This window comes from Mustela erminea, chromosome 6 (assembly GCF_009829155.1).
Source record: "Mustela erminea isolate mMusErm1 chromosome 6, mMusErm1.Pri, whole genome shotgun sequence".
Taxonomy (NCBI): domain Eukaryota; kingdom Metazoa; phylum Chordata; class Mammalia; order Carnivora; family Mustelidae; genus Mustela; species Mustela erminea.
In genome coordinates, this window is record NC_045619.1 from 16,389,086 (window position 1) to 16,450,033 (window position 60,948).

A 60,948-nucleotide genomic window follows, 5' to 3' on the forward strand; every position below is an offset into this window, starting at 1 on the left:
AATTATGGGAGAGACTAATTTAGCCTGGAGAGGTCATGGATAACAATCATATTTACCTCGTAGATTCTTGTGAGGATTAAATGAGATTGGGGGCCTGAGTACTGCCTGGCACATGGCCAGAGCTCTGTAAATGGTCATTACTTCTGTTATTCAGGGCAGTCAGCTGTCAGCCTTGGGGGGTTGACAAGTGTGCAAATGCCATGTTTCCTGCTCAACATGCCATTCCTGCCCTGCATTTCTTGGGTTCATTCTACCTCAGAGCTAACTGGCAGTGGGACGCCAACTCTTGTTGGAGAGAGAGCAAATGAAAGGGACAGCAGAGAGGTCTCCTGGCGTCTACATGCAGCTAATAAAGGAAAGTTCCAGAAATAGACCACTATTGTTAGTGAGAGGAAGCCAGTTCATTTCTCTTTATCATTTAAAAAAAGAAAGAAAAGAAAACTAGTACAGAATGAATGAGTGTGTCCGCCCTGAGCCAAAGAACTCTAGGTGAGAAGGGCTCTTTGAGTAACTTGGGTGAGAAGTACTATAAATAGGATGACCTCCGTAATCTCTGTTTACCTTTTCAAAGTTATTCTGGCCATTTTCCCTTGGGGACCCATCCCTGTCTTGGGCACCAGTGTATCCATGTACTCCCCTGAAGGTGCCTCTTCCTTGGCCTCACAGCCCAGCAGAGGGCCAACAAAGTCTGGTTAGTCAAGAAAGCAAAAAGAAATAATGGATACAACTTCTCTATGATATTTTTCTTCTTTTTTCCATTCAATCTAGAGAAGGATATTTGAATCTCAAAATGTCAAGACCAAAAGAGCGTGAGAGACCATCCAACATAATCAGTTTCAGCACAGAACACTTTTGTCAAAGGAAATTTTATCCAAAACCCGAAGGTAGATAATGGGAAGCTAAAGTAGTATTTTTGTGTGTGTAAATATATCATTTTAATTTCAAGTTATCTGTCAATGATTTGAATGGAAGTTCTCCGATGAATCCAACAAGTTATACTATGAAATTGTGCATAATATAGGATAGTTCAATCCTAGATTAGCTTCAGCATCGAGTTTTTTTTCCTTTGTATTTTTGCTGTGGTTAGCACTGCAGAGTTGCAAAATCCTGATTTCACAATCAGGCAATAACTATTTCTCAGTAATTTTTATGTTGTAAATGAGAAAAACTCAATTCAGTGTAGATCAAGAGGGAAAAAAGTGGAGGGGAGCATTTTTTTCAGCTCACATAAGGAAGTCAAGGGCTTACCTAGCTTCAGTATGGCAGTCTCTGCACCTCTCAGCCCTGCTCTGCCCAGGATCTGCTTTTTTTCTCAGAGAACCTCCCTACACTGGAGGGAAATATGGCCCTAGTAGCTCTAGGTTTACATTATAGCTCACTGTCCTAGAGGAAAACAGAATCTTTTTTCCCTGAAAGTTCCAGAGAAAATTTGAGGACAGATTCTGATCTGGCAGGCTTGGGTCACACACCCTTCTCAGAAGGGATCACCACAGGGAAGGAAAATGGGAACTCTTATTGGCCAGGTTAGGGCCATGCTGCCATGTTGGTGGTGAATGGGGATATGAGATCAGCCCCTCCCATCCATGAGGAATGGGTTTCCCACAGGGAAGAGGGTTTCTGTTAGCAGAACAGGAAGTGTGCTGGGCAGACAAAACCCACAGCTCCCAGAGTTCACTTAACGTGCATAAATAGTCACCCATGTAAGAGTTTTGATAGCTCACCTTCCAGTCTCAGTACAATGGAACAGCCTCAGAGCTTGACGGATAGAAGGAATTTTTGGTCTGACAATGAATCACTAACAATTATTCACATTCCTTAATTATTAAGAGTTACCTTAGGAAGGATTTGATGAACACTATCTTCAGCTAACTTAAATTTTCTTGTTTTGAAAAACCAGAACATTTTTCAAATATATCTTGAAACATTCAATGACAACATTTTTAATAATCAGAAATCCCAATTCTTGTTCCAGAGGCTATGCACAGAATACTTCAAAACTATCTATTTTGTATTGAATATTTAGTCCAAAATGTAACCTTTCAGTTGCTTTAATGAAGTGTTAGCTGTTCCAGGCCTGGCAATTTTTTGAGCCCTTAATTGCTATACTGAAGCCATTCTGCTTACTAAAGTCAGAACTGCAACAAAAACTTAAATATGGAAATGATCTGTGACATTATATTGTCACAACTCAGCATGTTTTATGTTCTGCTGTTCCTACCCAGCTGGTCTATTAAGCTAGGACTGAGCCTCACCCAATCTGTACTCGGGAATGGCCTGCACATGGGTTATAAGAGCTTACTCTCTTGCACAGTTAGAGACAAGCAGATGAGTGCTGGCCTATATTGTTTCTAAATATTAGTGTAACAGCCCTGTCCCACAAATCAATAAGACTTCCACAAGAATTTTAAATATATGCAGAGCTCTGGTCCACGGTCTGCATTAAACCATACAGCATACATTAAAAAGCAAAATGGTGGTGTTTTTCATTTGCTACTTTGTCATATATAATACATTCTAGTGTGTGTTTTCCACAGTCCTTTTTAATCAACTTTATTGAGGAATAATTAATATGCAATAAAATGCACTCATTTCAAGAGTATATGTCAATGAGTTTTCTTAAAAAATTAACATTAATTTGGAACACTGAAAAGAAATTTAAAAAAATAAATAATTTTTTAAATGATATTCTAGATTGTAATCTTCAGCATTAATCTTTCCCATCTTAAAAATATCCTCCTGGGGATTAACAGGACCAACTGATTTTTTAAAGATTATAAAGCTCTAATAATTAAAACAATTTGGTACTGGAGTATTACATTAGTTTGCTAGGGCTGTCATAACAAAGTACCACAAACTCGGAGAAACTTATTGTCTCCCAGTCCTAGAGGCTATTAGTCTAAAGTCAAGGAGTCGGCAGGGCTGTGCTCCCTTTGAACACTGTGGGGGAAAGGATCCCTCCTTGCCTTTTCCTGGCTTCTGGAGTTTGCAGGAAACCTCTGGCATCCTGGGTTTATATATTCATCACCCTAGTCCTAACCCTCTTGTGCACATCTACTGCTGTGCCCAAATTCCCCCCCCCTTTTTTTTTTTATGAAAACCAGTTATATTGGATTAGGGCCCTCCTCAGAGCCTCATTATAGGTTATTCAACCCATAACACCCATGAATAGCAGATGGAATAGAAATTCGGTCAGTAGAAATTGACCAAAACACATACCAAAAGTTAGAAGGTGATAAATGTGGCATTTCAAACCAGTTGAGGAAAGATAGATAACTCTATACTTGGTGTTTGAACAACCAGGTAACTCTCCTTTTTTATCAATAGCTAAGCTGCATCCATACTTCACACTGCTAGGTGTATACTCGATGTACACTAGGTGTGTACTCCTTTCCAGTTCCTGGAACTAGTCTGCAGGGAGGTCCCGCTATCCTTGGGTTCCATGGACTACATTAGCAGCCTTCCAAAGAAATTCACCTTTTTGCAAGCACTGGCTTGAGTTGGTTTTTGTAGCTTGCAATCATTTCAGAGGCTGATGGCTTCCTAACTGGGCATTCCTTTACACAGTAAGAAGTGTATACATTCTTCATAAAAAATAATAATAATAATTCCTCTCTGTCATCCTGCCTCTTTCCCAATTCCATCTGGTTTCTCGCCTCTACCAGGAAGTAGACTGCATCTTCCATCATTCTGGGCCATGGAGAAGAAGTGATCAGTCAAAACAGAAGCTGTCCTCTGAGGGCCACTAGGAAGTCTGCGAAGCCAGCTAAGATCGCTGTTATTCTAAAACCCAGACATCAAAGTATTTGGATGGGATCCAGAGTCTCCTGCCTCCCTGCAACCTCCTTCCAGAAAAGAATGAAATTGTGGGGAGGAGGAAACCCACCTTAATTGGACCTCTAATTCCCCAAACTGCCATTGGACACCTTACTACAGAAAGGAGTCTCCTTGGAAGCTGACTTATTGAAATATTTTTTTTCTGAAACTTGGTGAGATGCAGAGCAGTGCTAAAGTGGACCAAGCATCCTTGGGCCAGAGGCTCCTTCTCTTCCAGGTTCCTTCCTACCGCTGCTTTTCAAAGAGTTACAGTAACTCCTATCTGCTGGGCCCTTATCATGGGCTTCACACCTGTACAAAAAGACTCCTGTGATGACATTATTGAATTCTCACAAGAGCCCCATAAGGCAGGTTCTGTTCTTATTTCCTTTTACAAATGGAGAAACTAAATAAATTACCCAAGGCCACACACACTTAGGGCTCCAATCTGAACCCAGGGCTTGTCTGACTTCAGAGCCCCTGCTCTTCACCACCACGCTGGGAATCCCAAACCAAAACGTCAACAGGGGCAGCGGGCAGAGACAAGAGCGACGCAGACCCGGAGGAAGGCGTGGGGCGAGGCGAACAGAAGGTGAGGCCGAGAGCCTGCATCCCATCCGGCGAAGGCACCCCGTTGCCACAGCCAGTCACGGCCCTGTGTGGCCACAGTGTTCATTTCCCAAAGAGAAACTTGAAATCTGAACTTTATACGAAATCTCCCAACTTTTAAACGTTAAGCACTATTCAAATGCTTTTAGAAAACACTGCAGCCTGAAAACCTGGCCTCTGCAGTCCACCAGGAGGCAGGAACTCTTATTCCTCACTCCTCCTGTTTCCGGTGGGAGGAACTTGAGCGAGGCCTCGCCCAACCTCCTGTCTGTCTCCTCTGATGGGTGAGTTTCTCAGGAAGATCTGGGCATGCGCAGAACTGTCTCTCTCTCTCTCTCTCTCTCTCTCTCTCTCTCTCCTGGGGATCCAGCGTGGCCTCGGGAAGTGCACGGTCCCTGCTTCTCAGGATGGGTGCGGGAAGCCCATCTCTTCGGGGATGATGCACCCACAAACCCACTTCATGGGAACAGAAAACCAGGTTCTCCAGATGATTGGAGGATGCGCTTCCTGCGAGCCTTGTAACCAAGTCCCACCAAATGGGTAGTTAAAACTACCAGATCTAGCCTCTCACGGTTCCCAAAGCTGGAAGTCCAAAACCGAGGGGTCTGCAGGACCCTACTTCGGTGGAAGAATCCTCCCTTACCTCTTCCAGCATCTGGTGCCTCCCGACCATCCTTGGCGATCCCTGGCTGGCTGCCTCTGTCTCCCTGGGTCTCTGGGTCTCTGTGTCTCTGTCTCTGTCTCTGTGTTCTCTTTCCCTTTTCCATGTTCAGCATGGAGTTGCTGGAGAGTCTTCATCTCCCTCTGCCCCTCACCCCGCCCCCCCACATTCTCTCTCTCTCAAATAAATAAATAAATCTTTAAAAAAAAAAAAAAGTGACCTTCCCCATTAAGGCATCAGCAAGAAGAAAATGGACGTAACTGCATCCCCAGAGTCTGAGGAAAGAGCAAAGCAGAAGTGTGGGGGTGAACCCCGGGGGAGCATTTGTAGGAGGCGGAGTGCCCTGACTGCAGAGCTCCGAGACAGTGGCTGCGGGTCTGCGCAGGCGCCGTCGTGCTGATGAATGCCGCGGCGACATGAACACGGGCGACCAGGAAAGGGCAGAAGGGAGGACGCAATATTCCTCCTGGTTTTCGTGGGGCCGAGGAAGTCTTCCCAGAAGAGGTGACAAGGGACCCCGAAGCCCACCTCAGGGTAACTCAGATGAAGGAGCGGTGGCCAAGTGAGTCAAGCATCTCAGCTTCCAAGCTCGTTTGGAAGCTCAGGGGTGAGAAAACGCATGACGGGCAGCCGAAGCAGGGCCTTGGGTGTCCAGTCCCAGCATCAACACCGGTGTCTGTGCCGAGCAGCAGGGTGGTGGGGTCTGCCCTGGCACAGCCGCTGGGGGATGGTCTGGGCAAAAAAGCCTCAGAGCCTGACACTCTGCTTCCCTCCCCCACCCCCATCCCCCCTGATCCCTGCCCTCCTAACCAACATCCTCCAGCAAATGCATCTTCTGCTACAATTAGTTAAAGCGAATTCTGCCAGTTCAACACCAAGCCTGCCTGTTGGCCTATCAGGATGGTCCCAGGCAGCAGACGTTCAAGGACATGGCTATCAAGAACGGATTTTCCAGGAGCACCTGGGTGGCTCAGTGGGTTAAGCCTATGCCTTCGGCTCAGGTCATGATCTCAGGGTCCTGGGATCAAGCCCCGCATCAGGCTCTCTGCTCAGCGGGGAGCCTGCTTCCTCCTCTCTCTGCCTGCCTCTCTGCCTACTTGTGACACCTCTCTCTCTCTCTGTCAAATAAATAAATAATCTAAAAGAATGGATTTTCTGACTTGGTTGGGTCAAAAGTCAAGAGAAAAGTAGCTAAAACTGGAAGCTGGGACTCTGGCAGCACATGGCATTTCATGGGTAAATCCACCAATTAAATTATTACCTGTCATTTCTCAAAACATAATATCCTTGACAAGTAAAGTTTTGGGGGAGGGAAGGGGACTGTGGCCATTGTCCTGGACAGTGTGATGGACTGTGAGTTCAAGGACTGTGGGTGACAGAATGGATCCTGGTCTCCGCTTCTTCATTCCTCTCTAAAAGGATGAAGCATCATCACAGCAGTTGTAAAGAAAAGAAAAAGGGGGACACATCCACCCTTACCTGGTAACTTCGCGGTGACTCTCCGCGGGGTAAGCAGCTCCCCCACCCCGTTGATTGTCTGGCCTGAAGGAAAGTTCTGAAGACAGACAATGTGGGCAACCCCAAAGAGTTTAAGTGGGGAAGGAGAAGCAGCTCCAGCCGGAGGGGTCATTCTCAAGCCTGCTGTACTTTGGAACCCCTGAGACCAATTTAACTCCACTTAAGCTCCTGATAGTCCTTCCATGTGTTAGGAATATCCATTCGTTGGATGGGTACGTGTGGTCTCACTCCAGGCTCCTCACTAACCTCGTTGCTCAGAAAGAAGAGGAACCTCTGACTGGAAAACCCGGGGAGCAGGCAGTGGTATGAGGGTACATATTTAACAACTGGCTCTGGGGGGCAGAAGCCCTGATTCTCACCACGGCTGGTTCCAAGCCACCAGCATGAAGTCAAGCAGAGTTGTACACAAGCCAGTGTCCGCTGACTCAGGCTCCCCTTGAGAGCAGGAACACGCATCCCTGTGGCCCTTTCTTGTTGGGATGTGACTGCCCGTGGGAAATCTACCCTGTTTCCCTTCTACCCCGGAGGTTTTGCAGGGACAGACCAGCATGAGTGGAGTGGAGGCCCCTTAGTGGCCCAGCACTGCCTGTGGCTGGGTGAGCGAGCGTCTCTAATTCTGGGTGGGTTCAGAATGAAGAAAACTACCAACCCACAAATAAAAGCCACAATTTCTAAAATCAGCTTTATCAGTAATAGAGATGACATATTATTCTTCCTAACCCTTTGCCTAGAAGGTTTACCTTGCTGCATTATGACAACCTCTATAGCTTTGATAAATCTGTTTGTGGCTTTTCTTTTTTAAGATTTTATTTATAAATAAATGAATAGAGAGAGTGTGTGCCCACAAATGCTGGTGGGGGCACGGGGGTGGGCAGGAATGGGAGAGGGCTCAATCCCACAACCCTGTGTTCATCACCTGAGCCCAAATCGAGAGTCAGATGCTTAACCAACTGAGCCACCCAGGTGCTCCTGTTTGTGGCTATAAGGATTAAATCAGTGTACCACTGATCTTCACATTGAAGTTGGCACCAAGCCCATCTTTCCGTGGAACACCTGTGTCCCGGTCATTCCCTGGAGCATTCTCTAATACTTCCTCAGCTTTCCACAGCCTGTGCTATAGTGCCCTATTTTTTCAAATCAATTTCCAAAATGTCTCACCCCCAATAATCTGCCTCCATAAATATTGAACTTGATTATGTAAGCTTAATTCATTTGAAGTTCAATATTTAACTTTGCATGATTAGCCCTTTGATCAAGATTCAAATTTTGTATCAGACATGAAGAATTCAACATGTTCACACAATTGAATTGCTTAAAACAATACCTATTTTTTTATCCTTCTAAAATGCAATGTAAAAAATGTGTCTATGAGAAAATCCATCCATTGGCAGTGTTCACAACTTAATCTGTGTTTCTGGTTCTTGATTTCTGTTGGAGTCAGCAGCATGTCATAAGGTAGAACCGAGCGAGAGGTCGGCACTTAGAACAACGTAAGACACACAGAGGCTCAGTATATGTTTTTTGAGTAGACAATGGAAAAGTGGGCAGCCCAAGGAGCGACATGAAGAGTTTGGGGTGCCATCTTTTTTCTCTCGTCCCCACTGCCCAGACTCAGACCTGGAAAAATGTGTGGGGATTCCGCTTACCTCCAGAAGACTGCAAACTAATAAATATTAAATCTGCCTCTTACTTTCTCTCTCCCAGTATTGTCCCTGTGCAGGCCAACCTCATATCAGAAATGGAGCAATGAGAAGGAATTATGTCTTGAGTTCATTAAAATGTCTAGAAAAATGTCCTGCCTTTTGATACAGTGTATGTTTCCTTATGCGGGTAACTGTCCTATGTTACAAATGAGAGCAACCCACATGCAAATAAGGGTCTGTGTGCAGCAGTGTCTTTGTCACAGACACAGTCTTGTGATACTAATGATGACGTTACCAAGTGCCCTGTGTCCAACTCTCTTGTGATCTATGATCACTTTATATATATTAACTTCTTCAATTCTATAACTTCTCTGAGAAGTAGGAACTGTTTCTTTCTGGGCCCTTGGTTTCCTTGTTTGTAAAGTGGAAATATTATCTGTTCCTATATAATGTGGTTGTTGTGGAAATCCAATGAGTAATGCAAGGCATGTTGTAAGCATCCCATATATACTACTTTTTAAGGACAACATTGGTACTGTCTCCATTTCACAGATTAGGAAACTGAGACAGAGAAGTAAGCAGCCCACGACACACAGCAACTAAGTGGCAAATCCAGGATATAAATTCCTGCCGAATCCTGGAATCCATGAATATATAAAGGAAAGATCCCAGATTACTTCCACCTGCAATTAAAGGGGATTGGGGGGGGGCGGGCGGGGAACCTCATACAGCTGCTATTATAAGCCATGTCCACCGGGGGGCAGTAGATGCATGCATTACACGAGCATGACGCCTACCCATGGGATTTTTTTTTTTTTTTTAAGACCTTAAACACTGAAAGTTTTATCACAGAGTTTATGCCAACTGTTAAGGAAGAAATTGATTGAAATGATTTCCCTATTACCTTAAAGCGAAAAATACTTCTGTGAGGATTAACATAATGAGTTTGTTAACTGTCAAGCAAAGGAAAGGACTCCTTCCATCAACGTTCGGTAAACGGTTGTTACTTGCTCTGATGAGACCGGCGCGGCTCTGCTTCTGGGGGTCAGGGTGTCACAGGCATGCCCGTCCCTGAACCCGGAGAGACAAGGACCGGCCACGCCGCTGCACCACTCTCCCTTGTCCTGCGTGAAAAGATGATAATAGTCTGAACACACGATGGTAGTGGTGTGGTGGCAACCGAGAAGGAAGTCCACGGGTTCTGTATATATTTGGAGCAATTAGGTGAAACTGAATGTGGGAAAACACTGTAGCAAGGACTGTCCTGCAGCCCCCATGCCAGGCAGTGCAGGGGGGGCGGGGGAGGGACGACCGGTTCTGCCTGGAGAGGACATAGGAACTCAGCATTAAGATTTTAAAAAGCTTGGGCGCCTGGATGGCTCAGTGGGTTAAGCCGCTGCCTTCGGCTCAGGTCATGATCTCGGGGTCCCGGAATCGAGTCCCGCATCGGGCTCTCTGCTCAGCGGGGAGCCTGCTTCCTCCTCTTTCTCTCTCTCTCTCTCTCTGCCTCTCTGCCTACTTGTGATCTCTGTCTGTCAAATAAATAAATAAAATCGTAAAAAAAAAAAAAAAAAGATTTTAAAAAGCTTGTCAATCAGTTGGAGGGAAATGGGGAAGTGGTTCCAAGAAGAAATACTCTGGACGCAGGCTGCAGAGCATAGAAGGTCCTTGTGCCTTTAGAGGATGCTCGGTGATCCCTGTGGGAGGAGCTGGAGGGGAAGGAGGAGAGAGATCTCCATTCCCTGCCCCCAAGTCAGAATATGACACACCCTCGAGAGGCGAGAGAGTAATGTTCTGCCTTGAAAAATAAAGTGTATGTATTTCTGAGTATAAAAGCCTCACAAACATTTCTGGGAAATGTATAAGGAACATACATTTTGTCACTCACAGAAAAGCAGCCTTTCTTCATTGTCTCACTTATACACACATTATTATATAGATGCAGGCGTCCCCTGCTTTTTGAAAGTTTACTTTATGTCACTTCACTTTTACCAAAGATCTCCATTAGTGTCTGGTTTTGCCAACCAAAAAGAAATCCAAAGAGGATGTGCCCCTTTATGAAAAAAGGCAAGAAGGGAAAATAGCGTTTAGCATTTGTTTGGCAATCCAGCTGAGACCCTAGGGACAGAGGGGACCCCCCCCCGCCCACCCGCAGCTGAGGAGCAGCAGGAGCGGCCCCCCAGGCCTCCCCCAACCCCCGCCGGGAACTGCACGCAGCATCTCAGCCTCAGGCCCCAGAGCTGTGAACTGTGTCTGGGACCAACTACACTTTGTCTAGATTTGTTTTGTGCATCCATTAGCAAGCTGTGTCCTGAAGTATCAGAAAAGTCTAAGAGAGCTTCCTTTTTAGGTCTGGGAACACTCGAAAATGTTTCCATACAAATCAATGGTAATTACTTCTTTATCTTATGCCTTTTCACCTTACCAAAGCTTTCATAGGAACGCTCTACTTTTGGATAGGCAGGGGGAAAAACTGTGTGTGTGTGTGTGTGTGTGTGTGTGTGTACATATATATGGGACAAATCTGTATACAATTTTTTACCTTTACTTTCTGAAATATGCTGAGCACATTTTCCCATTAAATTATATCTTCTTCAAATGCATGATTTGATGACTATGTAATGTTCCTGATTCATAGAGCCAATTCATAATTTTTAAGCAATAGCCTCTTGTTGGACATTATATTGCTTCTAATTTCTCTTCACTATCAAAAATTTTTTAAAGGACTACTCTTTTTAATGGTTTTATTTATTTATTTGACTGACAGAGATCACAAGTAGGCAGAGAGGCAGGCAGAGAGAGAGGGAGAAGCAGGCTCCCCACTGAGCAGAGAGCCCGACGCAATGCGGGGCTCAATCCCAGGACCCTGAGATCATGACCTGAGCCAAAGGCAGAGGCTTACCCCACTGAGCCACCCAGGTGCCCCTTTACTATCAAAATTTTGATGGACATTTTTTCATGTAAATCTCTGCACCCCTTATTATTTCCTTAAAATTAAAACCCTGAAGTTTGGCATCCAGGATATGGGCATTTTTAAAAGCTCTTGATCCAAACAGCCGAACTGCCCTCAGAACAGCTTTAGTAATTGAAGATCCCGAGCAAAGACGGGGGTGTGCATCTCACCACACTCACGCCACAGCTGAGTGTTACCACATTTGGCATCTCTGTCACTCAGACAAATATTTACGAGGCATCTATGATGTGCCAGGCACTATGCTGAGTGCTGGGATAAAGCCGTGAGCCAAAAGGACAAAGGTCTCTGCCTCCTGGAGCATCCAGTCCCATAAGCATGGCACAGATAAATAAGGAAAATACACAGTAAACTGCACAATGTATTAGTTATAAATGCTAAGGAGAAAAATTAAAAATAGAAAAAACGTAACCCCAGGGAGTGGGACTAGAGGCGTGAGTAAGAAGGAGTTGAGTTTTAGGAGGAGGTGGGTTTTGAGCAAGGAAAGCCTTCATGGGGAGGCATCTGCATTAAGCCCTGAAGGAAGGGGGAAGGTATACGACTATCTAGAGGATAAGACTGCAGGCATGGGTGGGCCGTCAAGTGTGGAAATGGGAGACAAGAAAATAGCTGACAAGTTCAAGGTAATGCAGAATTGGTGTGGCTGGAGCAAAGAGAGAGGGCAGAAAGGTAGCTGGAATAAGGAGTCGTGTAAGGGGCCGATTGTGCATCACTATATGGACTTTGGCTCTTTTGCTGGAACCGGCAGGGAGCACTGGAGAGTTTGACTTGGCATTTAGCAAGAACTTCCTGGGTGCTGTGCTCACCATAGGCTGGACTGGGCTGAGGGAAGAAGCATGAGCTGTGACAGGACTCAGGAGGTTGTTGCAATAACCCAGAAGGGAGAAACAGTATGATCTGGGATAGCCGTACTGGCGATGGAGAAAAGAAATAGAACAGCAGACATGTCATGAAGGTGGTGCCTCTGCCTAGCAGATCTGCTGATGCAGCAGGAGGAAGATAGATGAAAAAGAGAAGTGTCTGGGAAGACACCCAGCTTTCTGAAGAACGAACTTGCCCTTTACCAAGTTGGAGAAGTCCACGGCAGGGGCAAAACTGGAAAGAAAGATAAAGAATACAGATTTGGACTTATTAAGTTGAAGATCTGTTGTAAGACATTCAAGTGATATAGAAGGAAATTGCGTAGAGGACTCGAGTTTCAAGAGAGGTCAAGGCTGAGGACAAACACTTAGGAATCAACAGCCCTTCGAATAGATGGAGAAGAGGCACAATCCAAAGACCAAGCTGGTGGGCACACCTAGTGGAGAGTTTGGGGTCATAACAGGGAATTGGCACAAGATATTGAGAATGAGCCGCCAGAAGGGCAGGAAGGCAGTCGGGGGAACATGGTGACCTGGAAGCCAAGTGCAGAGTGTTTCGAGAAGGCTGGGAACATCGAGAACAAGATGCAGACCAAGAACTGACCGTGAGAGTTAGCAACAAGGTCATTGCTGACCGTGGGAATGAGTTTTAGTTGGAAAAAAAGAGGAGGGGAAACCTGGGTGAAGTAGGTTCAAGGATGGGAAGAGAAATTGGTGACGGTGCGGAGAGACCCGCACCGCAGGGAGTTCTGTTGCAAAGGGAAGGGAAGAAGGGGGTATTAGGTCAAAAGACAGGGATTTTTAAGGTAGGAGAAATAGAACCACATTTTTATGATATGGAAATAATCTGGTAAAAGGTGGAGAATTGATTTGGGAATCGTTGGGGAATTCGAGACACTTGTGGGAGCAAAGACTTTAATTGGTTATAAGAGGACAGGAGCGGGGTATTTGGAGTTGCCAGGGAAAAAATAGATGGGGCACATAAGTTGGGGGGGGCTTGACTGTTTCTTTGTTTTTATTTTTGTTTGGTGAAATAGAAAGCAATCATGTCAGCTAAGAGCGAGGATGGGGGAGGATGTGTGTGGAGGTTTGAGAAATGAGAAAATATGAAGTAGCCATCCACGAGGATGGACGTATGAATGGACTATGGATGTTGAAGGTGAAGGGTGGGCAGCCCTGTGGACCCGTCTGAAGTCTCTGCTAGCTGATGGTCCCTTTGTATGTACCTATATCCAACTGCACCTGGGCGGGCAGGGGCATGGCTCCAGCCTGGGTCATAGTCAAGTGACTGCAGCAAGGACAGGAACAAGGGAGCTGATGACGTATGCAACAGAGTGGGGATATGGATCACCCTCGGTGTTTCAGCTGGGCTAAGAGGGACGTGAAGGCACAAGAGAGGCTAGCAATGAAAGCAGCCATGAATGGTCCCCCTGGGGTTGAAAGACTGCTGGAGTCAGGAGGTGGAAAGAGAGGCTAGCGAGCGAAGGGTGAATGTCAGAAAGTGTCACTGTAAAACAAAAAAACAAAAAACAAAAAACAAAAACAAATGTTGTAGTTATAAATAATAAGAGTTGGAGCGTGCGGTAGGAGTGAGTGTCAGAGGCTGCGTAGAGAGCAAGTTAATTGCGGAAGGTAAGGTCAAGGAGCTGGGAGACCACGCAGGGATGTTGAAAGCGAGGAGGAAGGCTGGAGAGTCACGAGACCAAGACCCGCCGTCTTCATGGAGCAGCAGGTGCTTGCGCTACAGCGGATGACCACAAGGGGGGGTAGGGGAGTACTGTTTCGGAGGTAAAAATTGTGACTTTTATTAGCAATATTTGATTTTAAAGAGGCTGAACTCCACCCCTACCCCGCAGTGATTCACTGGCCATTTGTATTCTTTTTGTGAATTGCCATTGGTTTCTTTGTTCATAATTTTCTTGAGTACTTTTCAAAACTCGTTAACCCTCTGTCACAAATGTTGCTTTGTGTCTTCTTCAGTTGTTTGCTGTTAAATGTTCCCAGGCTTGTTTTTTCAAACATACACGTGCTTTCATGTTTTACGCAGATCCAACAACACTTTATGGACTCAGCGTTATGTGCCATTTACATAAATCTCTTCCAGTCTATGTCAGATAAATAGTCACCAATATTTTCCTTTTGTATGGTTTTATAATTCACATAATACTCACGTGCACTCAAATATATTGAAAGATTATTTGGTGACTCTTGCCGTTTCTCCAGCCAGGTAGTAAATGGTTTTCAGCAGCATTTTAAAAATATAATCTTCCTTTACATACTAATTTATTAAAACATTATATGCAAAATTTATATTGATCTGGATGTGTTTTTTTTCCTTCTATTCTATCAATCTATCTACTCCTGGACCAGCCCTATTGTGGCTGTTGTGGCTTAATTAGTACTCTGAGATCCAGGAGGTCAGGTTCATGGTCCACTCATCACTTCCCAGTTTACATGTTTTTTTTTTTTTTAATAACTGTAACTGCACTAAAGCTACAGGCAATTATGGAAAGACAATAATTTGTCCACAAAAGACACAATCTCCTTTGATCACTCCCTCTCAATATACCACCCTTGTGCACAGAATTAGGAAATCCCAGACTACGGATTTCATTCTTTAGCTCCAAACAGAACGTACATCAGTTGAAAATATACCTAAGTCAACAATGATAATGGATCTAAAGAGGGTTGTTTTTTTTAACAGACCATTTGCCTAAAACAAAATCAGAACCTCCAGACTCTCTTCTCTATTCCTAATGGCTTTGTTTCTATGGGAATCTGTGCCTGTGAGTGTATGGTTGTCCTAAACACTTGCCACTGTGGGGCGCTTCTAACATGGGACCCTGTTCAGTGGTCTCTGTGTGTGATTCCCAGGACACCAAACTCCCACATTTTCTCTCACCTCCCACCCCACCCCCTCTCCACCTTTTCACTCTTCTTGGCTGGTCCTTCCTCATCTTCTGAGCCCCAAACAATGAGTGGCCAGGATTCAGCCTTTCAATCTCTTCTCCATCTACTTACTCTGCTGGCGATCCCATCACCCTATGGCTATAAATTCCATGAGTACACTGTATATATACAACCTCCCTCCTGCCATCTTACCTTCCTTTTCTATGTCCCCACTTTGAAGTGGAAGAAGCATCTCAGAGTTAATGTGCCCATGTGCCCTGTCACCCGATTATCCCTCAAACCTGCTCCTCCCAAAATCTTCCCCATCTTAGCAAATGGCAGCTCCATTTTCCCAGTTGCTCAGCCAATATCCTTGGAGAACTCCTTAATTCTTGTTTTGTTTTACTCTTGTATCCCACATCTGATGCATCAGCAAATTCTATCTGCTCTACGTTCAAAATATATCTAGAATCTGACTACTTCCAAAGCTCTCGCCCTCTTCCCAAATATCATCATCCCTCTCCAGGGTTATTCCAACCACCTTGCAACTGACGTCCCTGCCTCCATCCTCACCACACACAACACAGAAGCCTCTAATTCTGTTAAAACTTAGCCCACATGACTCTTTTGCTCCAAACCACCCAAGGGCTTCCCACCTCCCAGAATGACAGCCAACGATCTACATGCAGAAAAACAAAAATAGACAAATGGGATTGCATCAAACTAAAAAGCTTCTGTACAGCAAACAATCAACATTGTGAAGAGAGAACCTACAGAATGGGAAAAATATTTCCAAGCCATACATCTGATAAAGGGTTCATATCTAAAATATATAAAGAACTCAAACAACTCAATAGGAAATAACCCAATTTAAAAGATGGCAAAAACCCCAAATACACATTTCTCAAAAGAACACATATGAATGGCAACAGATATATGAACAGATATATGAAAAGACACTCAACATCATCAAAGAAATGTAAATCAAAAGCATAATGAAATATCACCTCACACCTGTTAGAATGGCTTTAATCAGAAAGACAAAAGATAACAAGTGTTGGTGAGAATGTGGAGAAAAGGGAACCTTTGGGCACAGTTGATGGTAATATAAATTAGCACAGCCATTGTGGGAAAAATATGGCGATTCCTCAAAAAATTAAATATAGAACTACCATATGATGTAGCCATCCCACTTCCAGGTATATATACAAAGGAAATGGAATCAGTATATCAAAAAGATATCTGCATTCCTAAGTTCAAGGAAGTGTTATTCACAGTAGCCAAGACATAGAGACAATCCAAGTGTCCATCAACAGATGAGGGCATAAAGAAGAAAGAAGACATATAATAATGATATATAGTTTATATAATACATAACATTCCATTATACTTTTTGTGCTAATATTATGTTTTTATAGGATTATATATATGGAATATTATTCACCCACGAAAAAGGAAATGTTGTCACTAATACCAAATGAGTTGCCAAAGGCTTTGAAATCATCTCAAAGGTACTACTGCTCTAGAGAAGACACCACAGTTGTTCCTTGTCTGGGAGAGAGCTACAAATTATTTTGCTTTCACTTACCAACATGAGGCCATTTCTTCAGTGTGGTTCTAGGGGACCCAATTCTAAGAATAATAAAAAATAATATAAAATTTTATACAAATATACAAGAATATACTTGTCTTCTAAGGAGTCTTCAGTACTTCAAAATTAAATATTTAGAGAATAAGCAAAATATGTCATTGAGTGCTAAGTTATCAAAGAGTTACTGTCTCCACTGGACAAAGAAGTTTGACTACATTTAGTGGAATGGTTTTGTGGAAAAAGAAATGAGAGAAATGCATGAAACAATAGGATGACCTCAACATTACCAAGAACCTAATGACTAGACATCTGGTTATATCTGGTGTCGGGAGGGGCATGACCCTGTCTTAAGGCAATGTTTCTGATATTCTTTTCTTTTTTTTAAGATTAACTGGAGAGAGAGAGCAAGGGCTGGACAGAGGGAGAGAATCTCAAGCAGACTCCCTGCTGAACACAGCACTGGACATGGGGCTCGTCCTCTCAACCATGAGATCATGACCTGAGCCAAAGCCAAGCGTTGGATGCTCAACCAACTGAGCCACTCATGTGCCCCAATGTTTCTGATATTCTTGATGGAACGTTTCATTTGGAACAGATGCCTATGTTTCTTCGTTATTCTTGACTCTCTACATTGGTTTCTATACATTAGATAACATTAGACAAACAGTCACCTCTTCCAGTCTTGAAGATGTGGTCTCGTGTAGGAGACAAACCTTATCAAACTCTTAGTTATCTTTCCAACCTTTCTATGAATTGCACTGTTTGCGTCTGAAAACTCCAAGTATTTTGTGTTATAGATTAAATGGGAAGCCCCATCTTCACCATGTAGAACTAATAGTATTACTATTACTAATAAATACTATTCAATACTACTTACTATAGTAAATACTATTAATAGTAAATTACTCTGTGGCCTCCCACAGAAAGAACTATAGTACTATAAATTACTATTATAGTAAATACTATTTACTAGAGTAATAGTACTATTAATAGTATTACTCATGGTTTCCACAAAGGGACCCACAAACCAGGAATTGGAACAGATGGCAAGAGCAAACCTTCAAATGGCCCCAGACAAGGGGTAAATGAAAGAACCCAGCACATAAGCTCCATGACTGCCTCTCCCCAGGGCCTTCCCACTGCTTTCAGAAGTTCCAGCGTAGCTCAGGAAGCCCCTCACCAACTCACCTTGTCACCCCCCCCACCCCATCCATCACCACCAGCTCCCACCTAGATGAAGTCCTAGCAGTTCCCAGGACACTCCAAGGGCCTTCAGGGCCTTCTTTGCACCTGAGGTTCTCTGCCTGAAGTCTCTTTCTCCCATCTCCAGCTGACCAACTCACACTCTCCTATGTGGTTCTGCAGGGAACGCCCTGTGGGGGGTATTTCCTAACCTGCAGGTCTGACTTATTTGCTCCTGGTCTGTGCTCCCAAAGTAATCTACGCCAACACTGGCCACTGCTCTGTACATACATATCAGGTTACCCAGTACATCCCCCACTATTCTAAAGAGCCTACAGTGCGGGCGCCTGGGTGGCTCAGTAGATTTAAGTGTCTGACTTCAGCTCAGGTCATGATCTCTGTGTCCTGGGATCGAGCCTCAAATTGGGTTTTCAGCTCAGTAATGAGGCTCCTTTTCTCTCTCTCCTTCTACCCCTCCCCACTATTCATGTTCTCTCCCTTTCTTTCTCTCTCTCTCTCTCTCTCTCAAACAAACAAATAAATAAAATCTTCAAAAACAACAAAAAAACAAGAATTCAGGGACTGGGGCTTTCAGCCATACCCTTAGTAATTAGTACCCACCTGAGACACAAAAAGAACTTGACTGGCAATTGTTGATAAGCAACTGAAAATCAGAACTGGGTGTTAGGACGCAAGCTATAGAAGCAGCACATCACTTTGAACTGCTTGAATTTATCATACGCATCAAGTATAAATAAGCAAATAACCAAATATCTTCCTGGGAAGGCCTCTTACGTAACTTTTCCCTCCTGAAATTCCTCACAACCCTGCTCTCATTTGCAGAACTCAACCTGTTTTCTCTTCCTCTTCAAGCTCTTGCCAACTCAAACACCCAGAGACAGCTGCCCCATTGTGCTGACTTAGCATTATCTATCATTCTGCCTCCATCCCTAAAGCCTACTCCAGATCACTTTGGAGAACGCGATTTATCAGGCCAGCCATTCTTCCTTCCATCCCAGGAGATGGCTGCACTAGCCAAAACCAGACTTCTCCATTCCAGATTGGAGCAGTGTCTTCCAACACTGAACTCAAGCCATCTTTCTTAACAGAGACTAGGAATAGACGTCTCCTAGCTTAGAAAGATGCTTAAGAAAACATTTTCTATTAATCAGAAATTCTCTGAAACTCATCTGTATCTTTTTAATAAGCATCTTACACAGAGCCAGGATATAGTGTTTGAAAAGACATTACCTTAAATTTCAGGCATTTTCAAGGCTCCGTTACTCTTTCACTTTTCTTTTGAAAGATCTTAATGTTAATGTTTCTCCTTCTTTAAGTCTTTCACTCAAGATTTTTGAAGTACTTAATAAAGATTATAAGCATTAACCTTAATACAGAGGTAAGTGGGTGGCAAGTATTATTAGCATGTCAGAATCACAAGGTTCTAAATTTAAATAATGTCTAGTTGAAGGAAAATGTGAAGACTTGTCATAATATGGAAAACACTATTCATTTATAATAAAATTTGATGAAGTTTTAGGAATATGTTTTAACTTTTGAATAGGATTTTTATTTTATAGGCCAGCTTGCTATTAAAAGTCAGCCTAAGGCAGGGGGTTGGGAGGAAGCTTGGGTCATGTCAAGAATCAACTTGAACCAATGACCAATGGTCAAACCTCAAAGAGTTTGAGCCATGAAACAGTGACAGAACTGGATTATAACCTAAAGAACAAAATGAATATCCATGAGTCAATGCTGATATAAATAAGTGATTGAATAAATAAGTAAATAGGGGAAAAGGGATAAATTTTTCTTGGAGAAGAATTCTGAGTAATACATATGAAGGAATGAGGGAAGCAGAAAATCACCACCGGAACACCACAGTGTTCAATGCTGCAGGCAACTTCCGGGGTGAATGCTAAAATTCATGGGAGAAGAAATTAGACATTGTCGGGGTCTCCAAGTATCTCCCTCAAAATACTCATGCTTTAACGGGTGTCTAAAAATCCCTTGGTGTTCCTTCCTCCAGGAGCTGGAGTTTCATTCTCCTTTCCTCTGAGTATGTTATAAACTTAGTGACTCACTTAGGTAGGGCAGAGTTTGGAAAAGAAAAACTAGAAACCTTGTAGTGGAGAAATCTGACAGATGCCCCCTAACCTAGCGGGTGATTGTGGTCAGTACCATCAGCAACAAGTCAGGGTGAAATCATGAGCTAGGATATGTGATGACGGGGAACATTGCCTCTGTGGTGTTCTTCCCCTCAGTCTATAACCCCAGTCCAATCATCAGAAAACATCAGACAAATCCAAATTGAGGGAAATACCACAAAATATCTATCAGAATGCTTCAGAAGTATGAGGGTCAGGAAAAACAAGGCAAGACTGAGGAACCATCTGGACAGGAAGACTAAGGAGACAGGACAACCCAAAACAATGGACTGCGATGAAATCTCAGATTGGGTCCTAGAACAGAAAAAGGACATTTATGGAAAAGCTAAAGGAGTCCAACAAAAATCTTGTTTAGTTTGCACTAATGTTTAATTTCTTAGTTTTGGCAAGTTTATGTAAAATGTTCACAGTAGGAGAATCTGGCTGGGTCAAGGGCATATAGGGACAGTCTGTGCTTACTTTGCACTCTTCCGTAAATCTAAAATTCTTTCAAAATTAGAAGTTTTCAAAAAGTAACCTGCTAACCTCAGTTGCATAAACTGCTGATGTGCCACCTACATGCTATTATGAGACAAGAGCATGTGTATTATAGTCGTGTCTTACTGAGTCTTATGTCAATATATATATATTTTTTTCATGTTGAAAGTCCACAGGCTTTTATAAAATTCTAGGTTCATGAGATTTGAGACTGAGGTGGTGGACAGTGTAAATGGAAAAATGAGACTGTGTCTTGGTATCTAGGGACAGAAACCAACATAAGCTAAAGCAAAGGGGAGAATTTATCACAGTGCCATGAATTTCTTTCATAGTAGCCAAGTCACACGGCCTGGGCAGACTGGGGCCAGGGCTGTTGAGTCATTGAGAACAGAGGCAGCTCTCCCTTTGCACTCGCTGTGGAATCTCCTGGCCTCTCATTCGTGCTTCTTGCCACACAACAGCTCATCCTTATGTGCAAATGTCGATGCAAGGTACATTATTGATTGACGTGTGGACATTAACTATCCTTGCATCTCTGAGATCAATCAACCTTGATTACGGTGTATGGTCCTTTTAATGTACGGTTGAATTTGGTTTGTTAGAATTTTTTTTAAATATGTTATCTCGTTATTTGAGAGACAGAGAAAGAGAGAGCACAGAGGGAGAGGGAAAAGCAGACTCCCCAATGAGTAAGGAGCCCAACGTGGGGCTTGACCCCAGGACCTGGAGATCATGACTTGAGCCAAGGGCAGCCGCTTAACTGACTGAGCCACCCATGCATCCCAGGTTTGCTAGGATTTTGTTGAGGACTTTCTGCATCTATGTCCATCAGGGTTACTGGCCTGACCTTTAATGTTCTTCTCTGTGGCACCCTTGTCTGAGGATAGTTATGTCATCTTCTTTGAATGTTTGATTGCATTCACCAGTGAAGCTATCTGGTCCTGTAATTTCATTTGCTGTGAAGTTTTTGATTACTGATTCAATCTCCTGGCTAGCATTGGTTTATTCAGATTTTCTGTTTCCTCAAGATTCAGTCTTAGAAGATTGTGTGTTTCTAGGAACTTATCCATTTCTTCCAGATTGTCCAGGTTTGGGGCATACAATTGCTTGTAGTAGTCTGCTATGATGTTTTGTATTTCCATAGTATCAGCTGTAACTTCTCTTTCATCTTTTATTTTATTTGAGACTAGTCTTTTTTAATTGGTGAGCCTGCCTTAAGGCTCATCAGTTTTATCTTTTCAGAGAACCAACTCTTCATTTCACGGATCTTTTTCTGTTATCTTTTTAGTCTCTATTTCATTTATTTCCACTCTGATCTTTATTGCGTCCGTCTTTCTACTAACTTTGGGCCTCATTTGTTCTTCTTCTAGTTCTTTTAGATATGGATCAAGCCAAATATACAGCCAGCAGCTTTCAGGGTGTGTAAATAGACACAGTCTTGTGGGTCTGCAATCCTAAACCCTGCAGACTTCCAGACTAAGAAGCCTAGAGGTGTCCTCAGGGCGACAACTGCAAAGCTTGTGGCTTTAGAGCTAAATAAGCTCCTTTTGGGGTGGTATGTGTGGCCACGGGAGAGCACAAATAAATATGGTTATCTCCCTGCCCATCTTCCCTGGGGGCACCTCTGTGGCCTAGTTCCTAGGCCGGAACTCCAGGACGAGAAACTATGCTTCTTTCCCATGAAGGCTGAGAGTGTTTCCATCTACTGTTTGTACAGTGGCTTGGGGGTGTTGACCTGTCAAAGACTGTCTGTGTCAGGTCCACGGAGTCCAGAGAACAATCCTCCTCAGCCACCAGAGCCAGGGGCTCAAGCGGCTTCACCGGTATGGAGCGTTCATGTTCTGTGGCTGGCAGAGTGGGTGTGGGGGAAGGTACCCCCCAGGGCAGGGTCACTCTCAGCTGCGCTGCACAGGGGCAGGACCCACGCCAGAGGTAGCGGGCTGGGGCGGGGAAAGGGGTGGATAAAAATGGCACCCCCCCCATCACTAGTCCCAACAAGGCAGAAGGAGAATGCAAAACTGGTGTCTGATCAAGCACCTCTGTCCCCAGAGAGGCCCAACAGGTTCTTGTCGCTCTGGCAGACACGTTAGGGTTAATAAATGAGTCTCCTAAGTATATGGCCGGGGTTTCGTGGTGGGTCCTGGGATAAGTGGGTCTGTACATGGGCCCTTTAAGAGTGGATTTTCCACTCCCTAAAGCCCTGGGATCTCCCCGGCCATAAGCCTGTGGGTGCTTTGTGGGCTCATCCCTCTGATGCGGTTCCCAAGGGCTGGGGTGTCTGTTGTGGAGCACAAAGGTCCCCCTCCTCAGGGACACGCTCTGTAATAAGGAGATCCCTCCCAGCTGCTGGTCTTTGCGCCTAGCCTGAGGTTTCTTGCAAGAGCATGCCTCTGTCCCTCTCACCCATCCCGATGTGGCCCTTTTATCCTTTGTGGTGGAGCTGCTGTTCCACTAGCAGGCAGACGCTTTTCAGAGGGAACAATTTCATATGTAGCTGTAGGTTTTTGTGTCTGTGGGAGGAGATGAGGCTAGGCTCTTCCTATGTTGCCATCCTGAACCTCCTCCCAATAAACCATCTTAATAAAATATTGACAACAGCTAGTAGGACCAAGCAGATCCCCTAGGTGTGCTTTACTTTTTCCTCGGAGCTGGATCCCAGGGCTCGTCACACTCCAGGTACAGCCAGCAGCCACGGCAAGCAAGACCTGAGACTCAGCTCTCACCACCGGCTCAGAAAATCACTTCAGATAATTTATAAATTGGATATCCCTATGGACCAGATTTATAAGATAATCTTTTCCTTCTTATGAAAAATTTTGGTTTTTCATGGTAACCTATTTATTCACTAGCTTTCCAGAGACTGATATAGTATCTATACACAATGCCATGGGTGACTTCTTTGAAAGTGAACTTTTTCAAAAAAACGATGACGAAATCCAGGTAAAGAGGGATAAAAATGTTTTAATTGTTGAAATATATTGGTAAACGGAGTAATCTACATCGCAGTACCAAATGGCTACACGTGGCCGGCCTCAGAGGAAGAGCTTTCCAAACACCCCACTAACCCATCAGTCACAAGTGGTTGAAAAGAGTATAGATGACCACGAAGGGAGGCCAGGACCCCACAGAGGAGGGTGGGAGGATCAATGACTGTGAAGGATTCATGGTGACATCAGCCTTCAACTACAGAAAATGGAAAGTTGATCCAAATGTGCGTAGGGCATGCAGATTTTGGTGGCTTTTTTCAACATTGCAAGGTCATACGTTGTTCCTAACAGAAGACAGTCTCTGACACTTACAGAAAGGAGAAAAACCCAAAGTAAAAAAGAGAAAAAGAGAAAAGTAAGAATCAATTTAACCATTTTACAGCTAAAAATCAATGCAACCTAAAAATAGTGAAAGGTAACCCACAAATATATTACTTTAGGGAGTTCATTTATAGTGCCTTCTTTGCTGGAGTTATAAATAGAATACAGATCTCATTATATAAAAACTATCAAAAAAGTATCAGTGAAAAGACATGATTCTCATGAGCTGTGTTGAATAGCCAGGGAAAAAAATGCCGCCAGACGCAGCAGGCTGGCTTCAGACACCAGGTTTGTCAGCCTGTCTTTCTCAGGAGGACCCCAGAGAGTTCCAGACACCCGTGCATTGTTTATCCGATTCCTTTCTAGGACCACAACATTCAACATGTACCCGTGGGTTCAACTACAGACTTGAGAATTTGGGTGGGGAGGGGAGGCAGAGAGGGCGGCCAGTTAGAATTTCCTTGGAAACTTCGGTGCACGTCAGGACGGCCCATGGAGTGCAATTCCTTCCAAGTCTTAATGAGCAAGCTGTGAGGACCACAAACAGAAGAGGAAAAAGAGTTAGCAAGCTTAACAAAGGACGGCTTAGAAAAAAAAAAAAAAATCAGCTTTAAACCTACAAATTATTAACTGATTTTCTTTTCAGTAAAACACACATCCAAGAGTCACTCAATACTTAAGACTGAATATGTGGCCAGCACAGTGCTAGGCACTGATGACACTTTACAAAAGCAATGAAGAGCCGTGGGGAGAGAGACTGATGAACTTAGAAGTAAAATATGATGTGACAATGGCCAGGCCAAGCTGCGCATCAACATCACCCAAATTAAAGATACAGACTTTCAGTCGTGATGCCATCCCTCCCCTACGGGGTCAGACCCTGCTAGGAGAGGGGTAGCCCTCCATGCTCTCTCCAGCTCTCTCAGGAGAACCTGTTCCAGCCAGTCCCTCCACAGGCATCTGAGAGCACCCCCCGCCCTGGGTGTTCCCCACATCTAGGTGGGCATAACACTCAGCCGAGGGTCATTTGTAGAAGAAACTACACATTTGTACAGTGATATAAGTATTGTAACAGATTCTGAAGCCATTCCTCAATTTGCTTCAAAAATTCACCAAAAAAAGCTTTGAACTCCTGTCACTGAGGGAGTTTGGCGGCATTATTTTGAGAGATTGGACATGTTAGGTCAAAAAAAGTGTCTCCGATCCTTTCTATAAAACAGCTTCCTCTGCAAAGGACAGTCTTCTCCTCAGTGTTTCTGTCCAATTACTTTTTTTAAAAAAGGTTTTATTTATTTATGTATTTATTTATTTGAGAGAGAGAGAACACAGGCAGGAAGAACAGCAGAAGGAGAGGGAGAAGCAGACTCCCCACTGAACAAGGAGCCCAACATGGGGTTCCATTCCAGGACCCTGGGATCATGACCTGAGCCGAAGGCAGACACTTAGACTAAGCCAGCCCTGGCACCCCTCTTTCCAATAATTAAATCCCAAAAAGCCATGAGCTCAGACATGTCACAGGCAAGTATCATGGTAGATGCTTCCCAACTATGGAAAAAGGACAGCCTTTCAACTTAGAGCACTTTTCAGGCAATTCAAACGGACAGGGATGACAATAAAATATGTTTATAGTCACGGGCAATAAAGAGATATTTTAGCTAGCAGTCTCAAGTTGTGGACTGGTTTACCAGCAGGATTGCTAAATTGTTATCAGGCAATTTGAGATCCACACACAAAGTTGAACAACCATCTTGTCCAATCATCCCATGAGAAAACCAAACTTGAAAAAGCCTGAGAGGAAGTTAGGGATCCCTCCGAGGTCCCGTGTTAGTGACAGAGTTACCACACCTCCTGATACCTAGCTACGGGACACCTCTTTCCACTCTGCTCCAACGCTTTTTGAAAAACAACCTATTTTCAGGAGGGTAACATATGCTTGATTCAACTAGACTGTCTTTTCTATTTGATGCAAATAACAAAAGTACTTCTGCAGTGGAAAACTGGCAGGGAACCTAGAGGGTTAGAACTCCTAAAAACACTAGAAATAGAAAATCTAAGCAAATGTCCAAACAGAAACTCAAACTCCACAATGTGGTCACAGGCACTAGGGAATAAAGCTCCATAAAGCCTTCACCTTGAGGAGATGGTCTTCAAAGAACTGGCTACCCAAGACTGTTGTACCTCTTGTCAGGAAGAAACTGCTTACAGTCTCTGTCCCTCTCCCCTAGTGGGAAAGCTTATTTGTCTCCCCCTGTTAAGTTTATCCTATGACCTCTCCCCATCCCAAACACCAGCTCCAGTAATGGGCCATTAGCAAGAAGTAGGTTCTGTATCAAGTCGGTTTTGCTCTGAGTCTGCCAAAGCCTGGATTGTTGTTACAAAACAGAAGAGTAGGATGATGAAAACAACAATCACCGAACTACCATTTGTATCACATCAAATCCTAACAATATCACAGAAACAATCATTCATTTCATAGGGAATCCTAACAGCACCGTTCAAGCTAAGTATTGGTGCCATTTTACAGATTATAAAATGGACGCAACAAGGGGGAAGTAACTTGCCCTGCTAGTAAGTGAAAGAGCCCGAATTCATATCCCAGGTTGTCTGACTCCCAAAAAGAGAATGGGCTATCTCAGGAGATAGGGCATTCCTGATCGTGGGATATTCAAGAGGCCAGATGTCAGTCAGCAAGACTGAGAGGCAGTGGGGAACCAAGCATCACGTGCATTACTGGACCAGATGAACTGAGACTTTCTGCCTCTGTGAAAATCCTGCATGAAATCTTTTAGAAATGGGCACACAGAGGGTTAGTAAAGGAGAGCTTGTTTTCCCCTGTCCTTGGTCCTGCTTGTCTTAGGATAATTCTACCTCCCTATCTGTCATTTCCAAAGTCTTAGCACCTCAGTTCCTGGCAGTGAAAAGTGAAACCTTCATGCTTTAGGCAAACACATAGCTTGTTCTTATTAAATGAGTTAGGTTTACTTATTAAATGAGTTTGCATCTGAAGCAAAATAAAACAAAAAATAAAATTAATTGCAAAGGAAACTGATCTAATTATCAAAGACCCCTTTACAATATTTCATGCTCCGTTTCATAGATTCAACTACAAGATGAGACCCCTCTTAATCTTTAAGTTCAAGATTTCTCAGAAAGAGCTAGCAACAATATCTACAGCTCATTAATCATCAAAGCTAAATACGTAAAATTATTTAGAAAAAATACAATACCTCTTGGTTATGGAGTCATATTTTCTTCTAATCTTAAAGAGAAAATTAAGAAAAGTTAAATGTTCAGATTATGAAGATCATAGTCTAGTTTCCTATAAAATGACAAATAGTAGTGACATATATGTATTTGCTAGTCCAGATGAGAATGCAGAAAAACAGTGATGACAAACAAAGAACTATAGTACATTGAAATAAGACAATAATACAGCCTGTGTGTAAATGAAACATATTAACAGTCCTTTCAAACTATGCATCAGACAACTGTACAGCGATTGGTAAACCAGCATTCTTTACCAGGAGTCCCACATTTAAGCCAGAAGCTAGCTCTGTGGCTACTGTTAAGGGAGCCTATTACCAAAAAGACATTAGCTTCACAATTACTACCTATTGAAACAAAAAGGGACCTCCCTGCATTTAATTATACAATATGCACTTGATTTCCCTCTAATCATCAGACATCTATCAGTACATTACAGGAATATGTTATAAGAATTTACCTGTATTTCTACAAAAACTCCATAAACTTACTGAAACATTTGTTCTCATTGTCATATGGATCGTCACTGAAATTAACAACAAATGTAAATTTACCCATGGAGAAAAATTTGTTTCATCCATGGAACATAACCACAAACAGAAGCTTAATTTTGCTCTGGAACTTCTCTCATCACATAGGTGGCAATTTCAACAAATGATGACAATGAATAGACAATGGCTTTTTCTATAGGATTAACAGCAACTGAGTAATATGTAGGTTGAGTCAGGCACGCTGAAATATAAATTTCATATTTTTTTCACAAAACAAGAAGACAAATATGGAGAGAAAGTAAATCTCACCATTTTACTTACTTTTTCGTACAGTCTTTGTTTGGTTGGACACCATATCGACAGCTTCAGATGGCAGCCCTACATACACCCCTCCGTAGTTTCTTAGAGAAAACAAGCAGAGACAGAAAAATCAGACCATTATCAATGATATTCTATATCTGCAGAAAATGACAGAAGCATGGAGTACTGCCAACTATTACAGAATTATTAAAATAACTCATGACTTTTCAAAAGTAGAATTTGGAACATCCTCGCCCTTGGAAATATAATTTTTTCTATGTTAAAAAGAAGCTCTACATAAGAAAGCTAAGTTAAGTGAATAGAATTTTTAGATATTTAACTTGTTATGAGAAAGAGGAAAAGAAATCGGGACGTTTATTATGTCGTAAAGTAACAAATATCCATAGAGTAACATGTTACAGTTAATCCATCAACGTTCATCAAGAATTCGGAGTGGTCAGCGTGGTAGTAGGTGCTATGGACACACGGAACATGTCCCTGGAGGTAGAGAGAAACAGGAAAGGAGGGGAGAGAGAGCTAATGAGTAGTGAGAGTAGGATGCAGTCCACCAGAGGAGGGGGGGGTGGAGTGGACGGGGAGAGTGAATGAAGTCATCCGTTGGGGAGAAGAGCTCATCTAAGGCCACGGGATGGAAACTAGCACAGGCCATGTGCACAGGACAAAACCCAAGTTTGCCTAAAGGCGAAGATTATGAACCCAGGGCAAGTTCTTTTTCAGATCACACACTCCTACCTGTATTCTCTGTGCCAGAAGCTGTCTGGGTATAATCTGTGTTATTGATCATGTACTACACACAGTGTTAAATTATATCCATGCATTAAATTAATCCATGGACAATGGCCAAAATTATTCAAATTAAAGCCAGCTTCAATGTCAAACATACCTCCTCTTGTCGTCTTCTGTTATTGATTCTTCTGTTCTGAAAGGTCAAAAATATTTGCTATAAGCCATCTGGTCCCATAATCAGACACTTCAGTTTTGGTTATGAGGAAAAGAGAGCAACTAAGCAACAGTCAATTGAGTCTATTCAAGTTCTGCCATCAAGTATGTCTGTAACACACTGCCCTTCCCACCTCAATCATTCATGCATTAAAAAATTAGTCATTTTCTCCTTAACAAAATGTGCAAATCCAGCAAATGCCAAAAAATCCAAGTGCTAAATGAAAGGACATACACAGGGCAACCGAGATTGCAAAAAGCACAGTAACTTGGCATCAGGAAGCCGAGGTTCTTGTGATGGGCGTGCTATCAGCACAGACAGGCTGTGGGCAAGCGGCCTGGCTACATCTCATCTACAGAATGAGGTGGTCAACCAGATGATTCCTAAGGTCTCCTCCGGTCCTAGGAGACTAGGATTCTGTGATCCTCCTGCTACTCAGTAACACCACTCGATGTATGAAAGATTTCTTTAGTGCAGAAGAGGTTGTGTCCATTTGATTTCCTTCTATCTAAAAAAAAAGCCATTTTATACATGATGTGCACAGAGAAAGAGGAAATGCTTAAAAGGAAATTTTTAGAGGGAATCACTATTTTTAAAATGCACAGCTTCTTTCCTTACATGAGAGGAATTCATATTCTACTGATATTCCTTGGCATATTTCTAAAAGGATCGGGAAACTTTCCTTCAAGCACTAGTTAGCATATGTAAGTTACTTTTCTTAAAGAAAAAACCCCAAGATTGAAATGTATCTGGCTGAACCCAACATGTAATTCTAAAGGGTTTCAGCCAAAAAGAAAGAAAGAAAAAAAATCGAAACAGCTTCTGAATCTATACATTTTAGGGACTGTCTAATCATGGTTTTACCCATTTAAAAGCTGTGAATGTTTCCAATGTTCATATACGGGACATTTTGCTTCTTTGCATCTGCTGGTAAGTCTCCAGTCTACAAAGGAGGGAGGTGCAGATTTGGAAATCATCCATAGAACCCTGGCCGCGCCCAGAGCTAATACTCCGATCAAGTGCAAAACTCACCTTGAGATCCAATTTATCCAATCAAGCACACAACCTAAATTCACCCGATAATTGTCAACTTCCCTCATCTCCTGCTAAAGTTGGATCTTTTTAATTCAAAGGTGTCAAAGTCATACTGTATTAGAAGTGGGGTTATGCTTATTGAAGTGGTTGTTCACTACTTTTAATTAAAATGGATTTATAACCCATTAGGATAGACAACAGGAAAATGATGGTGACTGACTCGGTGGAGTATGTTAGGATTGTCTACCACCAGTCCCAAATGGTTAATGCCATCATGACATTGTTTCTGAAGCTACAGGTCACTGGTAGTTTTGGACACATACAATATCTCGTTTTCTGGCATAGGTTTTCTTTCCCTATCCAACTCTGTTTATTTTTTTTTAAGATTTTATTTTTTATTTGACAGACAGAGCTCACAAGTAGGCAGAGAGGCAGGCAGAAGGGGAGGGGGGGAAGCTGGCTCCCCGCAGAGCAGAGAGCCCAATGCAGGGCTCAACCCCAGGACCCTGGGATCATGACCTGAGCCAAAGACAGAGGCTTAACCCACTGAGCCACCCAGGCGCCCCCAACTCTGTTTATTCTAATTCTTTCTCCCTTTCCCTAATTCTGCCTAAGGATATATTATTAAAGGTTTTAAAATATATTTTAACTCCCCCAAATGTAACAGAACCATAAATGATTTTTAACCTGCTATCTCTTATAAAGTATTCAATACCCTGAAACCCACTCTGTGTCCCTTGTAAAATTAATCAACAACCTTGTACATCTAACTTGCAGGAAATGATGATATAGCTGCCATATGTATTGGGTAATAAATTAAGCTTCAGATATATTACTAAATCATTAACAATACCATTTACAAAGACTCATTGGACGTATACTCTTCTGAGCCTTCAAATAAGTTACAATGCCTGCCTTTGTATATACGCCCCCCACAAATAATTATTCTACAGTATGAAGACCACATGGGTAAAAATGGCAGCATCATGGAGTCTTTCCTTCATGTCAGATACAGGGCAGGATACTTCATGGGCATCAGTGTGATTTCTCACAACAGCTCTGAGAGTTTAGACCTGGGAAAATAGGTCCACAGAGCCATGTAATTAATAAGTGTGCGAGTCCAACAAGTAAGACTGACATTTAAATCCCACCTGACACCCAAAACCGTGCTCCACACTCTAATTCACCACTTGCCTCTCAAACGGGAAGATGGAACAGTAAAAACACGGCCAGTGACAAACCAGCCTGCTGGCTGCTCCTGACCTGGGGATGCCTCCACACCACGCCCGCAGAAGCTTCGAGCATCCCTGCATTCTCACAGCCTCCCGGGGAGCTGCACGGGCACCTCTAGCGCTATGGTATGGTTTCCTTCAGTCCTCATCACCATCCTGCACAGCAGGGATGAGCCACCTTTTTAAAATTTTTTATTTATCTATTTTAGAGAGAGAAGGAGAGAGAGAGCAAGCCGGGGTAGGGGCAGAGAGAGAGGGAATCCCAAGAAGACTCCGAACTGAGTGTGGAGCCCAGCATGGGGCTCGATCCCAGGACCCCAAGATCATGACCTGAGCGAAAATCAAGAGTCGGATGCTTAACCAACTGAGCCAAGCAAGCGGCCCAGCCACATTTTAATGAAAAGCTGAGGCTCTGAAAGGTTAAGTAACACGGCCAAGGTTACACAGGTGGGTAACCATTCTGTGTGATTCCGACTCCTGCTTCATAAACTGTGAGCCCACACTCAGTGCGTGAGAGAAGCACCCCATCTCCCAAGCTGGATCTCTTCAGTTTTTAATCCCACTCACAGAAAGAAGGAAGTGAGACAGTTAAGAGTCTTAGTCAATATTTTGTTAACATTAGAAGAAACGTCCAACTGTTCCAGGGACAATCGATCTACGTAGAACTTGTTGGATTGCTGGAACTCATTTGTTATCCAAGTACAAAAATTGTTCTGATGGACAGTTAGGTTAGAATCTTTTCATCTGGACACCCAAGTCCAGACTGAGGTTAAATCAGAAAATAATAGTGGTTGGTCTAAAATCAATCTCCTTGTGAACAGATAGGTCCAAACCGGTATGTTTATCTGCCTGGGGACCAAACACTGCCTCATCCATGTCCAAGAGGACAGTGTCCTACCATCTGGGGTGATAGGTCCTGCCCCAACTGCATGAGAAACAGAAATGGTTCACCAAGCAGCAGTAAAGATTCCTGAAAGGCTATCTCTTACTGGTAAGAGAAGTGGATGTTATCCTGGGCTGTTGTTGAACTTAGCACACTACTTAAGTGCTTACCAAGCCTTCCAAATGCTAATCCTTGGGGAAATTCTCAAGTTTCGAAGAATGCTGTCAGACTATCAGGGCTGCCCCACCTATACCCCATTTTAAGGACCCACTGAAGGTTTCTTCTCCTCATAAAACATATTTTGAAAGATTTTGTTATCAAACCACCTTAATAATTCACTGGCAGATATTTTCTTAGACATTCAAGTGCCAAAGAGTGCTTCTGATGAGCTTGGGGTTGGGGGTGGGGGTCCTGTGTCCTCTGAATCAAAAGTGAATAAATTCTACATTTGATAAGCCTGTGTAGTCTCCTTTCTGGCACATGCTGATTTCCTTTTGGGTTTCTGAGGTAATGAAAATAGTCTGTGGCCCTTCTTCAACCCAGCTGTTGCGGAGTGCCAGGCTGGGAAGCATGCTACAGTCAGAGCATCCCGCCACCATGGAGGCATTTCTGGTTTTCACTGAGGACTTGATTATGTTTCTTTTCTGGTCACTACAGCTTAAGGGAGAGGGGCAGGGGCTCCTGGGAGGCCAGCCGCTGTGACTGTTGCTCAGTTGCTAAATATGTGCCCCGAGTCAGTGGGGGTGGCGGAGGGAGGTCAGAACACAAAGCCACACCTCCCCCAGCTTTGTGAGAACAGCAGCCGTGGACAGATGGTCCAAAAGGTCCTCAGAAATAGGCAGCACTCCCTTATCTCCTGCCAGCACTGACCCAGGGCAGGAAGGACAGAGACGGAGATGACTCTGGCCTCAAAACTCCCCTTAGAGGTAAGAGCCTGCAGACTGAACGAACTGTCAACAGAGTGAAACCAAGGCCAACGCATGGTCAGTGACCTGGAAAAGAGGGCCGTCTGCTTTGCTGCATTTAAAAACACCTGACAGGGGGTGCTGGGGTGGCGTCTCGCTCTTGATTTCAGCGGGGGTCACCATCTGGGGGTCATGGGCTTGAGCCCAGTGTCAGGCCCCACTCTGGGCATGGAGCCTGCTTGGGATTCTCTCCCTCCCCTTCTCCCTCCTCGCCTCCTCTGAACTTGGGTTCTCTGTCTCTCCCTCCCTCTCTCTCATACAACAAAAACAAAAACAAGCACCCCTCATGAGCTAACTGGTCCAAATATCTCTACGAAGTCAGCCTACCCATAATCTTGCTCCCTTCGAAAAGGAGCAAGTACACACATCAACCAGAATAAGCCTCCGATCACAATAAGCCGCTCTCAAAGAATAGTTTTGAAACAGTTCTGGAGTCAATGTCCAGGAACCTACAAGCAAAGGCACTGAAAACTGGAAAATGGACCAGAAATGGGGGAGAAACCTTAAGAATGAGGTTTCTACCAGGACATCCCCATTTAACTTGCCTGTGGCCCATGCAGAAGGCCGGTTTATTTTGGAGAGTGATTTCGATTACTGTAAACCTCATGAAGGGGTGATTTCAGCTGCTATTCAAGCTGTAGGGTCTTTATTGAAAATAATCAACTCAGCTATGTGAGAAGTTTCTGCCTGTTTTCATTTTTTCAAGTCTTTGGTGCCAGCACTAACTTCTACAACTCCCCCTAGAGATGCTGTATCCCTTTTTATTTCTTTTTCTGGTAGGGAAGGAACATAACTGCTCTAGTAAATGGACACCCGTCCCTTTGAGGAAGATGTGGAGAGGTATCTACAGTACCTACAGGAGGCAGTGTTGAAAGTTCCCTCGAGGAAACACGGCCTCAATCACTGGGAGGCGGACTTGGGTTTGGAAACTGGGTTAAGTGGCTATGCCTTCCCACTGTGGTGACTCAAGTTAGGCAGGTTTCTGGTTACAGACAGAAGCTTTCCTCTTATACAAATACAGAGAGGGAGAAAATGAACCTTTAGAAGGCTGTCCTTCAGGGGTGCCTGAGTGGCTCAGTCAGTTAAGCGTCTGCCTTCAGCTTGGGTCATGATTCCGGGGTCCCAAGTTCCCACGTCAGCCTCCCTGCTTGATGGGGAAACTTCTTCTCCCTCTGCCCTTCCCTCCTGCTCATGCTTGCTCTCTGTCTCTCTCTCTCTCAAATAAGTAAATAAAATCTTTTAAAAAAAAATAAATAAATAGCAGGCAGTCCTTTTCATTTATCCCTAGGGAGACCGTAACCAACCAGCCATCATCAAAGTTCCTTCCAGGATAAGCCCTTTTGTCCTTCATCCCAACTTTCTCCACGACGCTAAGTGTGCCCACCTTGTCTCGGGGGGATAAGTTCTATCGCTTGGTAGAAATGTGATCCTGTCCTCTGGGATCCCATCATGCCTGGTGAGATAAAGCACCCACCTCAGGGCCAGTGTCTCCTCTGTCACAGCCCTTACAGAAGACCACACCACCTGAGAGCTTAACAGGGACACCTTCTCACTATGCGTTCCCCAAATTTCTCAAAGCCTGAACGGAGGGAGCATCATCTGTGATGGGGAGCAGGTCATACTTGAGAAATTCACACCAACATTCTCTTCTCCTTAAGCCTTTGGGCTCCTTCCCCTACAACAGCCCGCAAAAGTTCTAGCCTTTTCCACCCCTGGTTAGAGTGTAAGCTCACTGCGTCTTGAGTTTCGCCAACCAGGACAATTAACTTGTTAGGGTCCCTCCCTGCACCTAAATGATTAAATCCAGAACCTCCATTAAATACGACACTATCAATAAATTCAGTCTGACTCAGTATATATACTCCTTCCTCCTTGGTCTCCTACCCTGAGAACGCCAGTCCCACACGCATGCCTTCGGCTTCTGGTGACATAAACTACAAAATCCTGCAATTGCTCTGCAGTAGCAGCTCATTCCTCTCAGGCCAGACTGTGTATGTCTGTCCCTTGGGAGCACACGGAGCTCTGACTCTCTCTGTGTGTCCAGAGGCAGGACGCGGCTGGCTAACAAGGTGAGGGAACCCAACTCCACGCCTTCCCACCCAGCTGGCCCACCCCTCTCCCAAAGGCACTCCTGGGAAAACTGGAAGTTTCTGGCTGGCAAAGACCGGGAAAGTAAGCCAGCTTCGTTTCACCTCAATTCTAATTTAGGCCAGTCTAGTGCCCTCGTGAGAGGCGTGAGAACCAGAAGAGGCCGAAACAGCCATCTCTAGCCAAGCCGGGGACCGAAGAGCTACAAAGTGCTCCCTGCAGTGTAGAACTGAATCTAAAACAGCTAAGAGAAAAATGTCCTTCCATTTGACAGAGCTTCAATGCCCAACACAACAAAAGTCATGGCGCCCTTCACTCCATGTTTCCCCACCTCAGTCAAGAGTCATGGCAGGGAAGGAAAAGTGTGAAGAGGCAGGCACTTTTTCTTTATTCAGTGCTGTGAGCAAACACCTATTTGAATACCTTTAAGGGTCTGGAAAGGCCAAAATTTAAATATAGTTTCGTTTACTGGCTCAAGTTGTGATTTCAAGTTCTCCATTATCAGTCACATGGGCCTCGGCCTTGGTCGGGGGGAGGGGAGATGGCACATGAGAGAGAATGGACGGGGACCAGAGAGAAGGGGTTAGAACCAGGAGCTGGGGTTCGGGTATCAACAGGGTCCATCGCACAGTTGTGCCCAGGACAAAGGAGCAAAGTAGGGCTAACAGACTCGAATTTATTTTAACGAGTACACGCTCCACTTTCCGGTTACGGGTAAGCCACTCTCTGCAGAGCACACTTGGGGGAGGCACTGGTGTTCTCCAGAGGGAGCAGGGCTGAAAGCCTGCAGGGAAGTGGCTTTCTCTGGTATCAAGACAGTGTTTTGTTTGTTTCTGATCCTACACAGCATTTGGAAATGTGGGGAAAGTGATGTAATCTTCGAGAAGAAAATGTTAACAGTGAAATCATCTTAATCATAAGCTCACCTCCCATCTTATGAGGAAAACCTTTTAAGCCACAGGAACCTTCCTAACTGACATGTGGAACACATATGAACAATTCTGAACCAGGTTTAAGAAATGCAGTGGGCATTTCATCAAAATTGTGTCTCCTTTTTTTTTTTTAATTTTATTTATTTATTTGACAGACAAAGATCACAAGTAGGCAGAGAGGCAGGCAGAGAGAGGGAGGGGGAAGCAGTCTCCCCGCTGAGCAGAGAGCTCAATGCAAGGCTTGATCCCAGGACCCTGAGATCATGACCTGAGCCAAAGGCAGAGGCTTTAACACACTGAGCCACCCAGGCGCCCCAAAATTGGGTCTCCTTTTGTTGGCAAAGATTTAGCTTCTTTATCAAAGACTAGTTGCTCGCAGGGAAAGCCTGTGTTGAGGGTAAAGTGTCCCTCTGAGACTCCTGATAATTTCTTAGAGTAAGAGGACATGCTCACAGGCTGACCCCAGGCTCTAGGTCATGGCATCAACAACAACGTTTGCAGACACAAGGGTTACTGAGGGTGGACTACAAGTCAACGTATCTTCCCACTTTGGAGATGGTTGAAAAGATAAACTCTCGGTTGATAGTTTAAAATGACACACCCTTGCAGAGTAGTAGACTGTTTGGTGATCTCTGTCTCACTAAAATTGACCCAACCCATGGCCCTCCCACAGGCATGTCAGAAAAAGGGGGGAAAAAAAAAACCCAACCGACCAACGGCAACCACCACAATTAAGCTGGTGGTTGTATAACTTGAGGTTTCACAACTGCTTTCTTCTGTCTCAGCATCTCCATCGAATACTTCTAGCCTACTTCCTGTGAGCTTGCAGGCACCCGCCCTTCTCAGACGGAATGCCTAACTGATCCAGGCAACTGCACACCCATCTGCTTCAGACCAGCTCTGCAGACCTTTCCTAAATGAACCAGAGAGCCCGAGTTTCTCTCTAAATATAAACAAGCTCTGACTTCTTTAAAGTCAAGATTCCAGAAAATGGCCTGCCTCACAACCAGCTATGGGTCTGTGGTTGCTCTCTGGGGCAGGCTGGCTCCCTTCTGCCTCTCCTTTTTTGCATGAATATAGCTGCGAATGCCTGTTTAAAACCAAATATCCAAATAGAACACTTCAACTTTCTAGATGATTCTACTGTAATTTTCCACTTATCACTTCAGGATCACTTATCACGTTCATCTATCACTTTGATGGACAGAAACTTTATTTGGAGTGACTCTATAAAATATAAGCCACTACTTTTTCTTCCTCAGTAATACCTGGTAGTCAAAATATTTATGTCGCTGTATTTGCTTGGTTTCTGGGTTGCATAAAATAGCTATCCCTTGGGGCATCTGGGTGGCTCAGTTGTGATCCCGGAGTCCAGGGATAGAGGCCCATAATCGGGGAGTGGGGGGGAGGCCTGCTCAGCAGGAAGCCTGCTTCTCTCTCTCCCACTTCCCCTGCTTGTGTTCCCTCTCTTGCTGTGTCTCTCTCTGTTAAATAAATAATAAACCATTTTTAAAATAGAATAAAATAAAATAAAATAGCTATCTCAAGTGAACTAAAAAAAAAAAAAAAAGAAAGGTTTCAAAGATAAAATGATGAAACCATGGCACTGATTGTTACATGCACTTTCAAGAACAAATACAGATGACAACTATTAGCCAGCAGCCGGCCACTCCAATTAGCATCTCCTGCCTCACCCTGGCTACAGCAGGCCTTAAAATTCACAAAGTTCTCATTTCCCTGGCCTTTCAAGATAAACATAGCTATGTGGCAAAGAAAAGATTTATTTCTTACTTATTTATCAAGAAAAACGTTCTAAATATAGAACTGTTCTTATTAGCGATGATCTAAAAAGTAGAAAAGCAGCATGCAGTCTTTTCTTTTTCCGTATCTGCAGTATCGCTGAAGAGGCCAAATTTATTTGGTTTGTAAACAATAAAATTAAATATGGAAACGTCTGGAGACCGTGTGCATAACTCTAATTATCTATTTTTAGCTGCCATTCACAATAATATTTTGGAATAGGCTTATTAATTCACAATGTTTATTTCCTTGACACTACAGCTCTCCAGATAAAGTATAATCATTTAATCTTCTTTATAATATGTTCTTATGATGGCTCCTGCTTTTTTAGGATAATTTTAAGCAATTTTACCACTTAATTACATGTGATTTTGGACAGATTAATATTTTATCATTGACTATTTTGGAGTCTATGTAATCTCACTCATTTCTTCAAAATTCAAAACTTCCTTTGGACAGTCATCTTCAAATCTCTCTCTTTGTATGAGCCCTTGGCCAACAGGGGTCCCTTCCTTTCTTCCAGAATGTACTACCAGAAAATATGAATAACATTCACTCTTTGTCTGGAAGCAATGGACCAAGAGCCAATTTGCAATTTCCCTACCCTCCTTCTGCTCTCCTGAGAGGCACGCAGTGCTCAGGATTATTTTGGCATTGGCTGTAGAGGCGTCATTTGCTAAAGACAGGAATGTTCTCTCCACCTCCTTACCTTAAGAAACTTTGCTTTTCCCTCACGGTAACTCTTTGCTCGAAATATCCCAGTGTCTCCAAACAGAAGATGAAGCCAGCAGGCTCCCAACCTCCCCTCTGAGCTCCTTCAGATGGGGCCCGTTTCACCTTCACTGAAATCCTCTCCTCTGGGAATTGGAACCCTGCGACAGCAGCCCCAAATACCTTAAAGGTCGTTGGTCCTGACCCAAAGGTTTTCTTCTGAACCGTCATTATCTTAAATGATCTGAAATTCCATGAACATCACCCAGTCAACCTTCGCTTCACATTTTGCTGACTTGCGCTATTCCAACAACTTGTACTGCTACGTTAATAACTCACTCCCATGACCGCTCTGAGGAGCTTAGTTCCTGGAACTACTTCACCTCTGACATTTTACAGTAGACAATCTCACTCCCTGGAGGGGAAAAAAAAAAATCATCCTTCTGCTCTTGCCCCCTCCTGCCTGCCGCCATGCTAAGAAGCCACTCTTCCCCCTCTCCCCATTCCCCCATTCCTCAGCCAAACATTTTGCCAGTACTTGCTGGTCACCACCATCTCCGTCTGCCCTGGGAGGAACACACCCACCTGTTTTCTCCTCCTCATCCCAGTGCACTGGCCCTCCCTACCTAAGGAGAATCTGACCGTGTACTGATGGGCCGACAACGGGACTGTGTATTTCCTAACTTCAGCGATGGACTGGTTCTTCTACTGTCAGGTGTTCATAACAGAGCCTCTGCCAAGTCTTTTCAACAACACTGCGAACATCTGATAATCCTAGCTACTATTTATGGGCAGCAGGAAAGCATAATGCCAAGTATTATCCCGAGATACTAAATATACTGTACCAATAGCCATCACAAGCCTTGGGCAGTTACTTAACTTCTCTATGCCCCATATCCTCATTTGTAAAATGAAACATCATACTGTTTCCATCAGACTGTCATGGGTACAGAATGAGAGAATGCATAAAAATAATATATCATAATGCATAATCATTATATATATATATATATATATATATATATATATATATATGGAGGAGCTCTAGAAACAGAATATGATGATAAGGATAAAGATGGTTGCCCTGTACATTTGTTATCCCAATCTTATGGCCAAGATCACTGAGGACACAGTATCAAACAGCTGGTAAATGGTGGTAGGAAGTTCAAAGGCAGATCTCCCTGCTTCCAAAACGCATGCTTTTTCAATGCTATTTCCACACCATCCTCCTCAACCTCCTGCTACTCCACAGGGGAGGAGTAAGCCCTCGGGTTTGTAACGAGGACTAGAGATGGCTCAGCTGACAGGTGTATTGGGCATGAGAAATCCATAAAGGATTCCAAGGACACTCAAAATGAAACACTCGTAATTTCATTTTATTTAAGAGGTGGTGCTTCACAGTGTTTTGTTCATTCATTCCTAGATACTCTTCTCTATAGTTACTACCTTCCATAACAATAAAATAGCTTCGTCAAGAAAGGAGTCTTTATGAAATGTCACTATACAAGTGTTAAGTGAAAGACATGTTTGAATTACCTTGTTTAAACGGGAGTGGCTATGATCTTTTATTCTCAACAGCAAACATTAAATTAGTATCAACTTATTTCATGTTTTTTCTTACTAAAACACGTTTGTAATATTCCCATAAATTTTGCTTAAAATTTAAATAAAGAAATTTTTTTAATAACATGAAAACTGACCTACAGCAGAACATACTTTGTTTCTGCATGCCCAGATCTAAGTGCCCTCCATTTGGGTTACAGCTTCAGGATTTGTCTTTAGCCACGCCCCCAGACTCTGACTACCTGGTCAGGTGGAGCGAACTCTGCTGATTGACTCCAGTGGTGGGCACGTGTCCCAGACCTGGCCAATGAGAAACCCCCCTTCCCCTGGCTCATTGGTTGATTCAGAGGGAAGCAAATGACCTCATGCTGTGGCAGGGAGAGCCCAAGCCATAGGACTTTGGATCACACCACTGGGAAAGAGAAGCTGTTTTTCCACAGGAGTTATTAAGCTGATAAGAGATAAAAGATGACCATCTCCATCGCCACTTAAGGAAAGCTTCTAAAGTCGAGGCCAAGATAAGAAAGCAGCAATCAGTTTCTTCCTGTCATTGGATCACCTGGATCCAGCTGTGATTGGGGCCAAACCCCTGGAGCTTTTCCATTACACTCGCCAATAAATTCCTTTTTGTTTGTTTGTTTAGGCCAGTTTAAGCTGGATTTCTGCCATTTCCAACCAAAAATATCCCAATGCAACCTATTTGTGCCAAATAGCTAAGATAATTCACTGAAATAAAATAAAAGCATGGTTGATTTTTCCAGGTCTGTGAAAGCAGCCAAATGTTGTCACATTGATTCACATCTGTTTTATTTTGCATGTTACAGCGCTATGATTTAATTTTGAAAAGACAGAGAGAGAAAGAGAGAGTAAGACTCACTCACTGATATGCATGAGTCTGTGTTATGATGACTAAGTTTCTATACAAGCATACCTCAGAGATGATGCAGGCTAGCTCCCAGACCACAGCCATAAAACGAATTATCACAATAAAGCAAGTCCCATGAATTTCTTGGTTTCCCGTCGCCTATAAAAATTATGTTTTTATAACTACACAATACTATAGTTTATTAAGTGCACAATAACATTATGTCTACAGAAACAATGTATAAAACTTAAAATACGTTGTCGCTAAAAAATGCAAACAATCATCTGAACTTTCAGCAAGTCGTAATCACCGATCAACGAACACCGTAACAAGCCTAACAATGAAAAAGTTTGAACTATTGTGAGAATTACCCAAACGTGACAAAGACACGAAATGAGCAAATGCTATTGGGGAAAAGGCTCCAATAGATCTGCCTGATGCAGGACTGACACAAAGCTTCAATTTGTTTAAAAAAAAAAAAAAAAAAAAAGCATTATCCACAACGGGCAATGAAGCCAGGCACAGTAAAAGGGCCGATGGGGGGGGGGTGCCTGTTATCTTCACCCCTGCTTCCCTCCTCCTCTCGAGTTGGGCCCTCCCGCCTACTCTGGGATTCCCGTCCATCACAGATCCCCCTCCCTCACAGCAGACCCTTTCCCAAGCCACCCACAGCCTGGCTAACTCCACCCATTCCTACCCTCGAGTCCACGGTGTGTAAAAAAAATAAATAGAAAAAGCAAAACAAACATCCATATACAAAACCATCCATACACTCACCTGGGCAGAAACAGAAGAAATGAAGAAATGGGAGAAAAGCCTGTCAGATGTTAACAGCGCCTGTCTCTGCTGGTAGATAAGAGCCTATGTCTTCTTTTAAAAATATATATATATATTTCCCAAATTTTAAAGGTACTTCTTTTCTAACAGAAATATATTTTTTTAATGTTTCCTCTTTTTTTTTTTTTTAGCTTTTTTAAAGTTTTTACATCGATTCCAGTCAGTGAGCATACGGTAATGTGAGTTTCAGGCACACGATACCAGGATTCGGTACCCTCGTACATCAGCATCTCTAACCTGCTGACATCCTCCCCTCCCCTACTGGCAAACATGGTAAGAAGAGAGGCCACGCAGCTCTTCCCCGCTCCTCGCCCACTTCCATTCTCACTCAGCTATTACTCACACCCCTCGAGGGAAACCTCAGACCCCCAGTGCCCGTGTGGGCATCGCACCATGCCAGTGGCTTCTCTCCTCGCTTCAGCCCGGCTGACCTCCTGGGATGATCCCCCATCCCTTCCCTGGGCTAAGGTTTGAAACTGCAGCGTGAGCCTCAGATTTTCCTCTCCTTTCCTTCCCTGTTCTGTCATCCAACAGATCTCAGTCATACTACAAGTGTACTTCGAACGCTCGGCCCTTCTCTCTCCCATTCTACTGTCCACAGTCTGTCCCTCTGGTGGCCTCACCACCTCCTTCCCTCCCTGTGTCTCCTCCCTTCCCCCGCCTCACACACTGCTCTGCTTTGGCAGTTAGCGCCCTAACACTCAAACAGAATCATCGCATCCCCCACACACTCACCTTAAAATCCCTAATGGCTCTTGACTGCATACAGTATCGAATGAAATTATTGACCTGGCGCCGAAGGCCCCTCACAAGCCAATTTCAGCCCCGTGGCCTCATGCCTCATCTCTGTGGAGCATGCCCCAAGGTCTCCAGAACAAACCCACAGGCTCCTTGCAGGGGAGCTGAGGCTCCCTTACACCCATGAACCTCTTGCCATGCTCTTTCCTCTGCTCCGGGCTGCCATTCTCCCTTTCTCTGCACGAACTCTTATTCATCCCTCAAGACCCAAACTGGCATTAAATTCTGACTATCTCAATAATTAGCACTTATCACACTGTATTTTGGTCCCCAGTAGACACTAACCTACTTAAGGGCAGAAGTGTCATTTTATCTGTTATTATATCCTGGCTTCTTGCTTACAGAAAATGGGCAAATAAACAGGAAAGAGGAGAGGGATAGTAAACATCACAAACCTTCCCTACAGAATGGATTTTGTGTTATATTAAGAGGGTAACTACAGTATTTCTCTCTTCTGAAAATAACCATAATTCCCCCCAGCAAAAGACTTATGTCGCCTGTATAATTCGGTGGTGGCTCTATGTGAAGTTGTGTACTTCTTAGCACCCATTATGTGATTTTGGCCACTTCTTTGGGATGGGATCAGTCTCTCCAGATTAAAAAAGAAATTTTAGATCTTTATAATAAAGTTTAAACTGTCTTCATTTCTTAGCTGTTCATTCATAGTTAAGACTTACAAATCTGTACCTTCATCTTTAAAAAAAAAGAACATGTTTGAATATAGCTTTTGTGCAAGGAAAAATAATATTATGATATTCTTTCAACTTTTTCTAGTTTATTACATTTATTTCTAAAAGGGTCAATTATTAAATAAAATTATATCTCTCTAGGACATAAATTGAGGTATATACAGTTACAGAAAATTTAAAGATAGAGAATTCGGGATTTCAAAAAGTAATTAAGCAGCGTCTCACATCGTGGAATAGTTAATTTTGTTGACAAGGGCATCATTAAATTCTACTAGAAATTTCCATGCCTCTAAAAGAAAGGAGTCAAGATATCAATCTCTCCCTGAATAGGAATGATGGGACCCCTCAGCAACTATTCACTAAACACCACATTCAAAACACGGTATTAATAACCCCGGGAGACATGCAGAGGAGTAAGGTATTTCACTTCCCTCAGTGCCCAAGAGGGACAAGAAGATAAATAACCACAATGCAAGCCCCATCTGATGTCTCATAAGAAAGGGGCAGGGGCTCCTGGGTGGCTCAGTGGGCTAAAGCCTCTGCCTTTGGCTGAGGTCATGATCCCAGGGTCCTGGGATCGAGCCCCACATCGGGCTCTCTGCTTGGCAGGGAGCCTGCTCCCCATCCTCTCTCTCTGCCTGCCTCTCTGCCTACTTGTGATCTCTCTCTGCCAAATAAATAAATTTTTAAAAGTAACAAAGTAAAAAAATAAATAAATAAAAGGGGCAAATGCTCTAAAAGTTCAGAAGAAAAAGACATTCTATCCAGTTGAGAGGTCCAAGAAACTCTTCTTGCAAAGAACAAGACAGAAACCCTGAAGAACAACTAGCATTTTTTTTTTTTTTTTTTTACAAATAGAATTGAGAAAAAGGCCATTGCAGGCAGAGAGAATAGCAAAAACGGAGGCAGAACCTGGGAGGTCAGCCTGGGCCCCTGCGCGAGGTCTCAGAGGGCGGGACATCAGCTCACCTCTCATCCTTGGCCTTGCTCACTCCGAACGCAGGCTTCCTTCCGACTCATGCAGAGCCCGTCAGAGAAAAGCTAAACACATAAATGATCTTCCTGTTCCCAAAGGATTTGGGGCTCCGTCTAGCGGGCAATGGAGAGTAATTTTAAGTTTTTTGAGCAAAGGCCCTACAAGGCCAGGGGAGTGCTTGAGGTAATGAATCCGGCAACCATGCAGAGACATGGAAGGAGGGGCCTGGAGAGCCCAGATACACAATGAAACCAACAAGGTAAAGACACTGATGAACTTGTGGTTGTTACATGCTTTGGTAATAAACTCAGATACTGCAACCAGGAGTTTGAAACAACGAATATTGCTTCTTGGGTACAGAAAGTCCCATAGAAAATACATATTTAACTCCTGGAAAACCTTCCAATGCCATTCTCATCTTCTATGAATTCCTCTTTGTCATAATAATAAATCTGACTCTGTTTTTGATGTTTGACCACTGACAGCTTTCAAGTCCAACCACCCCCCCCCTTCTGCCTCACAGCCGTGCAAGCTGATTAGGAAGCCTGGGAATTCCTTCCTTTGTGCTGGTGGGAACGATAAAACCAGGCAAACCTCTCCCCATGCATAGGACCCCTCGAGGAGGCCCACTCCCAACCACAGTTAAAACCAAAGCCACTCCTGCCTCCCCTTCCTTCACTCAACATGAATGGGCCAGTTGGGGGCCTGCCCTTTTCCCCCAGAAAGCCTCATTACATGTGAGCGAGAAATCATCTTGCCCTCCTTGATGTGTGTGTGTGTGTGTGTGTCACACTATCAGTCTTAACGTCCAAACCAACTAAGCAGCGTCTCCCATCGTGGGTGGGTGGGGCAGGGGTCCATCCACTCTCCACAGAGTAAATAGAGAACTACTGCAATGTCCTTACTGTTCTAGATGAGATATGGAAAGATGCAGACATGGGCCATGACGGAAATTCTGGAAGGGCTCCTGAGCTCTCAAAACCTCCCTCTGGGAGACAGCTGCCCTTGACTTAATGTCCCGAGGTATAAATATCAACTCAGTATTGACTACACCGAATGGTCATACGTATTCACCCAAATACCTGGTCACCAGATTTAAACCAATCCCATGTGTGTTTGGTACCTGCGTGCCCCAGCCTCTCCCCACTGGCTCACTCTAACACAGTCACAGGAGCTATGTGCTTAATGAATTCTCCCATATCCGCTTGTTTTCAATGAGAAGAAATCTCAGCACAAGTTGGGAAGGAAGCACAATTAAATGTTTCCCTCGGTTAAAGTTGTAACTTACAGTGCTAGGGCTACAGAAAGGCAACATAAATAGTAATGGAATAAATAATAACACAGTGATATTCTTCAAATAGCGCTTTAGTTATAAACTAGATGCTAATCTTGATTTTTGCATAACAGAGAATGTATTCCCGTATCTTTTCAGGCATACCTACACCTATTGAAAGACCACAGTCTTTGGGGTAAATACCCAGGAGTGCAATTGCAGGGTCATAGGGAAGTTCTATTTTTAATTTCTTGAGGAATCTCCACACTGTTTTACCCCAAAGATACAGATGTCGTGAAAAGAAGGGCCATCTGTACCCCAATGTTTATAGCAGCAATGGCCACGGTCACCAAACTATGGAAAGAACCAAGATGCCCTTCAACGGACGAATGGATAAGGAAGATATGGTCCATATACACGATGGAGTATTATGCCTCCATCAGAAAGGATGAATACCCAACTTTTGTAGCAACATGGACGGGACTGGAAGAGATTATGCTGAGTGAAATAAGTCAAGCAGAGAGAGTCAATTATCATATGGTTTCACTTATTTGTGGAGCATAACAAATATCATGGAGGACATGGGGAGTTAGAGAGGAGAAGGGAGTTGAGGGAAATTGGAAGGGGAGGTGAACCATGAGAGACTATGGACTCTGAAAAACAATCTGAGGGGTTTGAAGTGGCGGTGGGGTAGGAGGTTGGGGTACCAGGTGGTGGGTATTATAGAGGGCACGGATTGCATGGAGCACTGGGTGTGGTGAAAAAATAATGAATACTGTTTTTCTGAAAATAAATAAATTGAAAAAATTTTTAAAAAAAAGAAAAAAAAAGAAAGACCACAATCATGAAAACCAGTGTCTTCCTCAAAAAAGAGTTTAGAAAATCATAATATTAACTACTTACACATCTTTAGCTGCTCCTGCAGGGCCTAGGGAGGGAAAAAAATGTTTGCATTATTGTGACAGAATTATAACAAAAATGTGAGACCCAATACCCATCTAAAATAATCTAAAAGAGACAAGTTGAAAATATGCCTTTTAAAAAGATCGTCTCAAAAGAAAGAAAGGAGAAAGCAGGAAAATCACATTAAATCAATTCACACAAAATTACATTCAAATTTTACATTTTGAATTTATTCTGCCCATTTTTAACAATTCCTCTAATTTTTAAGGTGTCGGTTCTGGAAAGGATCACCTCATCCAATCCCTTTATTTTAGAGATAAACTGACAGAGTCGGGAAGTATTTTCATTTCAAAGTCACCCGCCTTCTAAGCCGGTGTCCACAGGGCCACAGGGCACTAACCAGGGCACTAACTTGGAAAGCGAAGTTACAAGACAGAATGGAGGTGATATCCTCAGTCAATGAGAAGCCTCAAGGACACCAGCCTAGCTCTAGGGAGTTACCTGCCCTTCTAATTCTGCTGCTGTTTGCTACTGAACCCTCCCACCCCACCCCACCCCCATTTTTTGCTTCCCACCCACGTGCCAAAAACACCCTGTCTCTTTCGGACCCCATGCCTAGCATTCATCATAGATTCGCTGCCACATGCAGTCGGTCCCATTTCCACGCTTCCTCCTCCCACTAGCCTCATCTGAGCAACACAGACCTTGGTTCTAACTTGACTAGGCATGTAGTATTTAGTGTCTTTTAACCTCTTAAAACCCCCCTTCCCTCCCTTGTGTCAAATGAGGATAATGAGAGTTAATACACAACAGAGAGAATAAATGGAATGACCACTGGTGAGACAGTTATTGAAAATGGAGCTGGGGATGCTCGGGTGGCTCCGTCGGTTAAGCCTCTGCCTTCAGCGCAGGTCATGATCCCAGGGTCCTGGGACGGAGTCCCCGCGTCGGGCTCCCTGCTCAGTGGGGAACCTGCTTCTCCCTCTCCCTCTGCCTGCCACTCCCCCTGCTTGTGCGCTCTTGCTCTCTGACAAATGAATAAAATCTTTTTTAAAAAATTAAAAAATAAGTGGAGCCGGGAGGACACTGAGGAGGCAAGGCTCGTGCCCATCTTCTGTCCCAAATTCTCAGAAGTTTTTTGCTGAACTCAGCTGAAAGCCAAGGCACCTACTTACATCATAACAGACATAAACAGACTTTCTAACACGAGCGTTACAACCAATCACATGTAGTTTAATATAACTGTATTTAAACGAGAACCAAACACCTTTTCTTCAAATCGATTTATGTACGTCTTCTCTTTCCTCTTTAAAAATTCTACACTCCTTTGTCTGTCTCTCCAGAGCATGTAAACGCTTCAGTATAGTCTCCTGGATTGCAATCCACTAAGACCCCAAACGACCACATAAATATAATTTTGCAGCTTGCAGTTTTGTCTTTTGTTACTTGACATGACTGTGAAGATTTGTTTTTTTTTTAAAGATGCATGTCAACACTTAGCACAAAGTCTGGTACCTAAAAGTAGCTCACTAAATTGTTATTATTAGCAGTCAAATTAACTAGAAATTAATATCTCAATTTCCGTATCTATGAAATGGGAATTAAAGTAATCTCTGCCTAAGTCACACAGAGGTGAAAATAAAGAAAGATGTGCTACACAGTAAGCAAATAAGCCTATAGGAAAGTCACTGCCAAAACTGCAACAATTGTACCCTGGTGATATGAACTTAAAATCTGTTAATCCTGTAAATTCAAAGCAGAGGACAAAGATAATGAACAGTATGCCTCAAACAAAATTTTTTTTCCAAACGTCTTCCCCCATTCTGTAGGCTGCCTTTTAGGTTTTTTGTTTGTTTGTTTGTTTTGATTAACATATAATGTATTATTTGTTTCAGGGGTGCAGGTCTGTGAATCATCAGGCTTACACACTTCATAGCACTCACCATAGTACATACCCTCCCCAATGTCCATAAAGCAGCCACCCTCTCTCTACCCCCACACTCCCCAGCAACCCTCGGTTTGTTTCCTGAGATTAAGAGTATCTTATGGTTTATCTCCCTCCCTGGTCCCATCTTGTTTCATTTCCCCCTCCCTTCCCCCCACAAACCCCTGCTCTGCCTTTCAAATTCCTCATGTCTGAGAGATCATATGATAATTGTCTTCCTCTGATTAACTTTTTTTGCTCAGCATAATACCCTCTAGGTCCATCCATGTCCTAGCAAATAGCAGGATTTCACCCTCAAACAAATTCTTGTAAGGCTCTGACCAAACCTTAACTTCATAATGAACCTCATTCCTTTTTTTAAGGAAAGATTAACATTTCTATGTCACAACAATCATTAAAATTGTATAAACAAAAACTGTTTTCGGGTGCCTAGATGGCACAGCCAGTTGAACGTCCGACTCTTGGTTTCAGCTCAGGTCGTCGTGATCTCAGGGTCCTGGGATGGAGGCCAACGTCAGGCTCTGTGCTCAGCGTGGAGTCTGCTTGAGATTGCCCCTCCCACTCACGCTGTCTGTCTGTCTATCTCTCTCTCTCAAATAAATAAATAACTTCTTTGGAATCTGAGATCATAAAACAAAACAAAATCCTAAAATTAAAAAGAAAAAATCTTAACATAAGAACAGAGGAGTGTTTTAATAGGAAAAAATAAGCAAAGGATGGGTGCCCCCGAAAATCCATGCAAGTGAATGTTTTATTCCAGAGTCAAAAAAAAGCATGGGAATCTGGTAGAAAGTCTAGAAAGAAAGTACTATCCTGATTTCCGTATTTTCATGTTCATGGAAAAGTACAAAGAACATTTCGGGGTTTTGTCATAGACAGGGGATGGGAGAACTAAGAGGGGTCAGAAACTTTGATTCTGCAAAGTCTTACAGAGAGAAGAAAGCAGAGACCATAATGGGACTCTGAGTCCTCTGCAGAGAGGAAGGGCCACCGAACAGAATCCACAGAGAGAGCAGAGGGGACAGAAGCCATCCCACTCCGTCTCAGGGAGGGCCCCAGAGTGGCACGGAATGGGAAGCCAAAGACACACACAAAGTCCTTGCTCAGATCATTCATTCAAAGGTCACAAAATCACCGCTTCGGTTTCTAATACTGGGCACATAAAGGCAGCTGAGAGGACAACGCAAGGGTAATGTGCATGTAACTAGTTTCAAAACAGCAACATGTTGTCTAATGAGCACTGATTTTAATCAGCCACCAGGAACCCTCCATCCACTTCAAATGATTGCTCCGGGTGCCAGGCACCCTCAGAGCCTCTTCCCTGCTGGGATCACCATGCAGCATCCCAGCGGGAACCCTGGCAGATGCCTGGGGTTACCTTCCAATAGGAAGTCTGCACACCATTACTTCTGTTCTCAAACGTCCTTCATTTAAAGAGCACCGTCTACTTAATACGTGCAATGGTGGGGTGGGCAAAGATATCAGAAACACTACATCAGGTATGCAGGTCTTGTAATATGTATGTAATATGTTGTAATATGTATGTAATATATGTTGTAATATCCATTTTTTTTAAAGGACAGAAATGTGCATCTTAGAAGGAAGGTAGCATGGTATCATTAAGGATAAGCTTATAATCAGGATAGGTAGAATACGACTCCCCAAAATACAACTTGTCAGAGTAGGGAAAAAAAAATGTGCAACTGTTGGAAACCCTTGGCAAAACTACCGGAATATGTAGGTATATAAAATGTAAAACAGCTCTTCGTTCTGCAAAAGTATAAAATCATAAAATCAATAAATAGAAGAAAAATCATATTACCTTCACTACAACCTTGTAATCACACTTCACCTATATATTGATTAACCAGATGGAGATCTCTAGAGAATTCATGCAAAAAAACAAAAAAAAAACAAAAAACAAAAACAAAAACACTTTATTTCAAACAATTCAGAGCAGCAAAATCCCATTTGCTTTAAGTTGTGTTTATGGTTTACGTGACTTAGCCTTTGCTAAACATTTATTTATAATGTCATCTAATTCTTTCCGGGCCCCTGGGATAGAGTATTGATTCCTGATATCACCACTTCATTTCCTGCCAAAATGACTCTTTACTGTTTAAATGTAGCCTTGATGTATTCACATAACGGCTCAGAAGAAGCAGAGATGGGGGAAAAGCAATAATGCTTCTTACAGAATGAAAGCACCACAAAGTACATAAGACTAACAATTTGATGACTAGTTTCCAAAACCGTATAAAGAAGGATAATTTTAAATAACATGCTAAAAAAGAGAAGGGGGAAGGCTTGTTCTCAGAAAAGTATTATATGCAGTTTCAGTGACAAAAAAAAAAAAAAGGAATTATAAATGGCGAGGGTCTGTAAGGAAGAACATTTCCTTCTGAAGGTAGGAAACAGTTAAACATTGTTGGCTGTTCAGAAGGAAACCAAGACTGTGTAGACCTTCAACTTTACACACTTCAGAAGATTTTAATATTTTGTTTATGAGTCTCAAAGTCAAAAGTCTCAGTCACTTCAAAAGGCACAGCAAACCCAATTATTCAAATATTCAAAAACCTCAATCTGATATTGTGAGGCTTTAGAGAGATATTTGGGCTTTGCCCCCTCTTTCTGTCACAAAACATCTAAAATCTTTGGAATTCCCTGAGTGATAAGGGTAATAGGAGCCTCTTCCATTCCAGTGAAGAGACTCCTAACGGGACCCAGGATAGCTTCAGGATGGGGCACTGGTCACCAAAAAAGCCAAGTGTTGTTAGAAGCTTGGTACTGCTGTCCCTGTCCCTGTCCCCAGGGAAGGGAGAGGAGCTGGAGACTGAGTTAACCCCCAATAGCCAGTGATTCCACCAACAGACCCATGTAATGAACCCTGCATAAAAAGCCCTAAACAATGAGGCTCTGAGAGCTTCTGAGCTGGTGACCACATCCATGCGGCAAGAGGGTGACACACCCCAACTACATGGGGACAGAGATTCCTACGCTCGGGACCCTTCCAGACATCACTCTATGTCCATCTGGCTGTTCATGTGTGTCCTTTACAAATAAACTGGTGAATTTAAATCCAAAAGTAAAGTGCCTTCCTGAATTCTGAGCCATTCTAGCAAATCATCCAATCTGAGAAAGGGTGCTGTGGGAACCCCCAGATTTGTTGCCAAGTTGGATAGAAGTGGGAGTCATCTGGGGACCCAGTGCTTGCGACCGGTGTCAGAGGTGAGGCCACCTTGCGCAACCTTGTCCTTAAGCCTCCAGGTAGTGCCAGAAGTGAAGCAGATCGTGCGACTCCCAGCGGGTGTCAGAGAATCGGAAAGTTGGATTGCATCAGGAGGGAAAAAACCTCGCAGATGAGGTCTCCATGATTTTTAACGTGTTTTATGAAAATGCGGTGTCCTGAGAAGTCACTGAGCCTCCAAAAAACCTTGACGTGCTCTGTGAATCACACACCAAGAAGGGATTGCACAGCACTTGCTTCAGCAAATCATTCTGCACCCCGGGTATAGCCTGTAAGCTGTATTTCCAAATTTTCTAATTACCTCCCACTCCCAAAGAACTACAGGAAAACCTGTGGTAGTTTCATACAGCTGCTGTAAGAAATCCCCGACGACTAGGTGGCTTCAAACAAGAGAAGCCGATGCTCTCAGCCTTCTGGAGGACAGATGCATAAAAACAAAGGGTCCGCAGGTCCAAACTGCCACACACCCTTAGCATCCGTTGCTGTGAGCCTTGGTTCCTTGGCAGTCTCTGGCCCATGGCCACAAGGTGCACACTGTTGCTCCACCCATGCCCCCCCCCCCACCGCTGTCTCTCTGTGTAAGGACACTTACCAGTGGACTTAGGGCCCACCCAGATTATCTCAAAATCCTTAATTATATCTGCAAAGACCCTTTTTCCAAATAAGATAAGATTCGCACATTCCAAGGATGAGGAGGGAAACTTCTGTTTCGAGGCCACCATTCAGCCCGCTAAACCTTCTCATCCCGGTCCCCGCCCCCCCCCCATCCCTCCAAAAATTAAAATTATCTTTTGAAAAGAAATATATAGAAAAATTAATATGGGGGAGGCATTAAATTTAATGTAACATATCCTACATCCCACAAACATAGGCAAACCTATATTCCTAGTGCACGATAAAGCTAACCAGTTTCAAAACACTACATGGGGGGGGGGGAGGGCTGGGTGGCTCAGTGGGTTGGGGCCTCTGTCTTCAGCTCAGGTCATGGTTCCAGGGTCCTGGAATCAAGCCCCGCATCAGGCTCTCTGCTCAGCAGGGAGCCTGCTTCCCTTCCTCTCTCTCTGCCTACTTGTGATCTCTGTCAAATAAACAAATAAAATCTTTAAAAAAAAAAAAACACACTACACAGGGTCAGTAGTTTTAGGTGGATAGCGAGAACATCTTGGCTTCTATAGAAGATGTCTCTTTGCCATCTAATTGTTCTTACAAACTAAGAAGAGTGAGCTGTAGTGCCCAGTAGGTTTTCAGCACTGTTCCGATCTGTACATTTACCATTTCAAGTTTCCTCCCACATGCCAAGGTCTAACATAAAGAAAAGATATCTATTTCTTAAAAGAAAGGACACATCCGTTTCTACACTTGAAAAAACTAGCCTACTGACGCCTTTCTTCATCACGGTCCTGTCGCACTATATTGAATTTATGTAATAGACTGGAAATAGTCACAAGTAAATGAATTGCTAAGTTACATATTAAATTGTATTTCTATCTTCCGACTGAGTGGTGATAATTTAAACACATGCGTCAAAAGATAAAATTATGTACACGGAGAGTTTCTAAAAAGCACTAAAGATTTTCAGATCACTCTTCTCTTGGCATAAATGATCAGAAACATAAATGATTGTGGCTCTTGTGGGAAATAATAAAAATATGCAGGAATGTCCTACTCTATTTGTTTTGTAAAAGAAAAGAAAAGGCCCTTTGAGAACTGTATAAACTTAACTACAGAACAATAAACAAAATTCCCTTTAATTTTGACAGCTCATGATGTCTCCTCTGACCCATAATAGTTCCAAAACGATGTCATAGTCTCACTTTGGCCAAAAGAAGTACAACAACAGCTCTTAGTGCACCCAAAGCAAAGTTATTTTTCAAGAAGCCAACAAAAGAACTAGATTTGTAAGTCATTCTTTTCAATAAAGGAGCAAAAAATTCAGGTCAATGTGTCCTAGAAATATAAAATTCTGTTCATGAATATGGAAGCTCTTGCAGAAAAATCTCTTCATTTGTAGGTTGTTCTTATTGAACAGCTACACTTCAGGGAGCTAAAAATTAATAAAGACAGCCACAAAAGGACGGGCATAAGGTAAAGCAGTGACATCTGGCTGCTATATTATAATTCCAGCCACGTCTAATACTCAGCGGTAAGTGGTTTGTGGCTGAACTGAATACCTCATTGAGGTCACCTTCGTGACTCCTGTACGTGGCCCCAAGAGGTCACCTTCGTGACCCCTGCACAAGGTCACTTCTGGGGAGCTGGGACACATGAACGTCCTGATTCTGTCTCACCAGTGAAAAGTGCCTGGACAGAGGTTTTCCACATCTCCAGTCATTCACAGTCACTTCCAATGTGGAACCTCCAAGAGTATACTGATCACTTGCCTCTTCCTACCTTCCCTTTAGAGGCAGCAGAATCTTCCAGTTAACGAGGCATTAGTTTGGGTTCATGTTTATTTCACCCTCCCATGCAGCCCATCCTAAGCCTGGCTGTCCCAGGGGTCTCTGGCATCAATGCTTCCAGGCCCTTCTTACTGCCCTCACTCCAGACAGCCACTGCTGTAAGCCCACTCTTTTTTACACTAGTTACAAAGGTCTTCCCCTATATTTACAATAAACAGCATAGTGAGTACTCACAAAATAGACAAGGCACTGTTCTAAGCACTTTACTTACATAAATTCATTTTATGTTGGAGTCAATTCTATTCTTACTCCCCCAGTTACAGTTGAGAAAACCAACATATAGTTCAAGTTGAGTTGCCCAAGGTCACACAGCCGATAAATGACAAAAGCAGGATTCAAACTTGGGCCTTTTGGTACCAGAACCCACCCTCAACTCCGAGGCTTGGCTTTCCTGCCTGTCTGTCCACCTCACCCTCCATTCTACCCTCTCTTCCTTCCCAACACCCTATAACCAACATGAACCACTAAAGCCAGTCAGGCCAGACCTACTGCCCTGAAATAAACAGAGCCCACTTCTGTCCCTGTGATTTCACACAACACTAAGAATGCCCTTCCTTCCATTACCTGCTTATCTGAACAGTTACCTATTCTTCAGAAACAAATCAAGTGCCGCTTCTTCCAAGCAGTCTGCCCTGACTGCTTGAGGTTTTATTTTATTCTCTCCATTGCTATATCAATGACACAATTTAGGACTTCATTTTGCATCTTCGTTTCCCCAGTATGTTCATTCATTTGAACAACAACAACAAAAAAAAAATTGTTTGCAAGCCAGAAATTCCATTGAAAGTTTGGATCCTAGTCTAGAGGCTGAGGGTACAGCTGGGAATAAGATGCGGGAGGCTCTAATGAGGCATCTGGAGGAAATGAACAGAAGAGGCGAAAAATAAATAAACAAAATCAGCTCTCCAGCAAAGACAGTTTCAAACAGAGAAAACAACAGGAGTCAGTTCAGCACAGTTCGGGGAATTGAAAGAAGGATGGTGGGGTTGGGGTCTGGGGGCAGTGGCAGGGAAGTAGCAGGAGACACACGTGACTTCTAGGATGCTATCAACAAAATTTTATACTATGCCCTCGGCTCATGCTAAGCACAGTGGCAACATTTCGGTCCTACAAAACCATTTATAAATGTAAATTAAGGCTGGACCACAGAGCTACAGCAAAAGAAGGGAATGCAATTATCTACCTAATTGAAGATGAAAAGAAAACTAATCTAAATAATTGGATCCAAAAGGATTGTATTAACTCCCTGGGTACACTGACAAAATAGGATAAATAATTATTAAAATCCTCCTCTTCAGACTATTGTTATATAAATAGCAGAAGAACCATTACAGAAACATTCTGATAATAAACCGCCATGGAGTTATGATCAGACAGTTGCCAGTTACATTATCCCTGATAGAAAAACTACAACTAAAAAATTCAGTTAGCTATCATGAGTAGAACAGTTCTGAAGTAAGTCTTCTGCTGCAAAGAATGTCTACAGCCTTAGCCTGCACTGACACAGGCTATTGTAGATATTGGGAACCATCCAAACTTTTTAAGGGATTTTCTGATTTACCTGAAAAAAGATCGTCTGGCTTACATTACAGACTTGCTTACCCATCTGTATGGATGAGGTATAAAAGGGAATGGCTGACCTGTTCAGATCATTAGCTCAAATGCAGGGCTGCTCATTTCTCTGCCTAGGTAAAAACTATGTTCAAGGAAAAACAAAGGGACAGAGAATCTGATTGTTGAGAGAGAGAGATGGGGCTGGAGAGCAGAGAGAAATAGATTAAGAGCTCCCTGCGATACAGAAAATGGAACACTTTTACATTGGGTATTTAAGCCAGATGTTTCTCTATAGTGGAGGGGCCAGAATCTATTCAGGACAAACATACTGAATCTTCACTGAGTGGAAAATATAAGAAATCCTCCCACTACAGTTCTAGGTTGGGGAAATCAAATTCCTAGGTTGCGAGAGTGCTCTTACTAAAACAAGAAAATGGAGAGAGCTCTCATGCAATGGAAATTGTTCTCAAGACCTCATCTGGACCTACAGCTCCACTCGTCCCCGAAGCCTCCTTTGATTGAACAATATTATTCACCATGTCCCGGGCGCTTGCGTATTCTGTCATACTTTGCCTTGCTGCTGTTTTCCAATGGCTAATCTTCCTACCTAGACTATCAGCTTCTCAAGAGCATGAAAATTTGTTTTCATTCAACCACCCACTGGTGGCTGCCTAAGGCTTGCCTTACAAGTTCTTAGCAAAGTGCCACTCTCTGCAGGGAGAGGTCGACTGGGTGTAAGCTTACAGTTAGAAATCTTTAGGAGAAATCTAACCAGAATTATCTAGGGTCTGGGTGATCTGGGGCTGATTTCTTACGACAGTTGGATCATTTTACGGCAGATCAGTTTCTCCACCTATTGGACATACAGAATTAAATTTACTCAAGCACACTACTAAATATCTGTTTGTCATATTAACCAATTTCTCTAGACGAAAGCCAAGAAAGGCAGTTATTCAGATGGCTCAGGGAGAGGGCAAACAATGATCTCATGTTACCTGAATTTCTTACAGAGTAAAACAGGGTTTATAATAGAGATTTCAGGTTTAAGGGTCATATTATAATGTCCTGATGCCCCCTTGGAAGTAGATATGCCATGGTCTTGTAGAAAAATGATCAGGGAAAGCCATTTCACCTTCAACGTGGTACTATTCCACTACTCTATAATAATTACAGTTTACACAGCGCTTTCACTCTGTAACTCAGAAATGTGAAACGAAATGCTCCTAGCAACAAGCCCAGAACTGAAGTCAAGCTTGAGCCTCACTCTCCGGGCTCCAAGTTCAGCGCTCTTCCCACCTTCTCTTTGTATTTTGTTATTCATGTATCTATGGCTGGCTGGATGGATGGACTGACTGATTGCTGAAAAGCTTGAGTGTAACTATTGAATTGTATGATCCTGGGAAATTTCAGAAGTTGGGCATTGTAAATGGAGAACAGGAACAACATCTATTTTTTTTAAGATTTTTTATTTATTTATGGTCGGGGGAGCAGGGGGAGGAGCAGAGGGAGAGGGACAAGCAGACCCCACAATGAGCATGGAGCCCGATGCCGGGCTCCAGCCCAGGACCCTGAGATCATGACCTGAGCAGAAACCAGAGTCAGATGCTTAACCCACTGAGTCACCCAGGCGCCCCGTGACAACATCTATTTAATGCATTTATTTCATGCTGCTTGGGTTCAGGACCACACGATTGCAACTTGGTCAACAGCATATTTCATGCTGATGTCAACATTCACAACTGAAAAATATTCAAATACCTTTGCTTTGTGGCTTACTTTTCTTCATTTTACATATTTCCTTTCTGAAACTAAAGTCCTACCATGAGCTGACAGAAAAATTTCCAAATAACAATGACCGCATCCCACAGCTGGCCAGCTGGACTCTAGCAGGGCGTGTTTAGGGAATGACCTCTCAAAGACCAGGGCAGATCCTTCAACGAGGTGATGTGATAAGTCCCCCACTCATCACATTCCCTCCTTAATGTTGTACAGTCTGCCCTCTCTATCTGCCAACTCCCTGAACAAAACACAATTTTTAGCCAAGAGCAAGCTAGAGGAGACAACAACACGCTCCTCTCTGAACTGTCCTTCATAAACAGGCTGCCCAACAAGAAGGCATGCATGTGGAGTAGTTTTTTCAACGCAACTGTGTAGGGTATAAGGGATGTGCATTTAGAGAGGAAAAAAAAAAAAAGGTCAACCAAATATCTGTAAGGAGAATCCAATTTTCCCATTTTCTTTTTCTCCTTTTTTTTTTTTTAAAGATTTTATTTATTTATTTATTTGACAGACAGAGATCACAAGTAGGCAGAGAAGCAGGCAGAGAGAGAGAGAGAGAGGAGGAAGCAGGCTCCCCCTGCTGAGCAAAGAGCCCCATGTGGGGCTGGATCCCTGGACCCTGGGATCATGACCAGAGCCGAAGGCAGAGGCTTTAACCCACTGAGCCACCCAAGAGCCCCTGATTTTCTCATTTTCTGATAGTACCATTTCCAAATTACCTTATCATCACTGATTTAGCAACAGTGCCCCCTCCATCCCCAGATCTAACAAGCAGTTCATTAATAAATAAAAATGTAAATGAACTAACCTAGCTCCACTTGAAAGGAAATGTTACAAATCCTTCCCATGATTTTTTTTTTAAATATGGATAACTGTTCTTAGCATTTTTTTTAAAAAAAAAAGATTTTTATTTATTTGATAGACAGAGATCACAAGTAGGCAGAGAGGCAGGCAGAGAGAGAGGGGGAAGCAGGCTCCCTGCTGAGCAGAGAGCCTGATGTGGGGCTTGATCCCAGGATCCTGAATCATGACCTGAGCCGAAAACAGAGGCTTTAACCCACTGAGCCACCCGGGGAACCCCTGTTCTTAGCCTTTTTAAAGAGAGGGTACCCATTGCAGTGGATGGTGTAGGACCCCAGTGTCTGTTAGATTGAGAAACACGAGGTCTGGTGTAGGTTTCCATGCAGAGCTTTCTGGCTGCTCTCAGAATCTCGTTTGCCCTTGTTGGCATAAGACACCAACCACGATAACCAACATATCTCACTGTTAAGTGAACAGAAAGGATTTCTTCTCCGGTGGCTCTCTGCATATATCAAGGAGGAGAATTTCATTCAAGATGGTAAAGATTAGGGGCGCCTGGGTGGCTCAGTGGGTTAAAGCCTCTGCCTTCGGCTCAGGTCATGATCTCAGGGTCCTGGGATCAAGCCCCGCATCAAGCCAGCATCAAGCCCCCAATCAAGCCCCACATTGCGCTCTCTGCTCAGTAGGGAGCCTGCTTCCTCCCCCTCTCTCTGCCTGCCTCTCTGCCTACTTGTGATCTCTGTCTGTCAAATAAATAAATAAAATCTTAAAAAAAAAAGATAATAAAGATTATCTGTAAGAGATCAACTTTTTGGTGAATCATCACCTGGGTTCATTCACAGCTCTAGGACCAGAACCCCACATATTTTAGTGTCTTCTCAGGAAAAGCAAAATATTCTGTGTGGTTACAGACAAAGAGGAAAAAGAAACTTGGCGGATTCACAGACCACAGAGCAGATTTCCACATCTGACCCCACTAAGTAAACGTCGAAATAAACTTTAAAATAAATAAACGAATAAGGCTTGAATGTTAAGCTCCATCTTCCACAGATGTCTGGGTTAAGGGAAGTGACAGGTCCAAGGTCACGAAGACTGAGAGGGCACCCATGCCAGTCTGCTAGGAAATACTGCAGCAAGAGACTGCTGTTTGCCTTTGCTGGGGTTTGGGGGGGGGGGGGGGGGTGGGAATAGGACGCCGCATCTGATTGATCTCAGTTGGAGGCGATGGGAGTTCTTTACCCGAAAGGATACTAACAGAGGCCAGCAGATCCTACTCAAAACAGATCCTGATTCTTAAATCAGGAGACACGAGCTGGGTTAAGAGAGAAGGCTGAGTTTTGGAGTAAGTCACTTAACACAAAGCCTGGCCGACTGGGGGATAGGAGATCTCGCCCGCCAATCAACAAAATGAAGTGGTGTAAAAGAAGTTCTAGTCTATTTTTCTAATGAAAAACATGTGAACAGATCACTGCTGATATAACTCTGTCACACTTATCTAAAACATCCTTAATACTGCAGCTTCTCGGAGGAAATCCTACACGCAGCCCAGCCGCTCTCAGGCATCAGGACAGACTCAGATGAATTTGGAGCCCGGCTCGCAGTTCCTCCCAACCCCACTGGCACAACCACCACCACCACCACAACCACGGCCGCCACCACCAAAAAAGTCCTGAATTGCTCTGCCGCACTTTCCTGTTGCAGCGTCAGGGTTCCGAGGGCCTGGCGCCGAGGTCTGCGGGGCGATCGTGGGAGCGGAGGGAGCGCATGCGGGCCACTGCCGGGAATCCTCTCCCCACCCGCCCCCGTGAGGGCACCGGGCGCCCCGCCGCAGGGGAGCCCCGCCGTGCGTCCTCCCCGCGCACCCTCCGCAGGATCGCCCTGCAGGCTCCCCTCGTCCAGGCGTGACCGCCCCCGCGCGGGGGAAATGCCCCGCTGCGGGTCCCTCCAGAAGCGGGCAGTCTGGCCCATCCACCCACCCCCGTCCCGAAAATGGGGACGGGGAGACGGGGTTGCGCGCCCTCCCTCCCCGGGTCCCCGCCGGCTCTCCGGGCCTCTTCCGCAGCTGCGGCCCGCCTGGCAGACCTCCCCGCCGCCCCCGAGTCCCCGGCCCACGCCCCCGCTCACCTCGGCCGGCGCCCGCACTGGTGGCGGTGGAGTTCCCGCAGCCCATCGCGCTGCTGGCCCGGGAAGCCGCGCTCGGGAGCTGGCTGCCGCTGATCCTGGGGGCGGAGACGGAGGCGGAGGGCGGCGCGCCCCGAACCGGAGGCCGGCGGGGGCGCGCGGGGCCGGGGGCGGGGTGGGGGGCGGTGCGCGGGGCCTCCCCCTTCCAGCCGCCGGGGCGTGTGGGCCAGGGCGCGGCGGGCGGGCGCGGACCGGGACGGAAACCGCCCGGCACCCCTCTTGCTAGCTGCGGTCTGGGTCCCCGCCGGACCCACCCGTCACCTCGGCAACCGCGGCGACGCCCAATCCCCGGCCTCCTTCGGGCTCTCCGGCCGGGCATTGGTCGTCGTGAAGAGGGGGCGGGAGTTTGAAGTGGGTTTGGGGGCGAGGGCGAGGTTGGGGGCGTGGCCGGCGCGGGCATGGGGCAAGCCGGAGGTCTGGGGATACCCACCTACCCACCGCCAGGCCCTCTTTGCCTTTTCTTCGCCGCTTCCCCTCCCTGCTTCAGGATGTGGGCAGGTGTGGAGGGGGCGGAAACACCTCTTTTGCATATGGGCGCCCAGTAAATGTTATCGAATGATATTCAGATCTGAAGTCAACCCCAAAATCCGTTCCTTCTTTAACAGAAAGCTAATGCAGCTCTGTTCCCCGATACACTTTGCTAAGAAAGAGCATGAAGTCTTCCGTAGGTCGGTCATACTAGCCTACCCCATTTTAATTGCATTTGCTGCAATTTCAATAGCCTGC

At 43.9% G+C, this 60,948-nt stretch overlaps 1 protein-coding gene across 1 annotated transcript; it reads right to left on the reverse strand.

Annotated features, from left to right (window-relative positions):
- Nucleotides 1-23,323: 23,323 nt before the first annotated feature.
- On the reverse strand, nucleotides 23,324-60,637 carry C6H12orf75 (chromosome 6 C12orf75 homolog). The gene is made up of 6 exons (XM_032346518.1): nucleotides 60,166-60,637; nucleotides 46,257-46,281; nucleotides 28,650-28,685; nucleotides 27,767-27,846; nucleotides 26,918-26,949; nucleotides 23,324-24,218 (listed from the first exon to the last, which is right to left on the reverse strand). The coding sequence occupies exons 1-5, from the start codon at nucleotides 60,620-60,622 to the stop codon at nucleotides 26,945-26,947; spliced, it is 603 nt and encodes a 200-aa protein (XP_032202409.1). The 5' UTR covers nucleotides 60,623-60,637; the 3' UTR covers nucleotides 23,324-24,218; nucleotides 26,918-26,944.
- Nucleotides 60,638-60,948: the final 311 nt, after the last annotated feature.

Excerpts from the sequence above, each read along its gene's own strand:
- C6H12orf75 (XM_032346518.1), bottom strand. The coding sequence starts at position 60,622 with ATGCCCGCGCCGGCCACGCCCCCAACCTCGCCCTCGCCCCCAAACCCA. Across the intron at positions 46,282-60,165 it reads CAGTGCGGGCGCCGGCCGAG|GCCCTGCAGGAGCAGCTAAA; the intron begins GTGAGCGGGGGC and ends TTCCCTCCCTAG. Across the intron at positions 28,686-46,256 it reads GCAGGAGCAGCTAAAGATGT|AACAGAAGAATCAATAACAG; the intron begins GTAAGTAGTTAA and ends TTGACCTTTCAG.